This window comes from Miniopterus natalensis, chromosome 20 (assembly GCF_054644295.1).
Source record: "Miniopterus natalensis isolate mMinNat1 chromosome 20, mMinNat1.hap1, whole genome shotgun sequence".
In the NCBI taxonomy this organism is placed as follows: Eukaryota; Metazoa; Chordata; class Mammalia; order Chiroptera; family Miniopteridae; genus Miniopterus; species Miniopterus natalensis.
Window position 1 is genome coordinate 12,417,309 of NC_142100.1, and position 60,948 is coordinate 12,478,256.

Below are 60,948 nucleotides of genomic sequence, written 5' to 3' on the forward strand. Positions count from 1 at the left end.
ATATTCAAAAATTTAGCCCAGCCAGTGTTGCTCAGTGGTTGAGCGTCGACCCATGAACCAGGAGGTCACAGTCATGGCACATTCTCCATCAGGACACATGTCTGGGTTTCGGGCTTGATCCCCAGTAGGAGGGCATGTGGGAAGCAGCTGATTGATGATTCTTTTTCATTGATGTTTCTATCTCTCCCCCTCCCTTCCTCTCTCTGAAATCAATAAAAGGAAGATATTTCTAAAAATTTTTTAAATCTGTAACGTCCTGAAAAAAATCATTAATAGATTATGTAGCAAATGGCAAAAGGATGTGCCACATATATGATAGCAAGTAATGTTTCTAACATAAAAAGTGAGAAAAACACCAATGTTCTATGTGGGTACATTGGCAATTCATTAAAGAGGAAATAAAAATGAACCATATAAATTGGAAAAGAAAATGTAACACCTAAAACTAATATAATATTGAATGTCGACCGTAATTGAAAAATAAAATTTAAAAAAAATTTTAAATTTAAACTCATTACTGTCCAAAGAAATGCAAATAAAAGTAAGATACCATTTTCTATCTATCCAATTAGAAAACTTTTAAAACTGAATATCCATCACTGGTGACAGGCAGTGAAAACACACTCGGATAAGAGGTCCAGGTGACACAACCTCCTGGGTGTGAGTCAGAAATTTTACTTCAAAGAAGGGTTCCTGAGGAAACCATCCCAAATACCAAGGCTTATGAATGATGACGTTCATAGCAGCCTTATTTATAATAAGAAATGTCATTTATAAAACTGTCTTGAGGGACCGGGTGTATAACCAAAATAATCAAAGTCAACCCAGCTTCCACCCTGAGCCAAAACATGCTGTCCACTAAGCCCTTTGACAATCCTTTGATGTCGAGCCCATTTTACAGACCCTCAGAACAGACTGCCCAAGGCCGTCTTGCAGGCAGTTAGAAACAACAACAGCCAAGAGGAGGATGTTTTTAACAAAGTAGGGACATGTTTACAATATGATGCTAAATGAAAAAGGAGGATCCAGAATCACCCTATGATTTTAAGTGGAAAGAGTATAAAATTGTTACAAAATGCAGAGAAGGAAGGAATCTGAGAAGGAGAAGGTTGGGAGATGCCATGGAAGCAGCGCAGGCACAAGCAGGGAGGGGTGGGGGGCAGAGGGCACTGCTGCTATTTCACGGAGCGTTGGCTGGCCTCCCCCAGGCTCCTGGGATGGCGGCTGGACCACGCAGAGACCACCATCTGGTGCAGTAGAGAAGGCACAGAGGTCTACAACACCCTGGGGCTCTCTCGACCAGAGCTCCCTGCCCCCACCGGGGAAGGTAAAGCCCTACAGTGCCCTCCAATCTGACAGCCAGTGGCACCTGCTCTCAGGGACAGGACTGAAGTCAGATGAGTTGTTAAGGTCAAGGGAGCCAAGAACGGTGTCTCAGCCACCTGGAGGGCGCTCAGGAATGGCAGCAGAGGACCCAGGATCAGTGATAGCCTCCCCTCCAACTTGCAGCCCCCCCCCAAAGGACTTCATAACCAATGCTGAAACTAAGGCAAGGAGAGGCCAACTCACTAGTCTGAATTGTGACTTCACTGGCTGTTTGTCAAAGGGTGTACTGCGCATGGGTGCAGGTGGTGGCCCTCACACGCAGAGCGCCTCAGACCCCCAGAGGAGGCAGGGTGACACCAGGAACCAGAGCTGCCCCTGGAAGCACTGTCTTGTTCCAAGAAACATCTGCTGCTATAGGAGGGAAACATCCTTAACTATTTCAAAGCCAAAAGATAGAAGGAATGTTTTTCACTTCCTCTGAAATGAAATCCCTTAACTAGGAGCTTCCCAAACCCCAACCCAAGGACTTTGGAGCCTAAATTTAGATTGTCCTTGGAAGGTCACCGGATAACCCTGGCTTGGGGTCAGCCAGCAGCTGCTCAAGATAATTTTGCTTTTCTGCTGACTCAGGCCTTTCCCTCACACAATTAATGAGATCCTGCTGCACTTCCCCTGGGAAAGAGAACAATGGCCGTAGATGAGCAGGTGGCCTTGGCGGCGGGAGCCCCTTGCCACAGATCAGGGATTGACGTCGCTGCCCAGCCCCGGAACCCCTCTGAACTCGGCTTGCAGGCCCCCTCCTACCCATATGGCCTCAGCAAGCCAGCCTCCATCTGCCCCTTGGAGCTCTGCCCCTTCCTACCTCTGGGCTCTTGCTCGAACGTCTTCCCAGATCTTGGCTGAGCTGTCAGCTCCTCCGAGAGGCCATCACTCCACACCACACTGCTCTGTCCCAGGCCACAGGCACACCTGAAAGGGCCTTACCCAATTACTGGCTAAGGGTGGGAGCTCCCTGCATTGTGCTCCACTAGAGAATGTGCTCTGCACACAATAAGTGGTCAGGAGATCCTCCTGAGTGGAAGGAAGGGTGGGCTGTCCTCATGCCTCCCCTCCCCACCTCCTCCCCCCTCCACCCCTGGTATGGGCTGGGCCTCCCTGTGGTGGCTTTGGTTCCACTGTGGGCCAGGACTACAACCAATACAGTGATATTGCGGTAGAAATCAGATTGTGATAAGTGGAACCTGACACCCACAGGATACTATGGTCCCCAAGATATTGTGGGGCTATCCCAAAGAGTCGTGGGATCACTGAGGGCACCATGGGGTGCCAGGCTGGAGGTGGACCCCAGGATGGGCCCCAAAGTGGTAGAGAGAGGGTGGGCAGGTGAAGGGGAAGAGCCTCATGCGGCTGCCACCCAAGCTGGCTGGAGGGGCAGCAGGCAGCCCCCTACCTGGTACAGATGCATGAAACTGGCCACTGTGTTGAAATTCGTTTGTGGATACTGGTGAGGAAAACCAACAAGCAGATGGGCAGTTCCAGCTTGGGCCTCTGGGAGCAAGGCTAGGGGACTGGGCAAAAGGCCTCTGAGAAGAAGTGGCCGCAGCAACACAGTGTAGAAGATGAGCAGGCCCTAAGCCAAGGGACAAGCGCTTAAGGCAGAAGAGGCTATCGGTGGGTGAGACAGACCAGCCTGAGGGCCCAGAGGGAGGCAAGTCTGGGTGCAGCACGGGGTATGCGCTGCTGGAGCTGTCGAGCCCAACATAGCCAGGCACCCTAGGCCACTCCCAGTAGTCAGCACTTTGTCCATGGGCAGTGAAAGCCCTGGAGGGTTTTAGGCAGAGGGTGAGCCAGGGGAGGGGCCTGCTGGGATGGCCCAGCTGCCCTGAGAACAGCCCAGTGGGCGAGGGTGGAGCCCAGATAGTCTGAGGCCTTGGAGGTGGTCATGGGAAGAAAGCAGTGTGCAGTGTGGCAGGGGGACCCTGGGCAAGGTCCCTGGACTTGGGCTAGGGGAAGCAGGATAGAGAGGGTAGGGTGGGTTAGGTATTAGCTGGACCCCCTGGAGTGGATGGGAGACGCAATGACCAGGAGGGTCTGCAGGGTGGCAGGAGAGTGGCTCGTGGCTTGCAGCAGGAAGGTAGCAGTCAGTGAAGTGGTGGCTGGGAGGACACAGTGATTCTTGGTGCTTGGAGGTGAGCTGGGGGCAAGGAGGGGGGTAAAACTTCCCCCTACATCCCACCCCTGCTCACAGGGCCCAGCAAACTTGCCTTACCTCCCCGTGCTGGAGGAACAGGGTATTGGCCTTATCTCAGAGCCTCCTGAGGAAGGAGAAGGAACCAGGGCCCAGGAGCGATAGCTTTGACAGGGCTCCCAGGCTGTGGCTGGCCTCAACACCAGTCTTCCCTCTGGAGGGCCCTGTCTAGCAGAGCCAAGCACCTCGGACCATAGGAAAGCACATGCATACTGGGGGCCCCAGTCCAGGACAGAGTAGACTTTACCAGAAACAAAGGGGCTGACAGGGAGTGGAGAGGGGGCTGACAAAAAGGGGCTGGTGGCCCGGTGGGGTTGCAGGCTGCAGGGCCTGATGCCCCACCTGAGCCTCAGGGGGGCCCCAGTGTTCATGCCGGTGGGCCTTTCAAGAAACTGCTGGGCCATTGTGCAGAAGAATGCCCGGAAATCCCGCACCTCCCTCCTCTAGCGAGGATGGGGGCTCTTCCTCCTGGCCAGGAAACTCCAAGTTGGCTTCCAGAGGGCGGTCTGGGGGCTGGGGTGCCAGGGTAGCCACTGTTAGGAAGGCAGAGCACAGCCCCTCTGTCCCTTTGTGTCTCTCCTGTCTGAGGGTCAGAGTAGGCCTTGGAGCCTGGGCCACCGCTGCTCCTGCCAGTACAACCTGTATGCTGGGTCATTGGGGAACACTGGGGACTTCCTGAAGTGGTGTCGCCGGGGCTGAGCTTCCCAGGATGGGGGATGGGCAGCATCTCAGAAAGAGGAGCAGTCCTCGGGATTGTTGAGAGGTCTGGGAAGTCTCTGGGGCAGGGGCATAGTGGGGGGGGGGGGGGCAGTGGCACTGGGAAGGGCCTTGGACGAGGTAGGCCAGCCCGACTCGCACAATCCTGCCTGGCCTCTCAGCCTGTGGGAGAGAGCGACAAGGCTCAGAGGGGCGCCGCGCAGTAAGGATGCCGTGAAGGGGCCTGGATCCCGGTTAGCCTCCTGGGCGAGCTTCCTGGAGGAATAGGCCGAGCTGTGCTTGGCTAACCCAGAAGAGGCTACGAGAGTCCCCCACGCAGGCCTCTGCGTAGGGGTGATGGTGGGGAGTCCCTCAGACCTTGGCCAGGGAAGAGTGGATGGAGCTGGCTTGGGGGTAGGGACCATCAGACTTGTTCCAGGAAGTGGCGGAGGAAGTTGGGGATCATGTAGCTCCCAAAATGGCAAGGCGGGGACATGCAGGGAGGTGGCCGGTGGAGCGCGCGCAGCCGCCCCAGGCCAATCCGGAATGCGCTCTGCCCCGACTAGACAACTGCGGTGGAGGCTTGGGGGTGGCAGCCCGGTGAGGAGGGGTCCCACCGCACTCCGTTATCCTCACTCGCGCGGTAATTTTCCTATCTGCCAGCTGCTGGGGGGCGTCATGATTGGCTACCGGCCGATGGCTCGAGCGCGGATTGGCTGCTCCTGCTGGGAGGCCGAACCCGAGTCCGCCCCCCGAACCTTCAAATGGGAAGGACCCCGGGAGGTGCCGGCAGACGCGAGGTTGTGCTGCAGGCCAGTGGAGCGAGCTCATAGAGGGCAGTGAGCCAGAGTGCGAGCGCAAAGGCACCAGGATCAACGCGGGGCGCCGACCTGCTCAGCCAAGGCACCGCCGAGCCCCCCGTGGAGGTCCCGGGGCCGTCGGGCGCGCGTCTCACCTCCAGCCATGGGGTCGGCAGCGCTGGAGATCCTTGGCCTGGTGCTGTGCCTGATGGGCTGGGTGGGCCTGATCTTGGCGTGCGGGCTGCCCATGTGGCAGGTGACGGCTTTCCTGGACCACAACATCGTGACGGCGCAGACCACCTGGAAAGGGCTGTGGATGTCGTGCGTGGTGCAGAGCACGGGGCACATGCAGTGCAAGGTGTATGACTCGGTGTTGGCGCTGAGCACCGAGGTGCAGGCGGCGCGGGCGCTCACTGTGGGCGCCGTCCTGCTGGCGCTGGTCGCACTCTGCCTGACCCTGGCGGGGGCGCAGTGCACCACCTGCGTGGCCCCGGGTCCCAGCAAGGAGCGCGTGGCTCTCACGGGCGGCGCGCTCTACGCGTTCTGCGGGCTGCTGGCGCTCGTGCCGCTCTGCTGGTTCGCCAACATTGTGGTCCGCGAATTCTACGACCCGAATGTGTCCGTGTCGAACAAGTACGAACTGGGCGCGGCGTTGTACATCGGCTGGGCAGCCTCGGCGCTGCTCATGTGCGGTGGTGGCCTCGTGTGCTGCGGCGCCTGGGTCTGCGCGGGCCGCCCCGACCTCAGCTTCCCTGTGAAGTACTCGGCGCCGCGGCGGCCCGCGGCCGGCGGTGACTACAACAAGAAAAACTACGTCTGAGGGCGCCGGGCACGGCAGGTTCCCTCGTGCCAGCCGTGTTCTCCAGCCGAAAAACTGGCCAGGAAGTTCCGCAGCCCGTCCACTCCGACCGCTACTCGCTGGGCCCTGGGCGGTGCCCTGCCCTGAACAGGCGACACTACTTGGGAGGACTTACTCGGTTTTTCTGAGGGCAGTGCCGGCCCCGACGTGGGTGGGGCGCGGGTTCCTTGGCCGTGTGGGCACTGGACCAAAGATGCTACTTCTCTCCCCGTCCCTCGTGGTCTTGGATGCCACTGTACTTTCCAGCAGCTTTTGCTGATTCCAGAGGGGCAGACTGAGGGCCCGGGGATGTGTATAGCTGGCCTTTACCCCATCAGCAGGCCCTGAGCCCAGGGGGACCAAGAGACTTGGTTTGGACCTCCCTCCATCCCTCAACCCAGCAGCTCCTCAGGTGCACAAGACCCTGGGTGTGGGGCTGTGGCAACGTCCTCCTTTGCAGTTTGGGGAAGGGTAAGAACTTTAGTAAATGGTTTGAATACCCTCCCTCCTGTGTTCTGTTGTCTGTCCTGTCACCACCTGTTCCCAGCAATCCCCATTCATTCCCCCCACCAACGGACTCCTCCTTGAAAGGCTCCTATGGGGACCTTCCACAGCTGGCTCTGGAGTCCATAAGATCCCACCCACAGCCTTTTCCTGGGTCCTCTCTGCCACCTGATCACCTTCCTGCTGGGGGGAAAACAGCCACAGCTGTAGTGAGAAGAGCCTCTCTGTCATGGGCAACCAGCAGATGCAGATTGGACTCCCATCCCCAAGCCAGTGAGTGGTGGGCTTGGGATGCAGGAAGTGCTGAGGGTGGGCTGTCAGGCCGCTGCTGGCTTTGTTTGGAAGAGGCTGGGCTGCACAGGATGGATGTTTTCTACCTGCCGTTTTAGGGCTCACCTATCTCTGGGTCACATTAAATGGCCACAGACATCTATCTATACACCAATTGGGCCCTTTCTGCCTGTGGGAACAGGCAAATCCAGGATGTGCTGGGCTTCAGCAGAGCTAGTTGCAGGTCAAGCTGGTTGCCATGGGAAGGAGGCCCATGGTCAACTGCCTGAAGAGTGCCAAGGCTCAGCTCCAGCCCCTCTGTCCTGGCTCTTCTGCCAGTCTTCTGTTCCGCTGTGCCCAAACTGATGATCATCCCAGTCTTGTGCCAACCATCACACCTGCTGGGAGCACCCTGTATGACCTTCCTGTTATGGGTGGGACCCCTGGGAGCTATGCTGGCCCCAGTCAGGCACCTGGGGGTGGGTCCCAGAGGGCAAAGCTATCTGTTACAGCAACCAAGAGCTCCTTGCTTCCAGCCCTGTTCTAGGCACTTGAAATTAATGCATTTTTAACTTCTGCCAAAGGCTAGGGCAGAGGGCAGAAGAAATCAGTGGATAGAAGCAAGGGAGGCATTCTAAGCCTGGCCAGCAGGATGGCTTGGCATCTGCCCCCAAACCCGGCCTCAGGGGCCATGTCCAGAAATCCCTGGGCCATGTCCAGTGGCAAGGAGTCTCCCAGGCTTGGTCAGGCTTCTTGGGGGTGGGGGGAAAACCCGAGGACATGGGCTCAGGGTGGCCGCAGGAGAGCCAGTGAGTGGGACTTCCAGGGAGGCTGAAACATCTGGTTGACTGAGCTCCCAACAATGGGAAGAGCTGCAACAGGATGGGCCCCACAGTAAAAAGAATCTCAGCAGCCCACCGTGGCCTGTGCAATAGGGCCAAAAACAGCTCCTGAGGGAGTCTGTCATCCTGGTCCTTGCACTGCTGCTCCTGGCTGCTGGGACCAGCTAATGCTGGCTATGGGGTACTTGGCCAGGAGCAGTCTGCATCCCACACAAACCCATAGCTCTCCAACTCTTTCAGGCCCCAGGCATCAGCTGGGGTTCTGAAGGCAGCTGCACACCCCCAGCTTTTGCAAACAGCCAGGCTGCTGCCACCTGACCCGTGTTAAGAGCAGGGCAAACTCCATTGCCAGAGGTCAGGAGAGAGAAGCTGGCCGCCATCACTGCCCACTACCCTTTCCCAAAGGCTGCCTTGAGACCTGGATACATCCTCAATTTCAGGCTACTCTTTTTAGGCTTTCCCTTCCACTAAATTATAGCCTGCTCAAACCACTCTGCTTCTGCCTGCCCACAGTCCCAGGTGCTGCACCCAGGTGGCCATGTCCCTCCAACCTGCTTGCTTCCCGGGCACCCAAGCTCCAGATGGTAGCCATTGACAGGTTCAGCCACTTGTATGAACATCTCTCTCCTCGCCTCAGATAGGTGAGGTACCCCACAGACCTCCCAAAGAGCAGGAATAGATGGGAGTGGTGAGCATTCTTGCCTCCAGATCATGCTCAAGACATCTGGGAGAGGAGGACCAGCTGACCCCATGGCTCCGAGAACTCTCGCTGTTCTGAAGACTTAGGAGGTCACCAAGGCCCTGTCTAGCTCAGACCTTCTGTGACAAAGACACAGGAGAAGCTGACCTTGGGGGCATCATGTCTCCATCAGGAGCCCTTCCTGGCTTGGGGCCCCACTGTATGCCTGTGGGGCTGGTGGTGCATGGATAGGTGCTGAAGGGTGAGATGACAGCCTTGCGGGGGGGGGGGGGGGGGGGGGGGGCGGGGTGAGGAGGTGATCCTGAGAGCGGGATGTGGTCAAGAAGCTGTTCTTGAGATGCTGCCAAGCCCAAGAGGAAGTGGTGGGAGGGTGGACAAGAGCCAGGTTCTAGCTGGCATTACTGGGTACTGATCAGCGCAGATGCCCAGGTGCTCAGGGGCTCGACATCTGCCCATTGCTGTCCCCACACTCCCCAACCGTGCTGATTTCCTCCTGGGCCCGAGGGCATCCAGGGCACAGGATCAAGGCTCCTATGAACCTACAGAAGGCTCAGGGCACAACTAAGCACTTGCCCTGTGACTGAAGCAAAGGTTGGAGCACCGAACCTAAAATAAGCATTTTATTACATTAAAAACCACTGTGTCCCTGTATTTAAAACTATGTCCATAAGTTACAATCTAAAGTAAAAGCCTATTAATATAAATAAGGAGAGGGAGGTCATTTCTGAAGATTCCAACTCTGGAAAAGAAAAAAAGAAACAAATTTCAAACAAGTCTTATGTCTCCCCGAAGTAAACACATTGCCAGGCCTTCCCTCTGACATTCCAGGCTGATGCTTCTCAGTAGCCCCGCCACTCATGGGGTGAGGACCACCCCACAAATACCAAGGAGCCTGACCCCTGGCCAGGACCAGGCTATTATCTGCCTGAGAACCCCCAAAGGCCTTATAGACCCCCAGCACCTTCTTACTTGCAGACCCTACCCAGTGGTTCGTCCAGCCTCAGCCCCATGGTGACCATCCCCTTGCCTGGAGTGTCCCCCTGCCACCCCCAACACACTGCTCCTCACCTTTCCTGGCTGACACTACTTGCACCCTGTTTTGGTGGTAGGACACACAGCAACACTGGCATCATCACTGAGCAGACAGCAGGGGACAGGCTGCCTCAAATGCCAGCCTCACTGCCTGAGAGCCCCACTTGTCACCTTTGATTGGGTCATGAACTTACACCTCTGCCCCCATTTGAGGCTCAGCACTTGTCTAAGGGGTATCAACCCCATTTTGGATGAGGAAACAGGTAAGGTACCCAAAAGACTTCGTTAAAGACCTTAAGAGTCTGGCCCCACAACACAGAACCTGTATATATCAGCCCAACCTGAGAGAGGGACTGTGGGGTCCCTCAGGCCCCCATGCCATTCTCAGCAGAGCCCGCTGGGCCCCAACAGGGGAAGGGCATCTGCTCTCAGTTTCCAGCTTACCATGGACAGGGGAACAGGAGGACCCTGGGCTGGCATGAGGGCACCCCCTATGTCAGAGCCTTAACAGGCCAGTCTGCCACAGTAGTCCCAGCCCAGGCTCAAGGAAATAAGGGACTGGGAGTGGGCATCTACTGTGTGGGGGGCCCTGGGCTAAGAAGTGGTCACTAGACAAGGAGCAACCCCCCTGACCTGTTCAGCTGTGGTCTAGTTCCTGAGGAGCCCATCAGTTACAGCCACATGCTGGTGCAGGCCTGCGTAGAGCCGACATTTTGTAATTCTCAGCTGACTGGCTGGCTGACAACAGCTTTGCTTTCTCAAAAGTCAAACACACAAGAGCCTGAATAGAGGTCCTTGTGGGCTCCAGCCCAGGGCGTGAAGCCAGGCTGGAGGGGCAATGAGCCTCCAGGTAGCCCCTTAGGGGCGCCCTCATTCTCAATAGTGCCAAGCCTGCGTGTCCCTGGCTGTTGCCCAGCCCACAGTGTGGCTGGGAAGAAGAAAACTGCTGGCTGTTTCTAAAAGGGGTCCCAGGAACTTAATGCAATTAGCTCCCCAAAATGCCCCATTGTGAGCACTGCCGCCAGCACAGAGACAGACATTCTGGGGGAAAATGTGTTGGCCCCAAATCTCCTCAGGAGCCCTGCTATGGTCTGAAACCCAAGTAGAGCCAAGCTTGAGGAGGAAAAGAGCAGGGAAATCACAGCAGGAATCAGGAGGGGCCCCTAGCAGCACTGGCTTTGCAGCAGCCCCCGCAAACTGCCCCCACACTCACCCTCAGGACAAGAGGGAAACAAGCGCGTCCAAAAACTTGCTTCGATCCTCTGCTTTCAGTTCAATTACTGCAGTAATGAAAGAAAAACATCTTATGAGAAGGGAGGAGTAGGGACGGGAGTGAGGGAGTGAGAATAACAAGTCAGAGCACATGAACTTCCTCTTCTCAACCATCCAGGGCTGGAACCCTCCAGCACATTCCAAAGTGGACTTGGCTCCTTGATGGCCTGGAATATTCTGGACTGAGATTATACTTCTCCGTCCCTCTGTATTTAATCCTCAGAAACTTCCAGCTGCCCTGTTGGTGAGGCTGGGGTTGTGGTCTGCAGGCCAGACAGCACCACCCTCTCCCGCCTCTCGGACATGAAGCAGCACTAGGGGCTGCTGCTGGAGGTGAACTCACCCACCACAGACCCGCAGCCCGAGTGGGCCCAGCGTGAAGCTGGCTGTAGACACTGGGGCAACCAGATGAAGACGGTCTCTGACTGCGATTGTCATCATTAAGGAACCAGGTGGTGATGGAAGAAAATGCCTTTTCTGAGATGGGTGTTACAGGCTCAAGTATATTGTCCCAGAATTTGTATGTTGAAGACCTACCCCCCAGCACCCAAGAATGTGACTTATTTGGAGATGGGGCTTTTAAAAAGGTGATTAGGTTAAACAAGGCAGTTAGAGTGGGCCCTAATCCAACGTGACTGGTGTCCCTAAAGAGATTTAGACACAGACACAGAGGGACACCATGTGAGGACACAGGTAGATGAAAATCTGCAAGCCAAGGAGAGGCCTCAGAAGGAACTGAGCCAGTAGATGCCTTGATCTCAGACTTCTAGCCTCCAGAAAGGTGAGATATAAATTTGTTGTTTAACGCCCCAGCCTGTGGCACTGTTATATCAGCCTGAGCAGACTAATACAAGGGTGAAGCGTCAACACATCTGTTTAAAAATCTGTCAGCAATAATAAAAAGCAAATATGGCCAAATATAAGTCATGCTCCATGCTGGTGTCTGGAGAAGTTACAGGCTAGTGCAGGGGCCACTGGCTGGCCTAACAGTGTGATTCCCCTGAAGCCACCACAGTGCTCTTCCATTCCCTGGGCTCATGCAACACATAGGGGGGGCCAGTGCCTGAGTTACTACACAAACCACGTGGCAGGCTCAGGTGGGACCCCTCACACACAGACAAGTGCTGCTGGCCTGCACAATGGTGGAGGTGGTACCCTAGAGTCACCACAGGCCTGGCTGTTTCTTTTTCTTTTTTTAAAAAAATGTCTTTATTGATTTCAGAGAGAGGAAGGGAGAAAGAGAGAGAGAAACATCAATGATGAGAGAGTCATTGATCAGCTGCCTCCTGCACGCCCCCCACTGGGGATCAAGCCTGCAACCTGGGCATGTGCCCTGACCAGGAATTGAACTGTGATCTCCTGGATCCTAGGTTAATGCTCAACGGATGAGCCACACCGGCCGGGCTGTTTCTTCTTCTTGACATACAATTTTAAATTAGTTTTAGGTGTACAATCCAGCAATTAGATATTTATGTAACTTATGAAGTGACCCCCCAATAAACCCAGTACTCACCTGGCACCATACAGTTACTACATTATTGACTACATTCCCTATGCTACACTTTAAATCTCTGTGACTATGTTGTAACAACCAATTTGTGATTCTTAATCCCTTCACCTTTTTTACCCAGCCCACAAACCCCTCATCCCCTCTGGCAACCATTAAAATGTTCTCTGTATCTGTTTCTCTTGTTGATTGGTTTATTTTGTTCTTTAGATTTTGCATGTAAGCGAAATCATATGGAATTTGTCTTTGTCTTATTTCACTCAGCACAGTACCATCTGAGTCCACCCATGTTGTCACAAAAGGCGGGTTTCCTTTTTCATGGCTGTGTAATATTCCATCACATATATATATATATATATATATATATATATATATATATATATGCACCAAATCATCTTCATCCATTCATCTATTGATGGACTTGTAGGTTGCTTCTATGTTGGCTGTTACAAATATGCTGCAGTGGACATATGGATGTATACCTTTTCAAATTAGTGTTCTTTGTATAAATATCCAGAAGTGGAATAGCTGGGTCTTCTTTTGTCTCTTATTATAGCCTTTGTTTTAAAGTCTATTTTGTCTGATGTAAGTATTGCTACCCCAGCTTTTTTTTGTTTCCATTTTCATGAAATATTTTTTCTGTCCCTTTACTCTCTGTCTGGGTATGTCTTTCCACCTGAAATAAATCTCTTATAGATAGTGTGTGTATATATATATACACACTATAAAACTATAAACACCTATTAAAAAAAAAACACAACAGAAAAAGAACACCTGGGGCTCCAGCAGCCCTCCTTAGTCAGCCACAATCTCTACTCATTTTCCCAGCCAGAAGCTATGGGGACTTTTCTTCCCAGCACTGGAACCCTGGGCTGGGAAGTCTGGTGTGGGGCTAGGCTTCCTCGCTCCTCAGGGGAACCCCAGCAGCTAAGATATTTCTGCTGAATTTTAACTGCCACAGGTGGGTGTGGGACCAGCCTGTTCTATGTCTCCACCCCTCCTACTGCCCTCTATGTGGCTTCTTCATATCCTTAGTTATAAGACTTCTGTTCAGCTAGACTTCAGGTAGTTCTCAATGATGGTTTTTCTGTAGTTTAGTTGTAGTTTTGATGTGGTCATAGGAGGATATGAGTACTGCATTTACCCACATCACCATCTTGATCAGAAACCCTGAGAGCTTAGGCCCTGCTGTTTCTACAACCCATAGAAGGGGTAGGTGACTCCGACGGGTTGAGGCTGGGCCCTGGAGGCTCTGGTGGCCAGTCTTCCAGGCTGGTTGTGAAATGTCTCAAGGGTCAGGCCTATGGCAACACCTATTTCGTCTCCTGGGAGCCTGTCAGGGTTCAGATAGGAATGCAGGGTGCAAGGCATGCCAGAGCTTCCTGAGCTACCTAGAGAAGCCAGGCTCAGGGCTGCTTCCAGCAGGACAAGAGGGCTGCTGGCAGGGTACCTTTGGTGATGCCTATTTCCCTGGTTACAAAGCCAAAAACTGACCTTGAAGGGGCTCCAATGCATTCGACTCTTACCTGAGAGGTCAAAATAGTTGTGCAGTGTCCGGGAGTTGGTGCCCTCCGCTGCCTTCTCAAATGCCCGCCCAAAAAAGCTGCAGGCACATAAGAGGCACATTGGGGGCCCAGCCACTGTGACGAACCCTTCCCATGCCCATGGGACACACTAGAGTCGGCCCAGACTCCTCCCCAGCTGCTACTTCCTCCCATCATCACTTATGCCCCTTCCTGGGCCACCGCCCTCTGAGGTCTCACCACCACTCACTGGACTGACACCACCTCTCACTGCTGCTCCCCACCTATACCCAACTGAGCCCTTCTCAGCCCTCGGGGAGTGAATGTCCATCTGTACCCCCCAGGGTTTCATGCGCAGGACTGACTGCAGCTTCCCTCATGCCTGGCACTGTGCTGGCAGCTGGGGCAGATGATAGGCAGAGGCTCGGTGGAAGCTGTGCTGGGATGGGGGTCTCAGATAAAACCAGGTCACACACAGAAGGGTAGGACTGGGAGGAGGCTGCTGAGCTGGGCTGTGGCATGTGGCTGGAACTTGGCCCAGAAAGGGCAGGAGGCAGGAGTGCCCTGAGCTGCTGAGAGCACAGGGCAGCAGGGAGACAGCCTATAGCACGGGCCCACCCCCTGGGAGCTCACAGCTATGGTAGTTAAAAGCTGGCAGCAGAGAGAGTGAGTTGTGGTAAAGGGGCTTTTGGGCATACCACAGAGTACAGGCAAAGGAGGGGCATGTACTTGAAGCTTCCACGGCAACTCTCACAAGGGACTGTGCACATCAGTCAGAGCTAACACTATGCATGTTTACATATACAACGTACAAGGACAAACTGACAACTAAAGGAAGAACACAGGTGTTTGTGATGACCCATGAGGGACGTGCTTACTGGCCACCTTGGGAACCCAGGCCAGGAGCCCTGGCCTGCTACAACCTGGGAGATCATAATTAGACACCCATGGAGAAGCTTTGGAGAGCAGCCTAGCTACACAGAGGCACTTGTTTTTAAAAAGCCCATTGTCTTTCCCAACTTGCTACTAAATGGTCTTTGCAGACACAGGTCAAAGCTCAGAACAGTATGGCTAGGATTAATGTGGATCTAAGACCAGTGCCCTCCAACAAAGACTAGCTGGGAAAAATGAGAGGCCCAAAACACTGGTCGGCTGTGGCCACTCAAGCTTCCCCGCCAGGAACCTAGGTGGCAGCTTTCTGCTACCCACTGTCACTTGGCATCCATCCAAGGTTGCCTATGGGATTTGCTGGGGAACACTTGACTCGGGGCACTGACTGCGCCTGGGAGGAAAAGATACCTAAGGACAGTGACAAGCAGCCTCTGGGATTAGTCACCAGGTTCTTCAGTTTACAGAGCATGGAAGGGCAGCAGGGAGAACCAGGGAGCCCTCAGCTCTGTCTGCTGGTCAACACCAGGTCTGGAAGAAGTAGGTAGGAGAAAACCCAAGCGTGATGCAAGAGGAAGCAATAATAGCGCTGAAAATTCAGGGAAGGGCCAGAAAGACATTGAGAAGATGTGAGAAAAGAAGCTGCGCAGAAGTGCAAGATGAGCCTGTGTGTTCTCAAACCCACTGGTATGTTATTAACAATAACGAAGAGTTGGAAACAGCATGAATGTCCAACAGGAAAGGGGGTAACCTGCTGCCCATGGATTGAAGCCTTCACAGCCCTGCCTTGTGGAAGAAAAGGGTCTCCTTGGTGTGGCCTTGAGGGCAAACCTCACCCAACTCCAAATGGACCACGAGACAATGGCACCCCTGCGCCCCCTCTCCCCCACCAGCTCCCAGGACATGTGGAACAAGGCTCACTTCTTTCTGTCTGAGCTGTCGGTCTCTGGAGGGATGCCCACCACAGTCACTGTGCCTTGCTCAACATTCAGTGGGGCAGCCATCACCAGTGGCAGCAGCTTGCAGCGACGGTTCTTCGTCTGTGGAAGCAAAACAGAGTCATGACCTTGCAGGTTGAGTGTAGTACCTGGTGCCCAGGACCTGACAGAGCCAACTGCTCACTCCCCAAAAGCCTTCAGGGGCTCCATTTCACCAGAAAAGGTGCTGAAGCCCCCATCGGCTGTTCCAGCTTCCTTTTGCACTGCTGGTCAAGGACCCACTGCCCCTTAGCTGTTGCTTCCCTCACCTCCTTTAGATCCTGACGGTTATACCACCTCCTCCAGGAGGCCCTCCCCAACCAAGCCCTTCTCCCCCATCCTGCTTCATCTTCCCCACCATGTGTGCCACCACCTGACACTGCATGTACTCATTCCTCATCTATCCCTCTCACTAGCATGTGTGCTTCCTCAACATGGAGACTCCAGTGTTTCCTTCACTGCTATGCCCATGAGACCCACCCCCCACAACAAAGGTGACCAACTATCCTGGTCTATCCAGACCTGAAGGGCGTCCTGGGACAAGAACCAGTATGGTTGGTCACCCTAAAACATCAGAGCCCAGCAGGTAGTGGATACTTAATAAACATCTGCTAAATGAATGGACCTCATCCATTCTACACAGGAAAACAGCTCAGAAAAAGAGAGGGGTTTGCCCAAGCCCTGCAGCTGGTTAACAGTCATGGGCACCCAAGGCCAGCTCCTAGTGCCCATCTGAGCAATGTTCTGAGTGTCTGCCTTCTGGCCCCCACCCACCCTGGTTCTCACCGAACACACAAAGGACTTGAGCAGGTGTCTGCTGAGCAGACTCAGGGATGCTGGCTTGGAGAACAGTGAGACATCTGGAGTGCCCTAAGGGGAGAAGACAGATGGTCAAAGGGGTCCACCAGCAGAACTGGTCCAGTGCCCACCCACAGTCCTTGGAAGCCTGACCTCCATGAGGGAGCAGTAGAGGAAAGGCCCCTGGGAGATAACAAGGTTGGTGCAGAGGCAGCTGGCAATGATCTGCTGCGTAGCTAGCAGCTGCTTCTTGGCAAGCTCCAGGCCGCGGTACAGCTTCTCCAGGTTACCCCTGTAACATGGCAGACACACAGATTCAGCACAGAGTCAAGTAGAATGCTTGCTTCCTGTGTCAGGAGGGGATGTGGGGAAGACAGCTGATTTCTCGCCCCCCTGAGTTCCCTTTCATGTTAAAGGAGGGAATATACACTATATAAACCCATAGTGAGGGATAGGAGAAGTGGAAAGGGGTGCTAGCATCAGAAGGCAGGACACTAAAAGCCAACAGCAGGGAAAGACCCTGCCCAGCAAGACTTGAAAGGACATGGATTGAAAGGGTTCACATGAGAACCCAGTATAATACATGAAACAAGATCCACCCTAGACACATCACTAGGAAATTCTAGAACACTGAGAATAAAAGATCCTGCAAGCTTCTTCAGGTGGGGTGGGGACACATTTATAAAGAAACCAAACCAAAATGGCTTAGAATTCTCATTAGCACCACTGGCTGCTGTGGAAGACAGGGGAGCAATGGAATCTACATTCAACAAGAAATTACCTTCCACCTCGAATTCTATACAAGCTAAACCAGCAACGATGTGAGAGTAGAACAGATATTGTCAGATGTGCAAGAACTCAGAAAGTTTATACCTCACATGCACTCTTTCTTTAAAAGTTACTTGATAATTTTGCTCTAGCAAAATGAGGGAGGGAAAAAAAAAACAGACAAAAGACAAGGATGCCAAGAAATGCTGGCTCCAAATCAGGGGCACAGTCAAGGGCCATTAATGATGGCAGCAGGCAGCAGGCGTTGGGAGCTGCAGGCCCAGGCTGGAGTCAAAAGACAGCATACCAGGTTCTCACAGACAAAAGGGGGCTCAGGGAATACTTGCTGAAAAGGAGAGCTGAGAAAAAAACTGGATATGATAAAAGAGGCAAATAAGAGCTCCAGGAATAACAAAGAGCTATACCAAAAAGTAATGTAGTCACCGCTCATTATTGACTCTGAAATCATAGCACAGTGAAGTAACACTATTTATTGATTTTCATCTTTTAAAATCGACCTATAGCCAAAAATGAGATGACTCACATTCTATTCTCTAGCTCAAGATTAAGTGTTCTCAACCTTGGAAATGTAAAAGCATAGATTTCAGGAACTGGGAGGTATGGTGGAAGAGAAAAGTAGAAATGCTAATACCCTTTTCTTACAAAGAAGGGAGACAAGAGACACTGGTGATAGAACAAGACGTAAGTATGTTGAAGTTACAAGGAAGCTAAAAACAGTGGCAGACAGTAACAACAGGAGGGGAAGGAGCACAAAGGTGGAAAAAAATGATCTTATGTCATAGCAGGAAGTCAGCAGACAATGTCTAAAACTGACCCCTCAATCTTGGGATGAAGGCAGCATTTGATGGTATTAGTTTTTTAATTTCCCTACATTTCCAGGTAAAACTAGACAGAGCAATTTGATCAAAACCAAAACCCCAGGACCCACATTTATAACACAAGGGAATGAGGAAAGACCACAAACCCCATAATCTAAGCCAGGAGAAACAGACCACCAACTGGCCACAAGACTGGTATATTGTCCGTGTAACTATGGGAGAGAGCAGAGAAGCAACAAGACTTAAAAATGATGAAAACTAGCCCTGGCCGGTTTGGCTCAGTGGTTAGAGCATTAGCCCGCAGACTGAAGGGTTCCAGGTTGATTGTGGCCAAGGGCATGCACCTCAGTTGCAGGCTTGATCTCGGCCCTGGTCAGGACTTGTGTGTGAGGCAACCAATCAATATGTTTATCTCATATCGAAGTTTCTCTCTCTCTCTCTCCCCTTTTCCACTCTCTCTGAAAAGCAATGGAAAAAATATCCTCGGGTGAGGGCCAAAACTATAATACTCTTATAGAAATCAAAAACAAAAATGTAAATCTTCATGACCTTTAATTAGGCAATGTTTTCTTAGATATGACACCAAAAGCATAAGAAACAAAAGAAAAAAAAATAGATTAACTTAAACATCGAAATTAAAAACTTTTGTGCTTCAAAGAACACCAAGAAAATGAAAAGGCATCCCACAGGATGTGAAAAAAATTTGAAAATTATGTATCTGATAATGGATTTGTATTTAGAATATATAAGACAATCCTTACAACTCAATAACAAAGACAATCCAATTTAAAAATGGACAAAGGACTTGAGTAGACAATTCACCAAAGACATACAAATGGCCAGCAAGCACATCATTAGCCATTAAGAAAATGCAGATCAAAACCACAATGAGATACCACTTCACACCCACTAGGATGGTTGTAATCAAAGACAGACAAAAACAAATGTTCAACATCATTAGCCATTAAGAAAATGCAGATCAGAACCACAATGAGATACCACTTCACACCCACTAGGATGGTTGTAATCAAAGACAGACAAAAACAGATGTTGGCGAAGATGTAGAGAAATTCAAACTTTCATAAACTGCTTATGGGAATATAAAATGGTGCAGCTGTTTTGGAAAACAGACTGGCAGTTAGTTCCTCAAAAGGTTAAATATAAAGTCAGCATATGACCCAGCAAGTTTATTTCTAGGCATATACCCAAGAGAAATGAGAACATATGTACATACAACTTATATGTGTATGGCAATATTATTCATAATAGTTTAAAGGTAGAAACTACCCCAATGTCCATCAGCTGATGAATGGATTAATAAAAAGAGATAAATCCCTATAGTAGAAAATTATTTGCAATAGAAAGGAAATTCTGACCCATGCCACTAATTGGATGAACTTTGAAAATATTCTTCTCAGTGTTTTTTAACACCGCACAAAAGCAACAGAGCAGCTCTCTGAATTTAGAAAGGTCTCTGAATCATACCTCCTCCCAAAAAGCCAGGGTAACTAAATTCATAAAGAAAATAAGCAACAGATGAGTGTCGAGGCCAAATCCTCTCTATTAGAAAAAAGACTAAGGAGAAAGACTAGCATCCCTGTCAGCAATGAAAGTACATTAGAAAGACATGCCTTCAAATGATCAAAATTGTAATGTTACATCTTATTTCAAACCAAGCTAAAAGACATTAAAACTAACGTTAAGACATCTCAGGAAGTACAGTAAGAAAAACTAGAAATAGAAGGAAGATGAAGACTGAGAAATGAAGACTAAGCTAGAACATAAAAATGAATAAATACCACAAATAATGCCTTACGAGGTGAAAAAGAAGAGAATTTTGGAAATCAGAGGGGAAAAAGAAGCGATGAAAAGAATTCAAGAGAAAGTGACAGATGCTGCAGTTGAGCAGGAAATGTGTCATGTGTCATGTACACTGCCCCAACTGCCTGCCTCTGGTGCACTGATTCCAATTCGTATTCCAGCAGTTTCTGCAGGTCATAGTCACCCCCACACCCCAGGAGTCCCTGAGAGCTGTTTCCCTGGGCAGTGTGAGGCTGAAGGCAGGAGGTGGCCTAAGGGGCTGGAGGCCATGGCAATGTCCACTACCTGGAGAGACTGTCCAGAGCCTGGATGAAGTTATCTGTCCCTGAGCTGTCCTTCTCCGGGCTCTCCATCAGTGATATAGTAGCAAAGACCACGTCACTAGCCAGGAACTTATGCTTGAAGCCAAAATGAATGCTGAAAGTCTGCACACGCATGTCCTTCATCCTGCAACAGGAGGAAGCAACGTGGCTGTCACCCTACATGCACATGGCAGTGTCCTCAAGTTGTGGGTGAGCTCTTACTATTAGGCCAGGACTGCAGAATGTGCTGCTGCCCCGTGCCCTCCTTCACCCCCAATGGCAGTATGGCTATTTTGGTCAGAGAATGGAGGGGGTTAGAAGGCCTGATGCACAGCCCTGTAACCTGGGAACTGAGCGCCTTGTCCAAAGCTGCTCAGCTGGTTGGGGGCAGAACAATATCTGTCTGGCTAGGTGGTGTGGTCCTCTCCCACGCCCCAGGATGCCAAGAGCAGCCAGGCATGGGTCCTCCAGCAGTGCTAGAGAACCTAGTTGGGCAGAGCTCATCTGAACCTGGCCCCAGTGGGCTCTTCCCAGGCTTGTTTCCTGTGTCCAGTGAGGGACAGGCTGGGTCGACCTCAAATGTCCACACCTCACCCCCAGGATTTAAGGATTCTAGACCTTTTGGGCACTTCAAGAAGCCCTATTTTTAACCCAGAGAACTCAAAACTTCAGGAAAGGCTTGGCAGGTCATGCTCATTTGTCCATTCCTGTTTTTTACATTATTTTAGGAATAAAGCTAAAACTGAAGCCTTAACAAAGCTTAATACAGAAAAACATGTGTTTACCCAAATTTATTCGCAGATTCTTCAATTAGCTCCCGCAAATTCTCCTTCAAAGAGATGTCCATAGACTGAAACTTCTGCTTCACCTGTTTCAGGGGGAGACTGGAAAGATGGCAAGCACTAGTCACAGGAGCAACTTGGCTTCAAGTACAGAATGCTGAAACACTAAAGGGATGGGGCGGACCCCGCAAGGGTCCCAGTGTTTATAAACAAGGGACATCCCAGCATGGGCCTTCAGATGATATTCTGGGAACTCAGAGTGAAGAATTTATGGCAAAAACAGGCAGCAGCTAAATATCATGACTAAGTCAGTCACAACAAAGGGGAGGGGCTTCTCCCCTAGGGGCTGCAGGGTGGGGGGACTCCAGGTAAAGGCGGTCACTCACCCCATGTCTGCGAGGAACTCCTGGAGGCGCTTCTGCCCATGCACAGACCACAGTTTGAACCTGGCTGCAGTGTAGCACGTGTTGCACAGGCTGTCATGGAGGGACCAATGCTGATAGAGCACCAGGCGGAGGCTGGGCCCGAAGTCAAGGAAACTGCTCGGTGACCTGGGGCCCCACCCACCCTGTGACGGCTCATTTTTGATGCTCCAACAGATGGCCTGCTCCACTCACCAGGGCCCAACCAGTTATCACCTGGGTAAACTGGAGCTCTTTGACCTCTTAGCTTAAATTGACCCATACAGTTTGTGATGTTGTGGATGCACAGCATCATCATCTCTATGTGACAGGCAGGAAATCTGAGGCGAAGGGGTTCTGAGAGCCTGTGCACTGTGGCCATAGAGCCTTGTGGCTCCCTGCACCCTCCACCTGACCCTGCTCTCTGTTCTACTCGCCCCCCTGCTGGGACCCCTCTGAAAAGCCCCCATGCTCACCCTTCTTCCTGAATACGCCCTTCACTGCTAATGGGGTCAAAAATGAGGCTGTGTGCCTCACATTCCCAACTCCCAAGACCTCTCCTCTCACTGGAGGTTCTCAGGCAGAATGCCAGGCTGGCTCTGCCTGTATCTGAGTGCCCCCACCCCCCCCGGGCCAGCCTCTCAGCACATAACAGCCTCTCAGCACATAACAGATATGGGACGCTTCTTAAAACATGTGGTGTCTAGGAGCCAAAACCACACAGACAACGTGAGGCAGAGCCTGCGTCCCCAGTATTCAGGGACACATGAAGCCCCTCTTCTCAAAGCCTCTTATCTTGTCTGCTGCCCGTCCTGGGGATATGGCAGCCACAGCTGCACAACTTGCGGCTCTGTGGTCAGCAAGCATGCCACACATAGGGGACGTGGGCTGGGATCTCCAGACACCTCTGGAGAGGTGACTGAGTTCAGTTCTTAGTCTCCTTCGAGGAAAGGAGACAGGATGGTGGCTTGGGTGAGACCACAGAAGCACATACCAAAGCAGGGTATGTGAGGGCAAGGGCACTGCCTGCACCCCGAGGGCCTGAGCCCCAAGGATACTCGTACTCAAAGGAGATGCGCATGCAGTCCACGGAGAGAGCGTGCTCTTCGTCCTCATCGCGGTGGTTGTGCCGGGACACATGGCGCTGCAGGGTGCCGACGTCGGTCACATACTTCATCCTGGGAAGGAGGCACCGCTGGCCTGGTTGGGCTCCCTCTCCTCGCCTGCATTCTGCCGGGGCTTCCTCACCTCCCTCAGGGCCTCCCCTCACAGGCCCAGGGGCCAGCCCGCCACGCAGGCTGCGCCTTCCAGGACTAAGGGCACTTACCGCCTCTGCACAGAAAGCAAGCACAGCAAAGCGGGCAGCAGGCCTGGGTGGCCGGCAGGGCTCGCAGAGATGAGCTCTGGCCTCCCCTACCTCCCCTGCACGCTCCTCTGGGCGTCGGCCGCCCTGCTGTTACTTATTTGAGGCCTCCTGAGAGGCCTCCTTATTTGGCTCCACCTGCTGGGCTCCCTGAGGGTGGACGAAAGTCCACATAATGCCACATGCTATTCTGCCAGTTTCTAGTACTAAGCCCTTTCTTGGTGACAAGGATCCAGGCCCAATGCCAGCCTTCCTAAGTGGGGCTATGCAGTAATGCTGCCACCCATCTGCAGAAGTCCACAGCCCTGCCCGCCAGCCACCATCAAGTGGAAAGACCCTGTGACAGTGATCCACAGCAGAGGGTGTAGACCAGGTACAGGAAGTGCTTCTGAGCACAGTAGGAAAGACCCGAGTCCAGGTCCACCTAAAGGTGGTTACTGAGCAGGATGGTAATAGTGTAGCCTCACCTGAGGGGAGGTCACAGGCCAAGGATGGTGCCTGGCACTATCCATACCCCATGCTACCCTTAACAGGAAATGGGGAATGAGGACCAGCAGGGTGGCAGGCTGAGCCAAGATGACAGATCCAGGAAGTGCCCAGGCCTGTGAAACTCAGGACCATTCTATACACTTAGAAAGGTGGGGGAGGCAGAAACTAGGGGGCACAGGAACCTTTGCAAACTATACAAGGAGACTGTGCCTGGGGCAGTGCCAGGTGACAGACTCAGATCCCCTAGGAAAGGGTTAACACCTTGGGGTCCCTTTGAGTTCCCACCTGAAGGCTACCAGAGGAGTAGAGATGAGAGGGCACCAGCACCTTGCCCCTCCCTGGCATTTGCCTCCCTGGGGTGGCCTTTTAGGTTATCTGTCTGATTCCAATGGCAGGCACCAAAGCATGGCCACTGAGGGGCAAAAAAGGATTTGTGCCATGCTACCCTGCAACCCTCACCCACCCTTCCTGGCAGGACTCCTGGGGCCCTCACTTCCTCCTCCCATCCGTGTCTACTGTGCACAGGTCACCCCTCTACGCTCGCCATGCCCACAACACAGGGCACAAACAGCATCCAGAGGAGAAAGACCGGGCCCCTCCTCTCACCTCTGGCTCCACCTGCTGGGCTCCCCGAGGGTGGACGAAAGTCCACATAATGCCACATGCTATTCCGCTAGTTTCCAGTACTAAGCCCTTCCTTGGTGACAAGGATCCAGGCCCAATGCCAGCCTTCCTAAGTGGGGCTCTGCAGTGATGCTGCCACCCATCTCCCTACTGCAGACTCAGAGCCTGCATTGGGCCCTGTACATTCTAGCAGCCCAGGCCGACCTTGAACAGCCCAAGGGAGTGCATCCTTACTGAGTGATCCTGTCTTGTACCCACTGGTCTGTTAGTCCAACGATGGCCCACCTGAAAGCAGAGGAGAGGGTGATGAAGCAGTGAACAGGGTGGGGCAGGCAGGAGCATCCTGCCATAGTGGCCAGCCCCACCCTCAGACAGGCACTCTCCTCTTCAGGGTGGAGAGGTGACAGGGCAAGACTCAGGGCTCCTGGTTCAGTATCACCCCTGCAGAAACTTTTGATACACAAGGAGGGAGATCAAGGACAAGAATGAAGGACACTGCTCTCTGTATGCTGGCTCGCCCCACACTCCGCCCTCGTCCTGCCAGTACAGGAATGCAGCAGACACCCATGCTCAGGTGCTGGGGGCTCCTTGTGCCTCACTCTACCTCTCCAAGTCCTTCACATTACCCCTCTCTCTGCGATATGCCCACAGAAAAGCATACCCTTGTCATATCCACGGCTCCCTGTCCTTCTAGTATAAAATGATGGGACACAGAGTAACAACATTTAGGGCTCTTAATAATCTTCCAAGGTTCCTTCTCTAAGCTCATCTTTTATGAATGAGATAACAGAGATCTAGGTTAACTGACCTCCCTGGGGTCACAGCTGGCCCACAGCAGGAGTTGTGTGCCATCTGCTGGTCCCTGGTAGCATCCTCCAAGACGCCCCTCCAGGCCTACAGCTGAAAACAGCTGAGGGCACTGGGCACAAAGTGAGACAGGAGAGGCCATGGGAGTGAGAGACTGGTCACTGGAGCACACACCACATACCTCAGTGCAGCATTCTCCCTCCTCACAGAGACCTCTTCAGAAAATGCCACCCTGGGTGCCGTCCCTGGGACCAGCCCCACCTCCTTCTGACTTTTCCACCCCAGTGTGCCAAGAGCTCCTGCTTCAAGTGAATTCAGAGGTGGCAGGATAATTTTTCCTGAATCAGATTTCACCATATGCCAGGGTTGCCTAGATGCCTAACAGAAGCTGCCTTGTTCAAATCTCGCTCCTTCTGTAACTTGAACTTCCTGGATAGCAAGGCTCAGCGGCGGGGTGGGAAGGGAGGAGCTGTACACAGGCCTGACCATCTGACCCTCTGCACTGGCCATGCTTCCTCCATGTCTAGGAGTTCGTGTGCTGCCCTGACAGCCTCACATTTAGGCACATTCCCAGAAAGGGGACTGCATTCAATGCTCCCAGTGGGGACAAGGAAGGTACACGTGGTGACATCTTCCTCCAGACCCTCCCCTCGCTGTGGGCAGTGAGGTGCTAGGGGAAGGAAGCCACGCATGGCAGTGGCCTTGTCTAGAGGCTACATACCACAGCATGTCGTTCATATCCTTGGACATCATCCATGCCAGGTCGAACATCACCATGGCCGACTGCAAGGGAAAGGGAAGCCTGAGTCCAGAGGCAGCCATGCTCATGGAAGGGAATATACCGGGGCCAGGCCAAACAGCTAGGCCAGACCTGAGCTGTCTAGGGTGCAACTGAACCCCTGCAGATTGAGGGTCTGCCAGACCAGGGTGTGTGGGTGGATTCTAGGCTAAACTGAGGAAGACAGAGTACCTAGAGTGACCTGAACTGTCTCCTCTGCTAATTAAAGTCATAACTATGCACACACTTTATCCAGCAAGGGAGGGCAGCCAGGTACAGCGCTGTGCTGAGGCCTCTACACATTTCACTGGGTCCCTTGGTGATACCCAAGGGAGGCGTGAATTCCAGAGGTCAGGTACCTTGACATAAAAGGGACATTGGAAATATGGTGCTCAGAGTTCAAGGCCCTAGGGCTAAATGCTAGATCAAATATGGCATGTCTTACTAAAAAAACTTATTTTCTAGCCCTCCTTAAGGCCCTGAGCTCTGCTTAACACTACTGCAGCCAACACAGTAGACACTCTATATGAAATTCTGTTCCATAACACACACTAAGGGGCTTTATAAGTCTCCAGTTTTATATTCTTGCACAGAGGCTAATACAGACTAGTTCTGTAGTTTTGATGATGAACAAAAATAATCACTGTGGTTCTTCGAGCACTGGGAGCAAGGAGTCATCCTAACAACTCCCTCTGAAATGAAGACTATTATTCTCTTCCTTTAACGGAGGAGAAGTTTAAGGCTCCGAGAGGATGTACCACCTCCCCAAGGTCACACAGCAGGAAATTTGAGGGCTCAGATTCAAACCAGACTTTTGTGGCTCTAAAACCTATGCTCATTCCTCCTCCTGTTTCAGGACACTGACCCCGAGTCAGAGCTTTGTGATGAATTCCACCTATCCGTACTCACCGATGTCCCATGATATTCATACTGCTCATAGTCAAAGAGGATGTCTCTTCTGTAACAAAATAAAGTGTGATATAAAATGGGAGGCTTCAACAGGAAGTAGTTCAGGGAGCCAAACATTTGGAAAAAATGTTAAAACTTGACAGCACTCAAAGTATTCAAAGTCACAGTGGTCTGTTTTCACTTCTTGACTCTTTCTCAGAGTGTACCAGCACAAGGCTGGGAAGGGAGTGACAGAAATACAAACTGCTTGTGACAGTGGAAGATGTACAATGGCACAGTCCCAAAACCCTGTCTCTGGGAAATTATCCCAAGATAACAACTCAAAGGAACAAGCAAAACCAAACCTGCTACGTGCATGAGACCGTGCACTGCAGCCTCGTCATGGCAAAATACTGGTTATGTACAGTTCAAAAAAAGGGTAATGGCCCAGTAAGTACTATGTAGTTATACAAGGCTGTTTGAACGATCTAATCAGGTGGGAAAATGCAAAATTAGGTGCGTATTATGATTATGTAAAATATGCATAAGAATGAATAAACCAGGACGTTCAATCTAAAGCCAGAATCTCTTCCCAGTAGTGAAAATAGATTATATTCACTTTTCTTTCCTTACATATCCCGAAACAGTTTTATATTGCCCTTCCACAAGGAAGAGCAGGGCACATCAGCCTGACCTTGAAGGACTGGACCCAGCAAGGAATTTCTCAGCTCAGGGGAACTGCTGAATGTCCACCTCAGCTAGAATAACTGTTCCTGTCTTCACTGCAAAGTGCTTCAACTTGTAAATTGCAATGTGAAGGGGAATTATGGGTAACTTAGTGTCCTTTTCATTTATTGCTATGAAAAGTTTCACACAATTGACATCCAACTCAATTATAAAAATTTGCTTGAAGTGCACACTCACCTCCGGGCTTCCCACTCTCTTCGCTCCCTCCTTTTCATGGTTTCTGCTACTATCTCCTGATACAGGGACAAAGAAAACAAAAGGTTAAGCAAATGAGCCAGGAATTTATCCCCACAACCTGAAAACATTCTCGATTTAACAGAAGCCACTGGACTCAGATCCAAAACAAGAGTCATGACTGTGCCCCGAGCACGGTCTGCTCCTGCAGAAGGAAGGAGATGAGGCAGAGGATGGCCAGGACTCCTCTGGCCCATCAGCACTGAACACACTACCACAAGGGTGGATACTTCCACAGTGCCTGTTCAGGCTACACTCTGCCTACCTCAGCTTTCCACCACCATCTCATCTGGGATAAGAGCACAGCTACCTCATACTGGCTTCCCCACCAGATTAACAAGAGCTAATGTTTCTTACATCCTACCATGTGTCAGCTACTATTCTAATTAATTTTTTTTTAAACCCACACCACAAGGTACTTTTTTTCATTGATTCTAGAGAGGAAAGGAGAGGGGAAGAGAGAAAGAAACATTGATGTGAGAGAGAAACATCAATCACTTGCCTCCTGTACATGCCCTGACCGGGGATCAAACATGTAACCCAGCTATATGCCCTGACCATTAATCAAACCTGCAACCCTACAGTGCACGGGATGATGCTACAACCACTGAGCAACACTGGCAGGAGCTACTATTTTGATTTTACAAGCCCAATCTCATTTAGTTCTCACAACAAAGGCATGAAGTAGTGTGCCAGCTTTAAAAATCCATGGTCCCGAGACTTCTGCTTCTAGGAAGATGTGATAAACGTTTTTTCCTCTAAGTCCACTAACTATACCTAAAAACTCTGACATTATATATAACACAAAATCAGACTCTGAAAGGTGGAGAGGAAGGCTCACCAGCTAGGGAACCCAGGACCTGAGGAATGACAGTGATCAATTTCCTGGGTTTTATTTTTGGCTCATATATCCCAAACTTGGAGCTGAAGAAGCTGGTAACCTGATTACATTGGGGGGGGGGAGGGGAGAATCCCCAACAAAAGCCAAAGACCAGTAACAGCCTTGAAAGACAAAAAACGTTTAGACAATAACTGCTGTACGCCAGCCAACACCACCAAAAACACTGTGGCCTCAACCCATTCACCCCAGCAAATGCCCAGTGGGAGCCTAGATACTCGCTCTTCGAATACTTCCCTTCCACCTGTAAAAACCTCCACTGTTCTACCTGTAACATTTCCCAACACCCCTTTCAACTACTGTATACGTTTGAAAATTTTTCAAAATGAAGTCGGTGGGAAATTATACACAGTATATAAGGTATTATATGGAGCATTCACAAACCCAGATTCTAAGTAGGTGAATAAGCATATATAAATAAAAGCTCTAAAATGATCTCACATCTCGTCAAGATCACTTCCTCTTTGTTGCTAAGCCCTCCAGTCAGTTCTCACCTGCCCATTGCCCCCAGGCTGCCGGCCTCAACCGCTTGAAACCATCCTACCCCCTCAGAGCCCTTGTGTCTGTGTGTGCTCTGCTCTGAAAACGTCTCCTTGGTTCCTTCCCTCCACATTCAGATCTCTGGTCAAGGGTCCGTAGCCACCGTCATAAACCAGCAAGCCATTCCCCATCTAGCCCTTACCTTGCTGTATTTTCCCTCATAATATCTCAACCTGAAACCACCCTCTAATTATGCTCATTACACGTTCCTCATCTGTGTCCCCAACTGGAAAGGAAGTTTTAAGATTGCAGAACTTTGTTTGCCCACCAGTATCCCAGAGCCAGAACAGTACAGGGCACACAGTAAGTGAAAAAATATTTGTTTAGTCAGAGTGGAGAATTCCAAGATTATCTGTAGAATATGAATGTTTCCAGGGAAAATCCAACCACATACGGATACTGGAGGCCCTATGAAAAGCAGCTTGCTAATAGTTAGAAGAATGCTATAAAAAAGAAGCACTCAGAAGGCAAGCGCTTACAGAAATCAAAGATTAGAAGATAAAGACCAACCCAAAACCTGTATAACTTTGTTAACCAGTGTCACCCCAATAAATTTAATAAAAAAGAAAGAAGATAAAGGCCAAAAGTCTGCCAGGAAGTAGAACAAACAGATAAAGAGCTAGGAAAGAAGAAAGAAAATCTCAGAGTGGATCTGAGAGGTCCACATCAGACCACCCAAAACTCTAGAGAAAGGAGTGGGCAAAGGGAAGGAAGGCAAGGAGAGACATTCCTAGCTTTGCAGGACACTTCCCCACCAGATAGACAGTGTCCCAAATATGGCTCAAAAGGGCTCTGCTAAAGCACAGTATTGGAAGATGTCAGGCAAAGGATGAAGGGAAAACCCCAAACAGTCCAGAGGCAATTTCAGCTTGCACACCAAGAACCAGGAGCCAGAGATGAGTCTTCAACAGAGCACTAGAATAAAACACAGCCTTTGTGTTAGAGGAACAACTGCCTCCCACCTGGAATTCTACATCTCGCAGAAGCCACAAGCACTGGTCAGGCCCCAGATCTGGTAAGCAGCTCAGACCCAAGGCTCGTGAGACACAAACCACTCATGTCTTTGCACACAGATGCTTCTCCTGGAGTGACCACCTGGGACCAAGCCTGGTCAAGGGCCAGAGGCCCATGCTGCTCCTCCATGGTGATTACACAGAAAGCAATTCTGAAGGGGATTGGGGAAGGGAGGTGATGCTTATGCAATTTATTGTTTCTCCATATAGCTTCTTATTTTTGCTGTCTAGGCATAGAGTTGAACTGTCCTAAGTTTGATTTCATCTCATGGGATTCTATATGTGGCTCAGAGAAATCCAGTAATCTACCAAAGGCCACACAGCCAGAAGATAGTACCCCCACCTGCTACCTCCCAGCTAGACCTGGGCCCAGCAGGCTCCAAACTGATCTCTGACCTCTGGGACTAACAAGTTCCTTAAGACCGGTGAGAGGCCCAAACCCACCTCTTCTAACCGTGTGCGCTTCTCAGAAGGCTCTGAGCCATCACCCTTTTCTTCCAAATGTTCTTCCTCCTCTTCTTCATCCCTAAAGATGTCATCATAGGCGGGAACTTCAAGGTCATCATCTTGCTTAATGAGCAGTTTGATCTAAGATTAAAACAAAGAACAATCAAGTCTCTTCTCTCTGGACAGAAAATTATTCATCATGTTTTTCTTTTGAAGAATCTTATTTCCTAGTTGGCTGACTCATAACTTTTCTGTACATACAAATAGCCACATGACTGAGAATTTCAAACTTCTCAGTCATTTAAGAATTTTCATTTTCATTAAGTGAGATGCTAGGGTTACACCACACTGTATGCAGAAGTTACAAAAACTTGACAACTACCTCCAGTCACTAAGTCTGGGAAAAGCTCCCTCTTGTGCCACACACCAAGGCAACAAAACGACCATCCCACAACTTGACCTCTGACAGAGGACATGGAGATGTGCAACTCCAAAGTAAGTAAAACTCCTGTCTCTAAAAACAGTTCCAGGGAGGCTGATTTCTCGCGGAGAAGCCATTCACGTGAGAATTCCAGGGTCAACACTTTGTTAATGTGGGTGGGAGAAGATTGCCTCAGAGGAAGGTTAGGTGGCTGCTCTGCACCAGGCTCCCTGCTTGCTGCTCAGGGGTTGAGAATAAGTGCAGCAGAGCTATTTTAAGCTACCGATGGTCTTTTACACCACTGTCTTGCTGGTACTCACACCACCCCTTGGATGGGCAGGGCAGATGCCTCTGAGGTACCCTGATATTTAATAAGGCTAGGCTGGGCCTGAGCTCTCAGTGCAGTGTTCTGGTCCCTACACCTTTCAGGTCAAGCAAATTCCACAAATGCATTCTGAGCAACTCCAAGGGTTAGGTGTCACGTTTCTCATCAAAGATGGACAAAACCGGGTTCTTGTCTTGCTAAGGACACCAGTGCAATGCTGTCCCTGGCATAAAAAGGAACAGACAGATAGATGGGAGAATGCAGGAAAGGCATGGGCCCAAAGGCCTAGTTACCTGGGTATCATTGTACACATTCACAACATTTACTGGCCTATGGGAGTCACACACGAAAAATATGGCATCATCATCAGGCTGAAGGATATCCAATAGGTCTATGTTAGCCCCACAGTTTATGAGGATAAAATAACGGAACTGAAAAAAGAAGAAAGATATTGTGAATTCTTCGAGAGGGTCCCTTTACCTTTAGCACACTAGGCCTCTGAGGCCTTCTACTGAGATACATTAAATCCCTAACACTGATGGCAAGGGGCTCCCAATCTGGCCATAGCTGGCCTGTGCTAAGTTCTTTAACATAGTCCATATATACTACCTGATTTCCATGTCCCCGTTTCACCGTGGAGCATGCAGAGGCTCAACATGCCCGAGTCTCACACAGGGAGTCAAGAAGTTGATGAGAAGCAGACCAAGACTTCAAAGGCGTCGTAACTGGGCCTCTCCAGATCCCAATCACTCCACTGTGATGAATTGCCTCTCCATGCTAATAACATTCTACAGGTTTAAAATTTTAGCAAACCTTGGGTAGCCCATACTTATGGACACCTAAATATTAAGTTTTTATTGCATCCCATCGCTACAGAAAATCCTTTTCTTATAAATACAGAACTGGTAGAGGTCCCTCCCATTATGACAAGAGCTCCAGGTGAGGATTTACCTCTGTCAGACAGTTCTAGATATGGTCAGAGACTCCCAGGACCCTTTTCCATACTCCAGCCCCTCCCAGTGGGGTCTCAGATGTCCCAGTTCTCATTATAGCCACATGCAGAGGTGGGAAGAATCCTGGCCTCTACTGTTTAAATTATGTTCCTGGATTCCAAATTGGAAACTGGGACACATTTTCTTGGAGAGATAATGTAAATGGTAGTCTAATTAAAATAACTTTAACTAGGCCATATCTAAAACAAACTGCTAAATTCCAAGCACCTTACAGTGAAATGTCTGCAACACAAATTCAAAGTTAGAAGCTGTCCATGTTCACTATATATTTTTTGTTGTCAACTTGAGCGTAAGTCACCCAGACATAATGCTTGCTTTTCTTTCCCATGTCGCATAATATATTTGATACTTAAATAAAAACTTACAATTGAGTAAAAAACAAAACTAAAAAACCCCTAATTATTCCAAAATACATCTTGCATACCTGCTCTTTATGTTCAAGAAATGCAGTTTCAAGTTCTTGCCACCCAGAAACGGGAACCAGCGTATATTGCACGTGGTCACACTGGAACAGGGCCTGGAGTAAGATTATTTTCAAAGCCTATCATATTTGGAATGTCTTTAATTTACCAAGAAATGCACTTAAAAAAATAAGATAGGTTGAGAGACAAATGACATGTGATAAAGGTCAGTAAAGCAGAAATGGGAAAAACTAGGGGATGGGGATGTGAGTGCTCACTATATTATTCTGCAAATTTTACTGAACTTTTGGAAATTACCAAAGGAAAACATTGGGAGAAAAGCCGATCTTATTTCTAGGTCTTCTAAGAAATAGGTCCTGAACCAAGGGCCGGACCAAAGCTCACGTAAACATCCACTGCACGGTATTCAAAATCGAACCAATGATCTTCCATAATAAACTAAGGAATCCTGTATTTCCAATATTGTTTATGGCACCACTATGTCCTCAGTTGTCACAGATTCCTGGGTCTCAAACCCCAGGTTTGAGAAGCTGCTACAGGTCTACAGGTCTCTCTCATGCAGCCATTTTTTGGCTAGGTTATTAGAAAAATACTAAGTAGTTTCTCTGACTTTTGCCTAATGTTCTCTAATCCACCCAGTACTGTCCTACCAGGAAGGCGACCTCTCAAGAGTCCCGGTCCCCATCTTTCAGTTGTTGCTCCTGCCCCCTCCCCAACCTGAGCTCTCATCTGGGAAGGGGTTCCTTACCTCGCTCCTCACCGCCGGCCCTGCTCCCTGCCCCACCATGTTCCCTCTGGACTCACCTCCCGCCCGGGCCAACCTGCACCCTGCACCCTCACCAGTCGTCCGGCCCCACCTCCCAGAGTCCACAGTGCTCACCTGAAGGATCTTGCAAGCGCACAGAGCGTCCACGTCCGAAGCCACGAAGAGAAGGACCCTCTGTTGGGAGAAGCGAGGGAGAGCTGAGCGCAGCGCCCCTAACCCGGGCCCCTCCCGTCCTCCCGGGGCCGCTCCCCTTCATCCCTTCCCCGTGAAAAGGCCTCGGGGTCAAGAAAGGGGGTCACCTGGTTCTGGACCACCTCGTAGAACTCTTTGCGGAAATCGGACACGAACATGACCACGGCAGCCAGACACCCGGAGCTCGCGCTGAGACACTAAGAGCTCCGACAGTGGTCGAGACTCCCGCCAAATCAGGGCTCTTCCAATTGGCCCACCGGCCAACCAATAGTTACTTAGCCCCTAGCCCTTCTTCCTTTATGATTGGCTCACAGTGCGGCAGCTATAGCACTCCGCCGCCATTCGCTGCTGGAAAACCCTGCCCCCCCTAAAGCGCGTCAACAAGCAGGCCGCAAACGCGTTTGCCCAGAAACCCCACCTTCAGTGGACATATTTACTTTGGGCAAAGAAGCCTATTGCTTCCCCACTGGAACTCCAGGAGAAAGAAACCACCTCACCTTAAATTAAATATATTTATACATCGAACGAAGGCGTCAGTTTATGATTTCAATAGGCTTTTGGTCTAGTTCGAAGGCTGATGGGTCGCTTACTTCCGCCCGAATCCTCAAGGGCTGCGGCAAAGGCCAGAAGGTCTACGTGCATTCTGGGTAGTGTAGTCCTTAAGGAAAACGGGCCCTAGTAAATTTGTCGGGGCGGGGGGGGTACCATCAAAATGTAATTTTAAATACTTTTTAAAAATTCTCTAGAGTGGACATAAGTTCGAAAATGTACTTTAGTGTTCGTTCCGGAGAAACTTTAGACCCTGGAGCCTTTGCCTGGCTTTTTCTCTTTTGCAGCCCAACCCAACTCTATCCTCCGCACCTCCCCCCCACCCCGGCTATGGTCCGGCACTTCCGGTGAGCCTCCCATGACGTCAGAGCCGAGGCGGCTGCTGCGAGGGCTGTGAGCTGAACAAGCTGGTGGGCTCGGCTCGTAACGTTCCCAGGACCTAGCAGCATCTGCGTGGCAGAGGTGCCATCATGGTGAGTGCCGTGGGGCAGGGCCCGGAAGCTGGGGCCGAGTCATGGGGAGGGGGTTAGGGCCCGGCGGGGCAGACCTGAGGGCTGCGGAGATGCCGAGTCACCAGGGCCGCAGTCAGGCCCGTCTGTCCGTTTGGGGAGCTTCAGGAGACAGTCGTACCCTTGCCTACGGGTCATCCCCTCTAGTTCAGGAGACGGTTCGCATTTCTTCTCAGTTGAACTTGAACTCCTCCCATGTTTGTGTCCGCCCACGGTTTTCGCAAGTGGTAGACACCTAACAGATTTCCATAAACACCAAATTAATGGAAAGGTGGTTGGGGTAAGGAGCAGAATCAGGGGCTTCCCTGAAAGAATGCATTGGGGCATCCCCGTGAGCGGAAACACTCCGCTCTTGCCCCAGTTCCTTGAGCCCAGTACCTCCTGGGTCTTGCCTGGGTGGTAATCATGCCTCCAGCTGTTTAAGCGACTCGGTAAAGATGACAGTAGTAGCTAATATTTGCTGGCGCTTTTCCCGATACACAGCTTTTGTGCGCACCTACAGCCCCTCATTACAGCCCTACAGTGCCCTTGGAGACAAGGGTGATTATTATCGTTTTAACCATGAGAAAACTGAGGTTTAAAGAGGTAAATAGTGTAGGTCACAAAAGTGGGGAGTGAAAATTTGAAACCTAGTCTGTCTGGCTGCAAAGCTCAGTCTAATTACTACTGTACAGCATTTCTCAGTGTCACCTGTTCACTTTTGTAAAAACGAGGAATGATTATCAGACTGTACCCTGAGTGTGTTGGTGTTGAATCACACTTCTATTCTCAAGTTTATCCACTCAATAGACATTGAATACCTCCTATGTGGGAGGCAATGTGCCAGGCAGTGGGGTTATAAAGGAAAGTAGTGGATTTGGGGTCTGAGCAGTGGGGAAGTGCAGAAAGTCAGGTTCCTGGGTGGATTGAAGGTAGGTATATGGATGTTAAACACTTTGCACATTTTCCTCTTTCATACGCAAAGAGAAGAAATGGTTTGGTGGGGTGGTGCAGTGAGCGGCACTCAGGGAGGCCCCCACACTTCTTCCTTCTTTCATCTGGAAACGGTTTTCATTTGTGAGGCTTCTGGCCGAGAGTCTGTTGAACACAGAGTCCTGTTGATTAAAAGAAGGGAGTCAAAGGTCTGAAAGCTGTGCTAGACCACAGGGAATGAAGAACCATTTGAGATTTTAAACAGGAACATGCTATATTTACATCTTAGGAAGATTTCCCCACTTCCCCCAGACCCTGGAAACCAACATTCTGCTTTTTGTCTCTATGAATTTGGCTACTCGAGGGACCTCATAGAAGGGGAATCATACTATTTTTGTCATTTGTATTCAGTTTACTTCACTTAGCATAATGTTCTCAAGGTGTATTTGTGTAGCATATGTTAGAATTGCCTTCCTTTTAAGGACTGAACAATGTTGTATTGTATGTATACACTAAATTTCCTTTATTCACCCATTAATGGACATTTCCCTTGTTTCCACCTCTTGGCTATTGTGAATAGTGCTGCTATGAACATGGGTATACAGATACTTTTTCAAGACCTGCTTTCAATTCTTTTGGATATATACCCTGTTGTGCTATTATATTCTTTTTTGCTTTTTTTCTTTTTTTGAAACGTCATAGTAATTGCAGTACTTTGAGAAGACACCAGCTTGCTGTGTAACATGTTTCTAAGCCTCATCGTAATCCACAGCTTTAAGAGCTGGAATCTTACCTTCTCGATGGCACCATGTCTTGGCTTTACTTATTAACAGGAAGGATGGAGTACCACGTACCACAACATGAAGGCACATTGGAGGGGCACTGGCCCTGACCCTGGACAGAGCAGGGAAGTCTCCTGGGAATAGGAAAGGATGGTCATGGAAGCAAGGGGAAGGAGTATAAACATGGTACCTGCTCTCCCCCTGCCTGAAATGCTCTTCCCTGTTTTTCCTTTTGGCTCTGTCTCTGGGAATGCCCAACTCTGCAGGGTCCCTTCCTGACCACCCACTTAAAATAGCATTCCCAGGAGCTCTCTGTCCTTTAACCTCTTTTGTCCTCAGAACATTTATCACCTCCTGACACAGGCATTTTCTATTGCTTGTTTCCTTTGTCTTGAATGTCACCTCTTCCAGGGCAGAGGTTTTACCTGTTTTGTTAGTGAACAAACCTCACTGGAGTGATGTTCCCCTAGTGCTCAGATCAGAGCCTGGCAGATAGTGGGCACTTAATAAATAGATGTTTTTTAATGAGGAGAAAAGTGTACCAGGCAGAGGAACCAGCCCAGGGTTGGGATATGGGGAGACGGCAGGTATGGGAGATTTGGGGGCCTTCAGTAACCAGTCCCTTAGGTTTGCGGAGCTTCTACCTGGGTCCCAGGGTGTGTGTGGAGGCAGGGGCGGGGGAAGGCTAAAAGAGATGAAGGACAGGCTTAATGTGCCCAGTTCTTTTAGTAAGATCCTACTATCTAAAAATGGTGGAAAGGAGATGGGAGGAACAGACTGGGCATGGCAAAAAGGGTGGAGATGGACTGTGCTGCCAAGAAGTGTTTCAGGCAGACCTCTCTGGTCCATCAGGAATTTGGTGCATCTTGTTCTTTGAGAACATTGAGCGGCATTAACTACCGGATCTGTTTTGGCTTTTGATGAGAAGAAATGTACTTTCGTTCTGTTCTAACTTCGGCATCTCTTTCCTCCTCCTAGTTCTCTTTCAACATGTTTGACCACCCGATTCCCCGAGTCTTCCAGAACCGCTTCTCCACGCAGTACCGCTGCTTCTCCGTGTCCATGCTTGCAGGGCCTAATGACAGGTCAGATGTGGAGAAAGGCGGGAAGAGTATGTGCTTGTTTTTATTTTGAATAGTAACTTTCCCTGCCCTCAGTCTTCAACAGCCCTTATTTTGCATGTGTAACAGTAGCTACTTACAGTGAAAATATTGCTTATCCCAGATTTGCTGGGGCGGGGTGGGGTCCAAGTTATGATTAGATTTATGGCTAGTAGCCATTCGGTTCCCCAAAATAAGTTACAGCAAGCAAAATTCTTTATGACATATTATTATTAAATTCTGGCTACCATATAAGTATTTAATATTTTTTAAGGATACAACAGAAACTGCATTTTGGCTTTTGTTCCTTCCTTTTTCTTTTCTAATATTTTTTAAATGTTCTTTCCACAGTAATTATGCCACCCTCAGCCCTCGATCAACTCAGTAAGTATTTTCTACGTCACTTGAGAACTGAGGTAATATAAAGATGGATGCCATATCTGGCCAGGAATTGGCCCTGGAATATGCATGCTGGGCTGGTAGAGCTGGGGCCACAGATGCCCCAGTGAGGTAGCCTTGAGGGCCAGTGAGTATTCAGCTCCAGGTCCCTCCTCTGTGAAGGGGATGGCCCCTGACCCCACCCTGATCTCTGATCCCATCAGGACTAAAGGAAGGTTGGCGCACCCAGGCTTATCACACTGCCTGGGCAGCTGATGCTGTTGACTGGGTTTACTAGGTTTTCTGCTAGAGGACTGTGGTCAGCTCCCAAGAGGATGCTGTGCGGCAGGGCTCTCATCTCCAACTCAAGCATCTCTCCTCAGCTCCAGGCCCTCATTTCCACCCCCTCTGCCCTGCTACATCTGAAGCATGTCAAAAATGGAGTCTTCTGCCCCAGAAGCTGTTCCTCTCACTGGCTCCTGCCTCTTTCCCTGACCCCCTCATCCCATGAGAGCAATTTGGAGACTTCATACCCTGGCCTCACTCCACCTAGACACACAAAATCCTGACCACAGGCACAGTCATTGCCTTTTGAGATTCAATGATATTTCTGTTGTGAATTCCTCCCATCAGAAGCAGGAGACATGGAGGCCACCAGCAGGAGGGTCCATAGTTGGTGTTCTGTACACTTAGAAAAAGGGTGCCAGCTCTGGTGTCGTTCTGGCTTGGACTTTGCACCTTGCCCAGCCTGGCTCTAGACTAGTGTCTTGGCCTCTCTGAAATACAGTGGACTCCTCTTTAAACAGGAACACATAGTGCCTGTCCATCAGAGCTGCTGAGTGGCAGGAGTACCTCCTGCCCTGTGGTGCCCTATGGTGTGTTTGTAAACATCCTAAACCCTTGTAATGTCAGTCAGAAGGCATCAGGTGGTAGCCTTTAGCTCCAGGGCTTCACCGATGTCAACAGCATAGTGGCTATCCCCAGTGGAGGCCTTTAATCCTGGCCTCAGCTCAGCCATTGGGTGGATAGAGCTGAGAGGTTCACATTCCTCAGACAGGTCCTAGTAATAAGAGAGGAGAGGTCAAGGCCCCTAAAGAGCCTGCCTTTCCATTTGAGCTGACGTAGGAACTGAGCACCAGAGTGACCCTTGGCACACGTGTCTGAGAAGAAACTCAGATTGGGACAGTGGGATTTAGATCAGTGTTGTTCAAACCTTTTAATTGTGGGAGAAACTGTCCAAATGAACTCTTACTGGGAGTCCTAATTTGTAAAAAGGGTCGCTGCTCAGGCTGGAGGAAGTGACTGGGTATAGATGGCTTGGGAGCCCCAAGGCATTTTTCTAAATCACAAAATGCAGTTTGAAGACCAACAGATTGAGGAACACAGGGGTTTCTTCCAACCACGAGAATCTTGGACCCTTGGCTGGAGCCTTGACTGACTTCCTTTCCTTTTCACGGCTCTATATCTGGGAGGTGCCCTGGGGCCAGAGGCCTGGCTTTTGGGCCCTTGGCCACATACTGTCAGCATTCAAGTCACACTTTGCCCATGCGGACCATTGCCTCTACAGTGAGGAGCCACTTCTGGAGGGCTCTCCTCCCCTATCTTTGGTGTCATGCCTAAGCTCATTACTTGGTCTGCTTTACTAGAATTTTCAGGGAGATCCCAAATGGAGGCTGCCATACCTCCCAACTGCTGAATGAAACTTCTGTTGCCATGTTTGCCTAAATTGACAGGTTAAAGCGGGCCTCAATGGTTAAGCCTCCAACCTGGGCCAGTAGCCTGCATTGAATCCCAGTGTCACTATTTGTGGGCCACGGATCCTGGGCATGTTGCTGAACCTGTGTGCTTTAGTTCCCTGTAGATAAAAGGGATAATGAGAGTACCTACCTCACTGTTCTGAGAAGACTGAGTGAGGCATGTGGCAAACACCACCGCTATGTCAGTCTGTCCCAATCCCTGACTATTCTGGATTCTGCTTCCCATTGACAGCTCCTCCTTTCTGTGGCCCCTGCATTCCTGGATCAGCATGCCAGCAGTCCTGTTTGCCGGCCTATGGCCCTGTATGTGGCTTCACCCTCAGAGGGGATGTACTGTGTTGTGACCCTGCTGAGAGCCCACACTGCTGATGTGCCAGTCACCCTGCATGGTGTCCCACCCAGCCTCCTCTCCTGTCCCCGTGGCCCAGTCTCACCTAATTGTCAGCCATTCCTGAACTGGCTGGGCTCCCCTTCCCTCCACTCCTTTGCTCAGGCTGCTTCCTCTGCCTGACATTCCCTTCCTGGCCATCCCACCTTGACTCACCTGGAGGACATCCTCCAGGAGCCCTGCTTCCTCCCATCCCACACCTCCCACAGCACACTGCATTGGGGTGCACTTGTTTTCTTTCTCCGTTTGCTCACTAGAAACCTTTGAAGGTGGCAGTTTTGTCCAGCACATGGATGGCACTTAAGTTATTTGCAAATGAGTGAGCATCCCACTTTTTAAAATCAGAATTTCAGAAAACCACAAGTGTGAGCTGCTGCTAAGAACCTGAGTCACTGAACACTTCCTAATTCTGGGCCAAGTTTTGTGATCTCGCAGGGAATGTGGGGTCTTGTGGGTGAGCAGACACTGAAGGGCTAGGCACCACCTGGGTACGAGTGTCTACTCTGTGTAGAGCGGTGGTGGGTGCCCCGGAGGCTGCTTTCTAGGGGAACATGTTTGGGGAACAGGGTTTCTCCCCCTTGTAGAACTCTTGTCCAATAGCCTCTCTTGTTTCTAGGCCGACTCAACATTACTTATCCCATGCTGTTCAAACTGACCAACAAGAACTCGGACCGCATGACACACTGCGGTGTGCTGGAATTTGTGGCTGATGAGGGTATCTGCTACCTACCACACTGGGTGAGTGGGGCAGTCCGGGTCTCTGGAGAGTCTGTGAGCCTGTCTCAGGTGGGAACTGAGGCAGGGACATCCCCTCCCCCTCAGCATGTGTAAGCGTCTTGCCCCCAGATTCAGAGTGAGGAAGGGCATTTGGAATAGCCTTTTCTTTGATGATTGCTCAACCAGTAGCCTAGATACCACAGCTGTGCCATTTACCTGCCATCTCCTGGGTAAGGCTTTTTAAAGATAATGAAGCAGGAGTATTTTTGAAAAGGTCTAAATACAGAATTTTCTATTTTATCCATTTTTTCCCCATTTTTAGTAGTTTCTCCCCTAGTTCTGTTGCAATGGGTGTGACTTTTTTGCCTATAACTGAGTCTTTTTAAAGCACTCAATTTTGTTGCCATGGAAACAAACCCTTTCTAGAGCACTTAGGCTTTCCCTTAAGCTTGTGTTCTTCCCAAGTGCTAGGTGGGATCAGTCGCTCCCCCACAGGAGCCCTCTACTCCATCACACCTGTTGTCTGGCCTCTCTTGTGATATTTCCTAATCTCAGTCCCATAGGGAGCTCTTACACCTCAAAGCCCAGGCCCAACTTACTTTCCTTCTCACTTGCCCTCCCTAGCATTTGCCTCTCCCTGCCTCACTCTCCTGTGTGTCTGGAGGTTCTCCTCTTGTGTTTGAGGCCTTCTCCTGCTCATCTAACAGAACGCTATGGTTAGCTGAAGTGTTGGGCAGTGACAACTTCCTGAGGCCAGTCTGCATCTGCAGAGACCTCTTTGTGGCCCCTCTGTAGAGGTGAGAGAGGAAGTGGTGATAGTGGGATACACTATATCTTGGAGGTTCTCTCCAACTCACAGAATTGGAGTTTGGGTGGCCCCTTGTCTAAGTTCTTAGACCACTTTTTTCTGAGAAACATCACATCCCCTGGGATGCCTCTTTAGGTGCATGGAGCTGCCAGCCTGCCTCCTCCTGAGCTGGCCTCCCAGCTCTTGGCAAGAGTAGGTGTTTGCCTGGGTTTTCCCAAGTGTTGCCACTGAGTCAACCCCCATACACATGCATTCTGTTGGCTGATTGGCAGGCTCCATCCTACCTCAGGCTTCTGGGCTTCTTCAGGGTAAGTCAGCCTCAAACAGGGTCCCAATGAAGAGGCCATCTAAATGTCAGACTTTAGTCTGCCCAGTGCATGGTTTGGTGACGGTCCTGCTGGCCACTTGATTTCCAGAAGCCTCACGTAGCCTTCTTTTTCCTTTAGATGATGCAGAATTTGCTGTTAGAAGAAGGAGGCCTGGTTCAAGTGGAAAGCGTCAACCTTCAAGTGGCCACGTACTCCAAATTTCAGCCTCAGAGCCCTGACTTCCTGGACATTACCAACCCCAAAGCAGTGTATCCTTTTGGAATAAGAAGGGTTCTTCTGGACAGAAGAGAGGTATGCTGGCAGGCAGTAAACAGCGCTTTGTTGAACGTGTGCCTACTTTGGGGAGCACATATTTATTTATTGTGATTGGAGTTGTAATTTGAGAGTAATGACATTCAGCCTGCACATCTACCATGGTCCTGGACCTGGGTCTGACAAGTGCGCTCGACGCTCTGTGGGCCTCTTCTGTATACTCGCCATATACTTCATGGGCAAAGTTGAACCCTTCCTTCAGGTGGACTATGACACCTAGCCCAAAGCCCAGTATGTTGTGGTAGAAGGGGGCCAACTGGTCTGCCCGTCAGCCCCCAACCCCTGTGAGCCACTGGTGCCCACAAAGTTGCCACTCAACCTCCCCTTTTACCCAAGTTTAGGGCTTTTCACTCCAAAACAATGGAGAGCATTGATTTAGTAAGTTTTCTTTCTCTCAGCAAGAGGAAAGCAGAGGTTTTAGGTTCTAGTGGGTTTTGTTTTGATTTGTTTTTTTTTGTATGTTCTTCCCTGAACATAAGCCAGATGCGTGTGTTTATAATTTAAGGAGTGACCAGTGTGGGTGAGGGACTTGCTGTGTGTGGATTGCAATAGCATGGAGGCCGCCGTTTGGCTTGTTGAGATCATGTTATAGAGTGGTCACTTTTACCTATTTTTTTTTAAAAATGCATGTTTGGAAAAAATACAGATAAGTAGACAGTAAAAGAAAAGCTTCCTGTACCTGTCCCCCTGCACACTCTTCCCAGGCTGGAACTCAGGAGCAAGCTGCTGCCAGCCATGTCCTAGATGTGGGTGTGCCATGTTGAGCCATCCACTGACTATGTCTGTATACTGGGGTGTTGAGCCCCCTGCAGCCAGGTCCTGGACATGTGGGGGTGCTGGGCTCTGCTCATGGCAGTCAGTGGAGGCTTCCGGTCCTGGGACAAGGTCTGGTTACCTTGTCCTTCAGAGCTCTGCTTGAAGGTGCATAAGAGTTGGCCTGTCTCTGTCACTGTAGCCCCTCATGACTTTCTCTGGATTTCTACATGTATTGCAATGCATACTTACTGGATTGCTTTCAGAGGCAGTTTCTCTCATCGTAGCTAACTTTGTATATGGAGAAAGGGCATTACTTTCATCAGCCGAGAGTCAACCCAATGCTCCCTGGTCTGGCTGACAGTCTGGATTAAGACAGCATAGAGCAGAGAATGTGGGGGATGCACAGAGCAACAGTGCAGGAGCCATTTCCATCCTCAGAGGCCTCGTGGATTGGATCTGACAGCTCAGGGATCCTCGGGAAGAGTCAGGGACAGGGCACTCGTGCAGCATGGCATTTCACATGAGTAAAGACAGCATCCCACACAAGGCCCTTTTCACAAAGTTGCTGTCACCCTGGAAGGCTTTGTGACTAAAGGAAGTGAACCTAGACAGCCTGGCTCTTTCTCCCTCAGACTCTGAGATCCTCAGACTCTGAGATCCTCTCTGGGATGTGCCATGTCACGGTGGCAGATTCTAGAGCCACAGTTTATGTTTATGCCTTGACAATGTGTGTCTGCAGATTAGAAAATGCATTGAGGAACTTTGCCTGTCTGACCACTGGGGATGTGATTGCCATCAACTACAATGAGAAGGTGAGTGTATCAGCCATAGGGCCAGCAGGGCCTTTAGCCCAGCTCAGAGCAGGTCACACCTAAGGAGGACCTGCAGTGCCACTCTGATATTTCCATGGGGGTTCTTTTTAAGCATTGTATACCTGACTTTTGTCAACTAATTGCTGCCTACTATTTGCTTTTTAGAGGCCTAGACTAATAATTCGCCATGTTTTGATAATTGATTGATTATATTTATGAATGCGTGAGCTTAACATCGTTATCCTTATTAGTTACAAGTCTGTGTATCACAGTGGTGAGCCTGCCAATGTGCTGCAGTTAGAAAGGTCTGCATTGCACCTAAAATCTGAGCTAAGCCCTTTGCTAAGCTGTCAGGACACAGAAATGAGGCAGTCTGGGACCTTGTTTTTATGATTTCGTCCCCTGTTGCCGCAAGAGGTGTGGCTGAGGAGGGTGTCATGGAGGTGAATAATGGATCTGCAAGCTCAGTAGGAAGCCGCAGTAATGTGAATGGTGACAGCTCCCAGTGCTGCCATGAAACTGTCCAACTGATTTCTGTGTTCTTCCCACAGATCTATGAACTGCGGGTGATGGAGACTAAGCCTGACAAGGCTGTGTCGATCATCGAGTGTGACATGAATGTGAGTGACTTTGCTGCTTACAATGCATTTCAGCCTGGGGAAGACAGGCATTTGATAGCACCTTTAGGCCAGTGCCCCAGGAGGATGTCACTGTCACAGAACTCCCAGGACTATTTGGGTGACAGAGGAGGAAAACGCTGCCAGAGCATCATGACGAGGCCACTGACCTTGTGATCCCTCTCATGGCCAGTGGAGGTGTCAGAGTGGCCTCCAGTTCTGAGATGGTTAAATCTACTTGGCATCTCAGACCTGTCAAGGAGTGAATCTTCTTAAGCATGAAGGAAGCTCAATTTTTTTAAAAAACAACAACAAGGAAAGCTACTTAGCTCCTGAGTAGGAAGGAACTATTGGGACACACAACAGTTTTGTGGCTTTCCAGAGAATGATGCTAAGCAAAAAAGGCCAATCCCAAATGGTTACACACTGATCCCATTTTTAAAACATTTTTGAAATGACAACACTTCAGAAGGGAAGACAAAACAGTGGTTGCAAGGTGCCCTGGGTGGTGGTGAAGGCAGCCAGCAGAGGTATGGGTATGGATACAGAAGGGATCCTGTGGTGCTGGAACTATTCCGCATCTCGACTGTGGGCATGGATGCACAGACCTACACTGGTGATTAAATTGTGAGAACTTACACACAAAGTGAACTCTTCTAAAATTGAGAAATTCTGAATGGTGTAGATGTCGACATTCTGGTGGTGATATTATGCTATAATTTTGTAAAATGTCACCATTGGAAAACTGGCAAAGTGTACAGTGCATCTTTCTGTGTTATTTCTTAAAACTGCATGTAAATCTACGGTTGTCTCAGTTACAAACAGAAAAGCTAAGGAAACCTAAGTACCACCATATCTCATAATTTTCCTTTTCATCTTGGGAACACAGGTGGATTTTGATGCTCCACTGGGCTACAAAGAACCTGAAAGACAAGTCCAGCATGAAGAGTCAACTGTAAGTTTTCTCCCTCCCCAGCCTGGCAGGTTTGGCCTCTTTGGTAATGGTCTTTGGGAGTGTGTCCTGGTCTATCCTGATTACCAGCCTGTATTTGGCCTCTACTGGTGCCAGTGTAGCCACATTCCCTGCTTTTCTTCCAGCCCTGCTCCCAGGGGATGTCCCAGCTGTTCAGGTGCCGAGACAGTAGTAGAAATGAGGGGCCCAAGGGAAAAGTTGGGGTATCCCTGCTGAGACGCTTATCTCTCATTTTTCTGTCCTGTCAGGAAGGCGAAGCTGACCATAGCGGCTATGCTGGCGAGCTGGGCTTCCGTGTGAGTACCAGGTCGCGTGTTTTACCCCTGTGCTCCTGCTGTGCTATCTTCTCCTCCCAGCCACTCTCTGTAACTCTCCATGGACCTCAGCAGGGATTGGGCCTCAGGGTATCTGTAGACACATATATCTGCCACTTTGTCAGTTACACTGCACTTGACATCCACTTTCTCATGGAATCCTCCTAACATCTCTAAGGCAGCCACAACTTTTTTTTTTTTTAATTCTAACCTACCAAAAAGTTAAAATAGTACAGTGGACACACATAAACCCTTCACTTAGATTCACCAAAGTGACCACTTTTGCTTTATCTCTAAGAACATGTCCTCTTTTTCTTTGCTTGCACTGTTTTAAAGTAAATTGCAACATGACCCTTCAGTACTTCCACCAACCAGGCTCCCTGGGAAAAAAGTGTAGATGGCTAGTGTGAGGGCACCAGGGCACTAGGAAGCAGTGAAAGAGGCAGGACTGAAAGCTGAGCTATGGGGCAGTTGCAGCAGATGTCTTAGTCCACCTACAGAGCCCCAAACTGGGTGATCCTACAGAGGCCAAGGCCAGACCTTTCAACCTGTCATTTGCTACTGCCTGCCCCTGGGCAGTGGTTACTCTTGAGCCAGGAGGCTCCCTTCAGCTCACAGCAGTCCTGAGGGGCTAGGCAGAGAGTTCTCCACTGCCCACACTTCAGCAGCTGGGAAGTGAGAGCTTCATTTCTGAGGGGGACTGGGTGGCATCCCCTAGCACATATCCCTGCAGTAGTCTCAGCAAAGGGCACACGTGTGCTCACTCTCTCGGGGCTCACTACACACACTCTCCTGCTTGCCTGTATAGGCCTTCTCTGGCTCCGGGAATAGACTGGACGGGAAGAAGAAAGGTGTAGAACCCAGCCCCTCCCCAATCAAGCCTGGAGACATTAAAAGGTGGGTCTGCCCTGTCTGCTTCAGCCTGGTGCTTTACCATTGTCTAGGGAAGGTCTGTGCCAGACCTCTGGGATGGGCAGTCTCACTCCAGCTCTGGAGACAAATCCCAATTCAACGAGGCTAGCAGGGTGGATGAATCCCTACACCCCCTGCTCTCCTTGAGGGACTGGAATGTGACAGGGAGTTGGTGTTTCCCAGTGGAAGTGTATCAGTATCTTTCCCCCAAGTCCAGGACCGCTGCATTCCAGCCTTCACTCACCTCAAGTAGCTCCTCATCAGATCTACTTAAAACCTTCCAGTTCCTATCTAGTAATTGATTTTTCTATTTTACGACTTCATCAAGTCACAGTATCTCAACTTCCCTCAAACAGGAGGGAAGAGCTACCTCACTGAGATGTGTTTCTGTTGTTTGGTCCAGGGACTCAAAGCAGATACCCTGCTTTGGTCCTGTCACAGTGGTGGCAGGGATGTGATACATCACCTGTCATATGTCACCTCTCTACTATGTGTTAGAGCAGAGGGAGAATGCTATAAATGGGTTTTTTACCTGCTCTCTGAAGGAAGGAAATTAGTCTGGTGCAAGTGTACCCCTTCCAGTTTAATCCGTGAGGCTGGAGGACAGGTTTGATGAGGGCCTCCAAGCCTCCAGATGACCCTGACTGCAGGCCAGGCAGTGATTCTGAAGGCCTCTACCCCAGTCGCCTTCTGATTCTCTCCTGGAGGGATGCTGGGGAGCACCAGAGGGCTGGCCCAAGGCCAGGGTGGGGTACTGCTACCTACCCCAGAGTGAGAGTCGCCAAGAGAACACTCATCATCCCTTTGGCTTGCCTTCCTCTTGCTTGTGAAAGTGAATTTGAGCCCTTTTCTCTTAGGACTAACATTTTCCCTCTTCCATCTTCTTTACAGAGGAATTCCCAATTATGAGTTTAAACTTGGTAAGATCACTTTCATCAGAAATTCACGTCCACTGATCAAAAAGGTTGAAGAGGTGGGTATATTTCATGGGTAAGAAGTTTTATTTTCTAATGATGAGTGGAGGTATTCTTTCCAATTTGAATCAGGGTATTTCTGTCATATTTTTCTTCATTCTTGGGGCCCTCCGATGGCCCAGTTGTCCTGTGGAGGCTGTGTGGAATGTGTGCAGGCTGCAGCTCTAGCATCACCTAATGTTGGTGATCAGCACAATACTGGATCACAGAGTCTTTGCCAGGTGTCAGGCGCCATGCTGAGTGCTTTATACTTAATTATTTAATCCCTGGGGAGTCCCAGGAGGTGGCTGCTGTGAGCGTGAAGGTGCATGGCAGTCAGTGCCCAGGGGAAGAGCTCCTGACAGCTGCATGGCACCACACTCCATAAACAGCCTCCACTGAGACCAGATGAGAGTGGCCTCCTTCGGCCCTAGAGTTCCCATGTGACAAGAATGAAAGGGTGCAGATGAGGACAGGAGGTGTTGGTAAAAGAAGAGGTTCCGCCTATGGGCCCTTCTTCCAGGTGCTGGAAACTGACTCAGAAAATCCAGCACACCCTGCTACTGGTTACTCACCCAACCCAGCAGCTGTGGCTGTGTGTGCTGTGTATTTCTAGAACGCCAGCACTCAGACCCACCACTTTCCTGGTTCCTTTTCTCATAGGCTCGGTCTCTTGGGTGCTAGGGGTAGCAGATGTGCTGTGAGCCTGTTCATGGTGGGCTGCCAGATGGGACCAGTCACTGGCCAATTTCCGAGTACAGGCCCCTCTGATCACTGAACTCCCCTGTAGCCTTTGGGTGGTTGGGGATAGAGACCCCTATGCTGTCTGCACATCCCGGCTCCACTCACAGCCCCTCCTAGCCTTAATGTTCTCAACACACTGTTGGGAACACATTCTAAGACAAGCAAATGTGATCCCCATGATCATACCTCACCTTTTGAGTCCTCCTTGAGGCCCTTTCCAGGTCTTTGCCAGCTATAGGCCGGTCTTGCTAACTCAGGCATAGAGGCTTCAGCATGGGGAGTCTTTCAGACTGACTTGTGATGCCACTGTTGTAGATACACTAAAGCTGTGGTACAAGGAAATAAGGTAATAAAGACAGTGAAGAGGACAACTGCAGCACCACTTTGGAAGCCCCCAAGCAAAAAGATAAGTGGTAACTGACCTAATAGATTAAGCTGCATACTGAGCAGGCCATAGCTTGGTTTAGGTGGTAGAGCTGTCAAAGGGCACCTCTGAAAAAGAGGGGCTAAAGATGGAGAATATTTCACAAGGCAGTTAGAACTGCAGCACCCCTTCCTATTGCCAGGAAAAGGCACCATGGAAAGACCCTGGCTTGGGGTCATCAGCACAGTGGATAAAAGAGAGCATGAGCGGCAGTTTGCATCCTAAATATTGCCACCCTTGGTGTCCTTCCCCTGCTCGGCTCCCAGACGCAGCAGGTTTGTTGGAGGAGCTTTCTATGGATAGTCTGACAAGCCCCAGGGAAGGTCCCAGCCAGCTCACCCCGTAGTGAAGACCATAGTCAGAAAGTTTACAGTGCTGACATCCAAATCATTGGAGTTCTTGGAAGAGATTGGAGACACCAAAAAGGGAGAAACCATCAGGGAAATGATTGCTCCATATGGAAGGGCACAAATTTGCAGGTCAGAAGGCCCACTGCGAATCCAGCACGGTGAATGAAAATAACCCAACATTGAGGCAAAGAAACGATTCTAAAGCTTCCAGGAGGAAAGAGGTTCTACCATAGGTCAAGAATCGCATATCTCAGCCAGACATAGTAAGCTAGGAGATAATGGAGCCGAGTCTTCAAACTTCTGAGAGGAAGCTTTTCAAAAATTCTGTACCCAAATCTTATGGGCTGCGTTATGCAACCACCCCACCCCCTTTCCTATGTTAAAGCCCTAACCCTTCCGTACCTCAGAATGTGACTGTATTTGGAGTTAAGGCCTTTACAGAGGTAACTAGGTGAATGTGAGGCCATTAGGATGGGCCCCTGATCCAATCTGACTGGTGCCCTTATAAGAAGAGGAAATTTGGATGCTCATAGGGAAAACCAAGTGAGGACACGGCAAGAAGGCAAGGAGAGGGGCCTCAGGAGAAACCAAACCTATCAACACCTTGATCTAGGATGTCTGGCCTCCAGAACAATGAGAAAACACACTTTGTTTAAGTCCCCCAGTCTATGGTACCTTGTTATGGCAGCCAGAGCAACCTAACACCAACCAGCCTTATCACTGAAACATGAGAGAGCAAAAACAAGGTACTTTGGGATACTTGAGATATTACAAAAAGATAGTCCTCATGCACCCTTTCTCAGGAAGCTGCTGGAAGATGTACCCCACTAAAATGAAAAAATAAGGTAGAAATAAGAAAGCCTTAGATCTGGGGAACAGGGGTCCCATGGCCAGGTATAGCACTGAGAGAATGGTCAGTCTAGGAAGGGCAGCTGGAAGACATCAGGAGACACCTTCCTCAAGCAGATGAAGTTGTTGGGATGCCTGCTGTGATTAAATTTATGCAGAAGAAAGAAGGCAGACCTGTTATGGACAGCAGGGCAAACAGAAGGTTCTGCAGAAAGGGAAGACTGGATGACTCACATTTACATGTGTGTTTGGGAGCTCAGAATCTTTATCTTCTATAGGCTGACTAGCAATACAAACACATGAAAGATACCTGTTTTTGAGGGTTTAGAAAAAACAAGCCGCCTTTCTGCTGGTGGGAGAATAGCTTACTGAGGAATTCAGCTTGTAGGAAATGTCAGAGCTGTGTGCAAACACTTTAGGCTGCCCACCACAGCAATTTAAAATACTGCAAACCTGGAAGTGATATCCAGTGGTAGAAGACTGCCTCTACTACATGATGGAATTTCCATAGATTTTAGAATGTATCAGATAAGAAATTCATTGACTTCAGACTTGGGAATTAAGTATGAAAAGTTTATATAAGCATATACCGAAAAGTAACTGGAAATGTTTTTTGGGGTAGTGGAGTTACATGTGACTTTTCATTTGGGGGTGTATTTTATAGTTTTTACATAAAAAATGTAATGCTTCCACAAAAGGATATACATTTCACCCTGAGAATAAAGGCTGTGGTAGACACATAGTTGTGATTGTGTGGTCATGTTTTCAATTCAGTTGATTATGATTTATATTTATATTTTAAAGACATTTCTGACTATGAATGAGGAAGTAAGGAAAATGGGTGGATGGTACATGAGTCAACAGAATAAAGCATTTTCTATAAACCTCCAAGAAGTTTCTGAAAATAGTATTTTTCTTCACACAGGATGAAGTTGGAGGCAGATTCGTTGCTTTCTCTGGAGAAGGACAGTCATTGCGTAAAAAGGGAAGAAAGCCTTAAGTTGGGACTGTTAGCTGATTGGAAAATAAAATAATCAATTGCAACATAATGGCTTTTAGTTACTGCCTCTGACAGGGATGAGATTGTCGCAGAGGATGCTCTGTCACTTTAGGTTCATTTAGAGTTAGCTGAGAATTGTCTAGTTTAACCTGGAATTGGGACAGCAGGACTTTGTGGTTATGTACTTGAATTGGGGAAAGAAAGCTGTCTCTGAGATCCCATAGGGGGCCTCCTCTCCACTTCTTGCTTTCAGCCCTTGGGAGCACTCCCACTGCTTCAGCAGGAGCAGAGTTCCCCAGTTCCTGATAAAAATCGATGGAGGGGATTGAATTGCTCTAACTTGTGGTGTTCTCTTTTTTTATTTATCTTTTCTTTTTGTGGGTCTGTGGCTTAGATGTTGCCTTTGACCTAGAGAAAAGTGGTCTAAATAGATTTGTGCTCTATAAATAGTGGTTATTCCATCACTCTGGCTACAATTTAAGTAGTTTGAGGATAGGTTTTTCTATTTTTATTTTATCCCCCCCCCCCCCCCCAAAGAACCATTCCTCAGAAGGAAAACCTGATCTGAAAGCATTTCTACTTTTAGTTTTCATTTGGAAATAATTGGCTCCTTAATGAATCTATTCTGTGGGGGGAAAAACCCACAAAACTTCATGGTGAACACAAATGTGAGTATTAGAGTAAATGAAAGCTAAAGATACGGTTCTCTCCTTCCCTATCCCCTACTCCCAGTTTAATGTACTAAATTATCCAAGGTTCTGCTGGCTTGCCTATTTTTTATTGGTCTCAGATCCTCACTTTCTATAAAGTAAGACCTTTTGACATGTTAATCCAATTATTTTAATCTTTTGCTTGAAAATAATTCTAAATTAAGAATTTCAAATAAAAATGGAATGACTAAAACCTGGATTGCCTCTAAATTTTGATTAGGTGTCAATATAGATTGATGTTTGGGCCACTGACCAGGAGTTGGAGGAAGACCTGCTTGCAGGTGCCCCTCGATTCCATCCTGCTGTTAGAAAAGAGCTGGCGGGGGGGTGTCTCCTGGACAATGTAGGGAAAAACAAGGCTCTCTGACCTCTGGGGTGGGGATGGTCAGGCCCACCAGGGTCTCTCCCTGTATCAGGTCTCCTGCTTGTAGGCAGAGGGGTCCTTCTCTGATCAAAGTTCAGAAGCCCAACACTGAGAAGAGAGGATGCACCACTCCAGGACAACAGCCCCAGGGTCCACCCATATATCCTCAGAGAATGAGCATTGAAGACTCTCATGATAACCAGGACTGGGCCCCGTGACCCAAAACAACACCACTGGTGATGGATGTGGTTTCAGAGGGCATGAAGTACCACTGTGACCTACCTGACTCTTCACTTAAGGGGTCTCAGCTTCACTAGCAGAGGTAGAGCCTTCGGTGGGTAGGCAGCCTCCATAGACAAAATCACATTGCCTGACATACTGTCTTTTAATGCATAATAAACAAAGAAGCTGGCCCTGGGTTTTTGTCTCCCTTAGGCATCATCTACTGTGTATGTAATGAAATCAGTTCTGTTCTTTTGCTGGAGGCACACTCCCCTGCCTGTGCCAGGGGTGTACCCCAATAATGGGTCTCCTGGTGACATAGTGGGGTCACCTGGAGCAAAAGTCCTGATCGTCATTGCTGTACCCTGGCCCACAGCCTTATTGTCACAGTGTCTTCTCCAAGCTTGGTCTGTGAGCCAACTTGGCAGGACTCATAAAATTAGAGCTTTCTGAACCACCTGTAGGACATCTGACCCAGTCTTAATCATAGAGGGGCCCAACAACTGCATTGTAAGGGGCTCCCCAGCACATGATTCGGTGTGCATAAGTTGGAGAACCATTGCATTGGTATTGCAGGGCTTTCTGTCTCCATAAAGCTTTCACTCCTAATCAAATATACAAGCTGCCCCTGGACTTGTACCCCATGCCACTCACAGCCTCCATGCCTTTGACCACCCTGCCTCTGCGCAGAATGCCCTTCTCGCCTCCACCTCCAGCCTGAGCTCTCTCCGGAGGTTATCCCGCACCCTAGATACCCTACACCCAACACACCTCACGCCCAGCCAACCCGGGTTATTTTGTGAGTTCATCTCAGTCCTCGGATGGACACTACAGCAGTAGACTCGGCGGCTTCGCGGCAGTTACTGCACAGTATGTGCTTAGGACAGTAAACCCGATCTTTGAGATTTTTGAAAATAACAGTCGCTAAAAAGAACTGGCCGGACCCGCGTGGTTTCGCAAAGAGCCAACTTAACGTGGGGCGCAGCCCGGGCATCCTTCCCAGCCGGGGCGGACGCCCCCCTCCGCCGGTGGCTGCGCGGCTCGGCGGGAGCTTCCTGCGCTGCGGGCACGCGCCCCGCCCCGCGCTTCCTGGGCCCCGCCCCCCGCCTGCGCCCCGCCCCGGCTGTTATTGGCCGCCCCGCCCGGACGTCCTGCTCATTGGCGCGTGCCAAGGAGGTGGCGTGGATTTAAATCGTCATATCGCCGAGTTCCTCGGTTTCTCACGCGGTGCCGGCTGAACCGAGCTCCATTGGTCAGCGGGCTGAGGGGGACGGGAGCGAGGTGCTCGCCGTGACATGGCCGACGGCGGCGGCTGGCGGGTAAGTGCGGGCGCCGGGGACCCGCGGGAGCCTCGTCGGGCCGTGTGACCCGCTTAACCGCGGTCTCTCCCGGGGAGGGTTCAGGTTGGGGCTCCGGGGCGGGCGGCGCGGCGGCTTCCAACTGAAACGCACGTCTCGCCGCAGCCGCCGCGCCCCTGCGAAGCCTACCGCGCCGAGTGGAAGCTCTGCCGCAGCGCGGGGCACTTCCTGCACCACTACTACGTCCACGGCGAGCGGCCCGCCTGCGAGCAATGGCGACGCGACCTGGACAGCTGCCGCGAGTGGGAGGAGCGCCGCAGCGCGGAGGCCCAGGTGCGCCCGGGAAGCCGGGGGTGGCGCCGAGCCGCTGGGGCGGCCGAGTGCACCGGCCACCCGTCCCCGCGTTCCAGGTCCCGGGACTTTGTGCTTGCTTTCTTTCGAGAAATACCAAAAATTAGCCTATCAACTGGGTTTTCTGACACTAAAAGACAAAAAGGGGAGTGGAAAGTGGTTTGGGAAGAAAGGAAGGGCCCCCCAACAGTGTTAGGGTTGTCAGCTGATCTTCAAAAGAGGTGATATTGCTGAGTCCTGGAAGACCAGGAACCAGCCTTAGCAGCCTTCACCCTGTCCCGGGGGTTTCCCTGAAGAACAAGGTCCGGGTGCTTGGAGCAGAAGGAGGGTGGGCTGGTGAGGGGTAGGGTATGAGGCTGGAGAGGTACCGGGGACCTGGTGGGCCTTTAAAAAGGGTGGGAAGCATGATTTGTTTTATACCTTTAAAACACCAGCCTGGCTGCCAGAGTGGGAGAGTCCATTATTCAAGGGCACAGAGACCAACCAGTAAGGAGGTGGTTCTAGTTGTCCATGCATTCAGCCGATACCTGTCACGTTGGACACTGTTGGGGATACAGGAGGGATGAGAACAGAGTACCTGCCCTCCTAGCACCTACAGTCTAGTTTAGACTACAGTGGTGCCTTGGAGCTTTTGTGGGTAGGGCGATGGAGAGAAGCTGTGAGGGTGCAGTGCTCATGGGGAGTGCCTGGGGAAGGGGAGCCTGCGGGACTGACTGACGGCTGCTTCAACATTGTTACATGTATGTTATTATTGAAACAGACAAACTGATGTAGAAACCAAGCTATGGTGTAAAAGAAAATGTGACAGATTCATAGTAAGTTAAGTCCAAAAAGTGGAAAAGATAACTCACAGCCTATGTGGCAAGAGATTAGTGCCCTAGCCGGTTTGGCTCAGTGGTTAGAGCGTGGACTGAAGGGTTTCCAGTTGTATTCCGGTCAAGGGCACATACCTCGGTTGCAGGCTTGATCCCTGGCCCAGTTGGGTTGGGGCGCGTTTGGGAGGCAACCAGTTGATGTGTCTGTCTCTTCCCCTCCCTTCCACTCTCTCTAAAAAATCAATGGAAAAAGTTTCCTCAGGTGAGGATTAACAAAGAGATTAGTAATCTTTACATATGTATGAGCTCTTATATCAGTAAGAAAAATGGGGATGATTTCAGAGTAGAAAAGTAGGCAAAGGACATGAAGAAGGAATTCATTTAAAAAGAAAACCTAATGGCCTGGTATGAAAGTTAAAACTACAGTAGGTGGTTTCTGCCTGGCAGAATGTCAGAAGTGTTGATAGGGGTTTGGAGGGTCAGGGGTCCTTGTGCATTTTGGTGGAGTGTGAGGTGTTCTGATTGTCTAAATGTCAAATGCATATCCATTGACCCCAGTTTTACTTCTGGAAGTTTATCCTAGGGAAATAATTGGGTAATGGAGCACAGTTAAAAATTGAAAATTCTATTTTGTCACTGTGATAGTGCAAACACTGAAAGTGTCCTAAATTCCACTAATAGACATTTGACCAAATAACTTCTTCCACACAGTGGAGCATTACATAGCCATTAAAAAGAATAGATAGCCCTACCTGGTTTGGCTCAGTTGTTAGAGCATCGGCCCGAGGACTAAAGGGTCCTGGGTTTGATTCCAGCCAAGGGCACATACCTTGGTTTCAGGCTTGATCCCTGGCCGAGTCGGGGCGCGTGCAGGAGGCAGCCAATCAGTGTGTCTCTCTCACATTGATGTTTCTTTCTCTCTCTCTTCTACTCTCTCTGTAAAGCAATGGAAAAACATATCCACAGGTGAGGATTAAAGAATAGATAGTAACGTATCCTGGCTTGGAAAAATGCCTCAGTGAAAAATGCAAGAAGTATAAACTAGCCGGTAGAAGTTATTCCATCTTTAGGGAAACATGTGATGGCTCTAAAATTTTAGGCCTAAAATTGTGTTGGGGAAGCTGTTAACTTCACCTCGGGGATGGAGGTCTGGGAGTCTTTCATATTCTACTTTGCATTTCTGATCACTTTTTAAACAAGAACAAAAACATCTACTTGAGACGATAGAACTTAAGAAGATGACTGAGAAGGTGGAATTAATATGTGTAAAGAGGCCAGCATAGACCCTGACACCTACCAAAGGGCCCTGTGACATTTGTGATGAACTGCCGTGTTTATTTTGAGGAGAGTAGCATCTGTGGTCTGGACTCCTCACCTGTCCAGGGCTCCCTTGCCTGATCTTCCTCCCTCTGGCCTCTTTCAGACTCTCATCTCTTCTTCCAACTCAGCCACCAGCCAGCCTTAGGAGGTGAATCTGATTAGGCCAACCAAAGGCATCAAGCCTTGAGACCCAGGAGAAGATATTTTTTAAATGTCCTCAAATTATGGTGATCTACACAGTACAGTTGACCCTTGAACAACATAGGCTTGAACTGTGTGCCTCCACTTACTGTGGATTTTTAAGTGGACCTGTGCTGTTCAAACCTGTGTCAAAGGTCAGCTGTACTTTCCACCCACAGTTGGGAATCCACTTGTGCAGAGGGCCAACTTAAGTTATACAGATTTTCAACTGTGTGGTGGGTTGTCACCTCTAACCCATGTTGTTCAAGGGTCAATTGTTTTTCATGGTAGCTTGGGAGAAAGCATGATCTAGATGTGTGTGCTAATATGGAACAGCTACCAAGATGTAATAGATGGAAGCAGTTTCGCAATGGTGTGTACCATACGCTGTTTGGGAGGCTGCTGAGGAGGAGGGAGGTACAAGGGCCATGTGAGGTGGGAAGTGACTGGGGTCTTCCTTGCACAGCAATCCCTCTGTAACAGCGAGCGTGGGAGAGTCCAGGCTGCAAGAAAGCACACCCTAGTGTGGACCCTGCGGCAGAGCCCTCCTGCAGACTGGCATCTCCCTCTACCGCAGGAAGAGAAAGACGAGTGACAAGCACCCCTGCACGGCTTCCTCCGGACTGTTTCAAGTGGGGCTATTGCATCACCTAAGGACTCTGACTGGCCCAAACATTCCAGTACCTGGGAGCTTCTGCCTGGCTTAGAACATGGAGCTTGACATCTCCAACGCTACTTGCCCACCCTCACCGGCATTCAGGGTGCCCCACTGCTGCCATGCTCTGGAAGACACCTTTGCCCACTTGCACAGCTTCCAAGAAGGCAAGCACCATTGCAGATTGCTGTGGGCAGCCAGGTTGGGCTGTCTCATGTTCCCCTGCCAGGGGCAGTAGCACAGGAGATGGCTATCCTAAGGTCTAGAATTCTCAGGTAAACTCTTGAGTAGTGGCCCTGACCAAAGTGGACCTATAGAGGTAACTAAATGGTTGTGCGCCATGAACACCTTATCTGGCCCTGGTTTGGTGATGACCATGCATCGCCAGCCACTGGTGCTCACATTTGGCTATGGCCCACTCACTCAGTTCCTCTGCAGACACAGGTTGGGCATACCTCTGGACCAGCAAGCTGCACCTTCTAGGTTCATAGGAAGTGAGATTCTGGTTTTTAAGAAATGCACACAGCTACAGAATAAACCATCTTGCATAAAAAGGGTTCATGGACTCTTAGCTGAAAAAACCCAAGCCCAGGACATATGGAATTTTGGTCTGCTGCCCTCAAAATTTTTAGAAAATGTGGAATATGTGAAAAGCCATTTTACACATTAGATTCCAAATAGAAGCTGAAAATTAAATCAACAGTTTAGTCATTGAGATTGTTAAATTCTGCATATGATGTACTTGGACAGTGTTAACATGAGGTCATTAGGGTGGGCCATAATCCAATACTGCCATGTGAGGACACAGCGAATAGGTGGCCATCTACAGGCCAAGGACAGAGGCCTTCAGAGAAACCAACCCTGCTGGTACCTCAATCTTGGGAGGTCTAGCTTCCAGAATTGTGAGAAATGTCTTTCAGTCATGAAGTCTGTGGCATTTTGTTCTGGCAGCCCCAGCACACTAATACAGTCACCATCCCAGAGTAACAGCAATTCAAAGGAGTCCTCAGCCCCAGGTGTCCCACCCTCCTGTGGGACACAGCAACTTTGTTAATTAATGTGTCTCTGGCTTGCTCCACTCTCTTCAGTCCCCCTCCCCAGCTTAAAATGCTAAGTTGGTGTCCTGATGATGTGAGGAAGTTCATGTGTTCTGTCTGCCCCACCTGTGCACACAGCCTACACATCCTTCACCTTTGTTTATTGCGGTCATTTTGTGCCTCCTGCTAGGGTCATCTGCCCCACAGGACTGGACTCTTCCTTTTTACTGGTGTGGAAATGGTCATCGCTTAGTCATCCTCTCTCCAGTACCTGGGGAGTGGAGAGGGATGGGGGGGACACCTGTAATAGTGTAAACAATTAAAGTAAAAAAGTAAATTTTTAAAAAAAGGGCAGCATATCTCACCCCCATCCATCCTCAGGTGAATTAATTATGACTCTAACAGACAAAGAGACACTTGATTAAACTTACATTTATTCTCAGCATGCCTAACTCTGTGACAAACAGGCTTGAGCTCTGGTGGTTCTGGCTGTCAAGGGTAGCATGTTCAGATAGCTGCCTGCAGCTCTATCTTTTGAACTCCACCTGTGTGTACACCTTGGTGATATCATGGTACCTGCCTTCAGGGGGCTGATAGTTGGAGATCGGTGGTGTGTAATCTGGCCCTTCTCTCTCAAAGGGGAACAGACTGGGGTCCCGCTTGATAGCCTCCATATGGAGCTCCTTGGACGTGAGTTGTAGTTCCTGCAGAGCTTCCTGCTGGGCCTCAAGCATGGACTTGATGGCTTCCCTCTCCATCTCATGCTCTCGCTGCTTGTACAGGGACCACTTCTTCAGAAGCAAAGCTCTCCGCTCAGCCTCCTCAAAGGAGAGCTCTACCTGAGGCCGCTGTCTGGGAACACACAAATCCAAAGGTGTGAAGCTGAGGAGCACTGACCTCACTGACCAACAAGTCTCCATGACTGCATATGGCCCAAGCACCCTCCATGCCAGACACAGTTGGAATTTAGGACAAATTAAGGAATGGGATGTTGAATGTGGCAACAGCCGCAATTGACACTAAGAACCAGTGCCATTTGCTTTACATGGAGATTAGAGACAGTGATCCTCTGAGAAGGCTATGATAGCACTTCCTCTTTCCCAGGCAAAGACGACCTTTGGTGAGAGGTGACTTCGGAGAAAAGTGAAATGGTATAATGAAAACGGACACCAAAATTCCAGGGAGTCAAGAGCCTATATCAGACCTGGAGTACCAAAAGACACCTGCTGTGTCCCACTTGTATGGCAAGGTGCTACTTTATAAATAGTACACTTAAAAGATGCCAACTCTGCACATAACATCCTAGCTATGAGCTTTTGCATCACAAAGCAAGAGGCTAAGAGTTTTCTACCATCAGGATGGACAAGGCCTGCAGGCCTGCAGACCCAAGGCCCAAGTTGTGACAACTACAACTTCTCTTGCAAAAGAGCAACAATATGAACTTTTGAGCAGTGCTGATACGAACCCACTCAAGCATCTGGCCTGGCTTATCGAACAATTCTGAGTTTCTTTCCCACATTCAGCCATTCAAGAGCACCACACAGGAATGTTTTTCAACTCTCAGGAGACACGAGAAAAGGACTCAGCCCAGGGTCAAGTCAGCCCAAGCCTACTTACCCCTTCCCATCACTGGTGTGAACTACAGGTAGAAGTACCTTTAGGTGATGGAACTGCTTTGTCCTGAGGACCTCAACCCTACAGGACTCTTACCTCACTTGATCCAAGAACCTCACAGGTGTAATAAAATCTTCAATGGGAATTAGCTCCTGGCTAGCCTTTTCTAGTTTTCGGATCCTCTTTTTCAAACGGTCCTTTACAGCTTGGTCTTTTTTAGGATCTACCTTCTTCTTCTTTCGCAGAGGTTCTGCTCTAATAGATAAAGCAAACATTAAAAATTTTCCTTTTCAGTTTCACAAACATGCTGAGAGACATGGCACCATGTAAAGTACCCCAAACTTGTACTGAGCTCTCCACTGGGGAATGAACTGTGAATGGTCCTGCCTCGTAAGCTGAAAGTGGCAGGGAGATGGATGGCCTCCACCCCAGAGTCCTTGTGAGAACTGTGTAGGCACTGTCAACCCAGGAAAGGGTGAAAAAGCTTCATGGGGCTTCGGGGTATAAATTAAAGGGAAGTGCTCATCTTTAGTGCTGGAGTTCAGGTGTGCCTTGGCATTGCACTGAAAAGTGAAAATACCAAATTGATGAGTTAGAAGCCAGTTACATCTTGAATGGACCTGTGACTTATAAAAATGATTTCAGTAAGACTTAAAAGAGAGCATAATAAAAATGACTGGCATGTCCCTAGTTTTGGGGATTTCTTCAGTGAGCCCATCCTAGAGCATTCACAAACGTCTGATTTACTCTCAGGAACACATCTATGGTGATAATTTAGTATTAAGAATAGTCAAGTCCTCTAGCATCAAGACCACATTTCTTGAATCAAGTCCTAGAAAGCATCCAGAGTTCCAGGTGGAAAAACTAGTCCTCATACCTCCCCCCACTTATCCAGGGAGTCAGAAATGGAAGACCCATGGAGAACAGTTCATGTTTTGCCCTTTAAAAACCACAAGATCCATTCAAAGCTAATTAAATTTTATTTAAACTACTTCTACATTTAATACTTGTTTTCTGATTACACACACAGCAGTATTCCAGAGAATGTTGAAAAGGCAGAAAAACATCTGCCTAAATTTAACTGAGAAATTTTGTAGGCTATTAATTTTGCAAACCAAAACGTAGTGATTTGTTCTGTTCAACACATCTATCTCCCGCTGACACCTCCAAAGAGTTCAGACCCACATTTGAGTTTACCTCATGGGAATGAGTTCCCAGAAAGACAACAATGAAGCTCGCTGGTGGGTGTTTCTAATCTGTGTCTGCCAAATTCCCAGAGGCCTGAAAGAGATGAGTGTATATAAATATCTGATTCTCCCCACTAAACAACAAAAATTTGCAATGCCCTCAAAACCTAATTTATTTGTAACTACTAGATGTGACAGCAAGGTCAATGTGGGAGATTTTACAAAATCCCCCATTCAGATCAGAGAGCAGTTGGGCAGAGTCTCTGCTCGCCCGAGTCCTCGGATTTTTACCAACTGGAAGAGGTGGGATCAGCCCGCTTAGTCCTTAGGTATCCGTGGACAGGGCGGCCGGGGAGAGAGCGCAGGCGAGGCCGGGGGCAGCCGGTGCGGATTGTCCCGCACGCGCCCCAAACACCCCGCGAACGGTCAGAGGTCCACACTCACCAGCACGGCGAACGTAGAGCGCGCGAGATAGCTCTCAGCACGGTGGCGGCCATGGCTCCAAAGGCAGCCGACCGGCTGCTTCCGGGCGCGCACCTCGGTGGTCCGGCCGTCCCGTCGATTCGCACTCTAGCGTTCCGACCTGGGGCGCGAGCTACGGAGGACTAGGTCACGTTTGGTCCCGCCCGGCCGTGGCAGCGGCGTGCGAGCACGCCCCCAACGGTGGGCTGGATCTCGCCTGGCCCTGCCCCAGGCGCGGGTGTGGTTCCTCTCTTTCTCTCGACTCCGCCCCGCACGTCACTACCCCACCTAGTCGGCTCGCACCCTTGCGAAAGCCAAGACCACAGTGCAGCCGGAGTGGCCAAAGGAATGTCCCTCTATTCCAGGTCTAAGTGCCCCCATCTGTGA

General features: G+C 49.7%; 5 protein-coding genes and 1 long non-coding RNA gene across 8 annotated transcripts; 3 read left to right on the plus strand and 3 right to left on the minus strand.

Annotated features, from left to right (window-relative positions):
• Positions 1–5,186: 5,186 nt before the first annotated feature.
• On the plus strand, positions 5,187–6,412 carry CLDN5 (claudin 5). Its single transcript, XM_016204270.2, has one exon. The coding sequence runs from the start codon at positions 5,234–5,236 to the stop codon at positions 5,888–5,890; it is 657 nt and encodes a 218-aa protein (XP_016059756.2). The 5' UTR covers positions 5,187–5,233; the 3' UTR covers positions 5,891–6,412.
• Positions 6,413–8,830: 2,418 nt separating this feature from the next.
• CDC45 (cell division cycle 45) lies at positions 8,831–33,309 on the minus strand. The gene is made up of 19 exons (XM_016204354.2): positions 33,209–33,309; positions 33,024–33,083; positions 32,146–32,238; positions 31,002–31,139; positions 29,960–30,103; positions 27,008–27,063; positions 26,105–26,153; positions 25,139–25,200; positions 23,845–23,895; positions 22,193–22,312; positions 21,120–21,251; positions 20,737–20,835; positions 19,935–20,096; positions 16,375–16,513; positions 16,210–16,293; positions 15,368–15,486; positions 13,562–13,638; positions 10,470–10,536; positions 8,831–8,963 (listed from the first exon to the last, which is right to left on the minus strand). Exons 1-18 carry the CDS (start codon positions 33,257–33,259, stop codon positions 10,472–10,474), a joined length of 1,701 nt encoding a protein of 566 aa, XP_016059840.2. The 5' UTR covers positions 33,260–33,309; the 3' UTR covers positions 8,831–8,963; positions 10,470–10,471.
• A 692-nt stretch (positions 33,310–34,001) lies between these two features.
• UFD1 (ubiquitin recognition factor in ER associated degradation 1) lies at positions 34,002–51,253 on the plus strand. Its single transcript, XM_016204356.2, has 12 exons — positions 34,002–34,123; positions 36,832–36,964; positions 37,305–37,337; positions 40,093–40,214; positions 41,448–41,578; positions 43,138–43,210; positions 43,762–43,830; positions 44,717–44,782; positions 45,049–45,096; positions 45,923–46,011; positions 46,918–46,999; positions 50,272–51,253. Exons 1-12 carry the CDS (start codon positions 34,121–34,123, stop codon positions 50,344–50,346), a joined length of 924 nt encoding a protein of 307 aa, XP_016059842.1. The 5' UTR covers positions 34,002–34,120; the 3' UTR covers positions 50,347–51,253.
• Positions 35,797–49,267, minus strand: LOC107530560 (uncharacterized). Its single transcript, XR_015716214.1, has 3 exons — positions 48,146–49,267; positions 47,915–48,049; positions 35,797–35,987 (listed from the first exon to the last, which is right to left on the minus strand). It is a non-coding gene; the product is annotated as an uncharacterized LOC107530560 (long non-coding RNA).
• Positions 51,254–52,840: 1,587 nt separating the features above from the next.
• On the plus strand, positions 52,841–59,473 carry C20H22orf39 (chromosome 20 C22orf39 homolog). 3 transcript variants are annotated; one of them, XM_087828828.1, is made up of 4 exons: positions 52,841–52,961; positions 53,106–53,273; positions 56,073–56,238; positions 57,938–58,073. In XM_087828828.1, exons 1-3 carry the CDS (start codon positions 52,938–52,940, stop codon positions 56,199–56,201), a joined length of 321 nt encoding a protein of 106 aa, XP_087684954.1. In that variant the 5' UTR covers positions 52,841–52,937; the 3' UTR covers positions 56,202–56,238; positions 57,938–58,073. The 3 variants fall into 3 exon arrangements, with proteins under 3 accessions (XP_087684954.1, XP_087684953.1, XP_087684952.1); XM_087828827.1 differs by lacking the exon at positions 57,938–58,073 and adding an exon at positions 58,081–59,473 and having other exon boundaries at positions 52,843–52,961; XM_087828826.1 differs by lacking the exon at positions 57,938–58,073 and having other exon boundaries at positions 52,861–52,961; positions 56,073–57,930.
• On the minus strand, positions 56,976–60,688 carry MRPL40 (mitochondrial ribosomal protein L40). Its single transcript, XM_016204353.2, has 4 exons — positions 60,544–60,688; positions 60,110–60,193; positions 59,009–59,167; positions 56,976–58,150 (listed from the first exon to the last, which is right to left on the minus strand). The coding sequence occupies exons 1-4, from the start codon at positions 60,594–60,596 to the stop codon at positions 57,826–57,828; spliced, it is 621 nt and encodes a 206-aa protein (XP_016059839.1). The 5' UTR covers positions 60,597–60,688; the 3' UTR covers positions 56,976–57,825.
• Between the last annotated feature and the right edge of the window lie 260 nt (positions 60,689–60,948).

Excerpts from the sequence above, each read along its gene's own strand:
- UFD1 (XM_016204356.2), top strand. Across the intron at positions 43,211-43,761 it reads CCATCAACTACAATGAGAAG|ATCTATGAACTGCGGGTGAT; the intron begins GTGAGTGTATCA and ends TTCTTCCCACAG. Across the intron at positions 43,831-44,716 it reads TCATCGAGTGTGACATGAAT|GTGGATTTTGATGCTCCACT; the intron begins GTGAGTGACTTT and ends TTGGGAACACAG.
- MRPL40 (XM_016204353.2), bottom strand. The coding sequence starts at position 60,596 with ATGGCCGCCACCGTGCTGAGAGCTATCTCGCGCGCTCTACGTTCGCCG. Across the intron at positions 60,194-60,543 it reads GCTCTACGTTCGCCGTGCTG|GCCTCTGGGAATTTGGCAGA; the intron begins GTGAGTGTGGAC and ends CATCTCTTTCAG. Across the intron at positions 58,151-59,008 it reads AGGTTCTTGGATCAAGTGAG|ACAGCGGCCTCAGGTAGAGC; the intron begins GTAAGAGTCCTG and ends GTGTGTTCCCAG.
- CLDN5 (XM_016204270.2), top strand. The coding sequence starts at position 5,234 with ATGGGGTCGGCAGCGCTGGAGATCCTTGGCCTGGTGCTGTGCCTGATG.
- CDC45 (XM_016204354.2), bottom strand. The coding sequence starts at position 33,259 with ATGTTCGTGTCCGATTTCCGCAAAGAGTTCTACGAGGTGGTCCAGAAC. Across the intron at positions 27,064-29,959 it reads AGCGCACACGGTTAGAAGAG|GAGATAGTAGCAGAAACCAT; the intron begins GTGGGTTTGGGC and ends TCCCTGTATCAG. Across the intron at positions 25,201-26,104 it reads ATGAATATCATGGGACATCG|TCGGCCATGGTGATGTTCGA; the intron begins GTGAGTACGGAT and ends TTTCCCTTGCAG.
- C20H22orf39 (XM_087828828.1), top strand. The coding sequence starts at position 52,938 with ATGGCCGACGGCGGCGGCTGGCGG. Across the intron at positions 52,962-53,105 it reads CCGACGGCGGCGGCTGGCGG|CCGCCGCGCCCCTGCGAAGC; the intron begins GTAAGTGCGGGC and ends GTCTCGCCGCAG. Across the intron at positions 53,274-56,072 it reads GCCGCAGCGCGGAGGCCCAG|CAATCCCTCTGTAACAGCGA; the intron begins GTGCGCCCGGGA and ends TTCCTTGCACAG.